Source organism: Atractosteus spatula, chromosome 1, assembly GCF_055471065.1.
Source record: "Atractosteus spatula isolate fAtrSpa1 chromosome 1, fAtrSpa1.hap1, whole genome shotgun sequence".
NCBI classification, from domain to species: Eukaryota; Metazoa; Chordata; class Actinopteri; order Semionotiformes; family Lepisosteidae; genus Atractosteus; species Atractosteus spatula.
In genome coordinates this window covers 38,745,068-38,817,156 of record NC_142706.1, presented here as the reverse complement: position 1 = coordinate 38,817,156, position 72,089 = coordinate 38,745,068, and the positions used below count along the sequence as shown (strand labels likewise).

The 72,089-nt window shown below is 36.6% G+C and overlaps 2 protein-coding genes across 3 annotated transcripts; both read right to left on the bottom strand.

Annotated features, from left to right (window-relative positions):
• Positions 1-19,092: 19,092 nt before the first annotated feature.
• Positions 19,093-46,423, bottom strand: cpz (carboxypeptidase Z). 2 transcript variants are annotated; one of them, XM_088923076.1, is made up of 11 exons: positions 46,206-46,423; positions 44,462-44,491; positions 42,157-42,531; positions 34,589-34,804; positions 33,512-33,741; positions 31,112-31,273; positions 25,044-25,202; positions 24,634-24,769; positions 23,360-23,499; positions 22,854-22,953; positions 19,093-21,211 (listed from the first exon to the last, which is right to left on the bottom strand). In XM_088923076.1, the coding sequence occupies exons 1-11, from the start codon at positions 46,318-46,320 to the stop codon at positions 20,862-20,864; spliced, it is 2,013 nt and encodes a 670-aa protein (XP_088779202.1). In that variant the 5' UTR covers positions 46,321-46,423; the 3' UTR covers positions 19,093-20,861. The 2 variants fall into 2 exon arrangements, with proteins under 2 accessions (XP_088779202.1, XP_088779289.1); XM_088923163.1 differs by having other exon boundaries at positions 33,545-33,741; positions 46,206-46,417.
• Positions 46,424-48,765: 2,342 nt separating this feature from the next.
• On the bottom strand, positions 48,766-52,864 carry LOC148840866 (G protein-coupled receptor 26-like). The gene is made up of 3 exons (XM_088923291.1): positions 51,833-52,864; positions 51,292-51,405; positions 48,766-50,295 (listed from the first exon to the last, which is right to left on the bottom strand). The coding sequence occupies exons 1-3, from the start codon at positions 52,498-52,500 to the stop codon at positions 50,058-50,060; spliced, it is 1,020 nt and encodes a 339-aa protein (XP_088779417.1). The 5' UTR covers positions 52,501-52,864; the 3' UTR covers positions 48,766-50,057.
• Between the last annotated feature and the right edge of the window lie 19,225 nt (positions 52,865-72,089).

Genomic DNA, 72,089 nt, shown 5'->3' with positions numbered 1-72,089 from the left:
TTATGAGGCTCTGTAATTTTGCTCACTAATCACCTTGCTGTTGCAGGCAAGCTGTAAACTGAAAAAGGATAAACTAGAACAGGGGGGTGGGAACAAACTGTCTTTGTTGTGTTTTACCAAATGGGAATTGCCAGTTCCCCTTTTACAAGGAAGATTGAAAAATAACAATCTGAACATAGTTATTCTAAAAGGGATTCTAAAATTGTGGTCTGGGGATCCCAAGCAAACCATACAGTGGTGCTAGAAGGTCTGTGAACCCTTTAGAATTTTCTGAATTTCTGCATACATTTGACCTAAAATGTGAACAGATCTTCATCTAAGTCATAAAAATAGATAAAGAGCACCCAATAAAACAAATAACACACAAAAGGATATACTTTTTCATTCATTTATTGATCAAAATGATCCAACAATAAGTGTCTTTTTTGGAAAAAGTATGTGAACCTCTAGGATTATGAGTTCAGTTAAGGGATAAATAGAGTCAGGAGTGTCAATCGATGGGATGACAATCAGGTGTGACTTTGGGTGGTCCTGCCCTATATAAAAAACATAAACCTGAGTCTTCACTACCAAAGTCTGGTCTTCACCACACAGGTTTGTGAACGCATGCCATGCCTCAATCACAAGAGATTTCTGAGGACCTCAGAAAAAGAGTTGTCATCCGGCTGGAAAAGGTTACAAAATGATTTCTAAAGACTTTGGGCTTCACCAATACACTATCAGCCAGATAGTGTACAAATGGAGAAAATTCAACACCATTGTTACTCTCCCCAGGAGTGGTCGTCCAGCTAAAATTACTCCAAGAGCAAGGCGTATAATATTCCGGTAGATCACAAAGAACCCCAGGGTAACATCTAAAGATCTGCAGGCCTCTCTTGCACTGGCTAATGTCATGAACTTTTTGGCTTAAAATATTAAACGTTATGTTTGGAGAAAACCCAACCGTGAAACACAGTGGTGGCAGTATCATGATTTGGGGCTGTTTTGCTGCCGCAGGTCCAGGATGGCTTGCCAATATTGATGGAACTATGAATTCTGGATTGTACCAGCAAATTCTACAGGAAAATGTCAGGGTATCCGTCCGTGAACTGAAGCTCAACAGAAGGTGGGTCTTGCAGCAAGCGAATGAACCTAAACACGCAAGTCAGTCTACCAAAGAATGGTTGAAGCAGAAGAAATGTCGTGTTTTGGAATGGCTGAGTCAAAGTCCAGACCTTAATCCAATAAAAATGTTGTGGCAGGACCTGAAGCGGGGAGTTCATGCAAGCTGATGGGCGGGACTGATCAACAGTTACCATAAATGTTTGGTTAAACTCATTGGTGCTCAATGGGGTCACACCAGTTACTGAAAGCATAGCTTCACATACTTTTCCCGACAAAGACATTTAATGTTGGATCATTTTGATCAATAAATGAATGAAAAAGTATATCATTTTGTGTGTTATTTGTTTTATTGGGCTCTCTTTATCTATTTTTATGACTTAGATGAAGATCTGATCACATTTTATGTCACATTTATGCAGAAATTCAGAAAATTCTAAAGGGTTCAGAAACTTTCTAGCACCACTGTATCAGACCTTACTCTTCCTCAACATACAGTATAGTTGTTTGGTGACATCTGATTTAGGCTTCACATTTTAGTTCAGGAAGAATCAGTTTTTGTCCAGACAATGGTGGTTTAGTCATAATCTCAAGTCCCCCCACCAGTGCAAAAAGATCTGTCATAGTGTGGATTGTATAGTGCCTCACCAATAGCAAAACAATCTTTGAAGCCTGTGCTCCCCCATCCTGTCCTGCATAGAGACAAACCAGAAATGTATCTTTCAAGCCTTCAGTACTTCTGCTAAAGGCCTAAAAAAGCTGTAAAATTTAAACCTTTATCAAGACGTTGACACTTCTTTCGGAGCTGGGCACAAAGTCTCTCTTTAACAATCTTAGATGACACATGGCAGATGACATATTAAGACACTAAGGGTCTAATGAGACACTAATGAGCTAATTAAAAACATAGTGAACATCAATGGAAATTTCATTAAGTATATACAATGTGATAAATTTATATACAGTTTGTGGAACATCATAATTGTCCATTTGTTTTCTAGATGCTCAGCTTTGTAGGTTTTCTAAATTAGGGAAGATTAACTGTGTCTTGTTATCACAACACAGGAGATAACTGCACATTTTAGAGTACCTGCGCAGTTGTAGGGTACCTTGTCTTTAATGCATAGCGGATTTAAAAGTAATTCAACACCTGGTCAATTTAAACAACATACAGTACAGAATGAGATGATAATCTGTTACAGTATGATTATGACATTTTTAAACATAACAATATTTTCAGTTTTTTATGTATGGATAAGTCCCTTTTATTTTTCCATCCATCCATTTTCTTACCATTTCATGTAATGCCGAGGAGCCAGAGCCTAACTTGAAAAGCAAAAGGTGAGTTATACCCTAGACAGGACCCCAGTCCTTTACCCACTGATACAGACACACATACACACAGTACAGTATGTCTTTGGACTGTGGGAAGAAACCAGAGTACCTGGAGGAAACCCAAGCAAACAAGGAGAAAACATACAAACACAGACAGCATCTCAGGTCCGGAATTGAACATAATTCTGGAACACTGTTACTAGCATTGTGAGGCAGCAATCCTAACTACTGTCCCAACATGCCGTCTCTTTTATTATTCCACAGAATTCAAAATTCTCATACAAACTCAAGGAATGAAACTCAGTAAAGGACTGATGACTACAACTTTATTCTTTTTAGAAGGGTAATCTTTCCTTAGTGCAGGATAACTACTGTATGTAGATTTAATCCTTCTAATTGTATTCATCCCTGAGCCTGGGATTGGTCAGCTTTAATTATAAACTTCCATAATTAAGATTAACATTTCTGCTTATTGAGACATTTCAGAAGTGAGAAGGAATCAAATTCCCCCTCTAAGAGTGTGATCAATAAAGTTTCTCTTCCATGCTAGTGATTGTATTGTTATACAAAAACTGAGAGACACTTTATGTTTCTGGTTTTTCAGGTTCATGAATCAGGGTGACTTGGCCAATGTCAAGTTGAAGATTAACACAGAAGGCAAACTAACTTCCATAAATATATAAACAGAAAGGGAAGTCTAGTTCGGTTTACATAACATTAGAATTTGACAAGTTCACGTCGAGTTTATGTTGAAAGATACATACAGTAATTATGAAAGAAATACAGTCCGGCCTTCATTACCCATACAACTGAAAGAAATAACACAGTGTAATTTGAAGAAAATATTTTTCATGCTAACTGAAAATGTTTAATCAAATTAACTTTTTTCATCCTATGAACCCCACAATTGACTAAATCATGGACTTAAGAAAAAGTTTCATTCGTATGTATCTGAAGTACAATAACTACAAATGGCATTGTAGTATGTCACGACCCAAGTGCTGTACAATCACAAGGCACATCTTATGCATGTGTGTGTCTTGAATTACCTCCTCTGTCCTTAACGACTTGTACTGAGATAAGAATGAAAGGAGACATTTAATTGTTTTTTTGGAGAATGGCTGAGAAAAGGCACACAATGCCTTAATTCTAGTTCTCTTATCAGGCTTGCAGTGTTGGCTAGAAAAGTCCTATTTTGATGCTATGGATGTCACAGCAAGAGGACTCTTTTCCAGGTAGAATGGAATGCAAATAGAAGTAAAGAAGACTTCATAGAAATAGAGCCAAAAGGTTATGAAACTACACCCCTTGTATGTTAAAAATCTGTTTAAACATCTTTGCATTTTGACCCAGTTCATTTCAGCACAATTCAAAGCTAATGCTATATCCATAAAGTTATGCCTTTACATAGAATTCAGCTCAATATCTCAGAGAAGCAAATATGAACTGCTTCTCTTCATAATCTAATTCTGATGCATTCATTGCAGTGTTACAATAAAGTAGAATGGAAAGATGGTTTAAATACTTTCAACTTTAATCTAAGAATTAAAATGTATATTGTAATTGATTTTAACTCTTGAACTATTGTGTATTGTTCAGTTGAAGAGTCATTGAATTATAGATATACAAATCAATCAGTCTGCTTTGAGTCAAAGTGTTTGTGAGATTCTAGAATTAATAGCTGTCCACAACCTATCTGGTAGCAGAGGTTAATTCAATTCTGACCAGTAGGAAGGGAAACAAAAATAAGAAAGTTTCCTGTTGAGCCTTCTTGAGGTATGAAAGGAGAAAAATGAAAAATTGTGTCTTCGTTTTCGTTTTGTTTCAGTGTGAAATGTACTTCTCTTTATTGAGTAAATTAATTAGAAAAGTTCCAAACAGACTTATATAACCAGTCTTTATAGAAGAAAAGATTCCCAAACATGAAGTGTGATTTATTGTAAATTCTGTGAAGCATGTCTCCAAATGACATATTTATTTAATGTTTTGTAGGAAGTCAGATCCCAAAATTGCACTTCTGCTTCCCTACATATAAGTGCTAACTGACTACATAACTCTGTGCACACCTGTTCTAACACAGGCCAACCTACAGTATATTCATTGTTTCATCATTTATTCTTCCCAATCCCCTTTCCCATTGTCTCTGTAGGAGTCCAGCTGATCACTGATGCTCAATCTACATCAAATGCACCTCTCATTCATTTTGATGCTATGCACACATTCTCATCAGCTTCTGCCAAACTTTGAACCTGAACCAATTCCCTTTTTGCTTGAAATCTGCATCTGATCTGGGGATCTATTACTGAAGCAATAGTTGGATTTGTACAACGTTCATGAAATTGACTGATCCCCAGAAGTTTTAGTATTATTTACATTTGTCACAATTTTGAAAGCTGATTGAAGACAAACTCACAAACAAATTTTGTGTTTTTGAGTTCTGAGATCAGTCTAAATGTCTCCCACCTGAAGAAGGCTCCACAGCCGAAACGTTGTGTTTTCTTTCTTCTCTTTTCAGCATGAAATAAACCTATTACTTGTTTCCTTTGCAGCCTAAATTAATGTTAGCTTGTCTGGATAAGTAAAATTAGTATGCTGTCATTTTGAAAATTAACAATAGTCATTGATTCTGATATACAAGCAAATTATTGTGGTAAAAATGTTGATTCATTACATTCATAGGTAGATTTAGGCAATATTAAAGGTTTTACAGATTAGATATACAAAACGACTAGAATAACAAAAGGACACTTCAACATGAGACATAGGCAGTAACAAAGGTTATTTCTAAAAACTTCTGCTCCAACAAAAATGCCCATGAAAGCCAAAGATGACATCACCTGTGCTTGCTCTGTGTCACACACATCCCAGAAAGGGCGCAAAACCAGTACTGTACAGTATGTTGCCTCTAATGAATACAAATGTTGTCTGTAAGAGTGAACCTTAGGAGAACTCATTATGTGGTCAGAGCCTGCTTGTAAGAATCTACATATACAGCATTTGACTTTCGATGCTTCACCAATAAACATGAAGACATGTCTCACTTGGCTAAGATTCGGTCAAATTCAGCTTTTCAGGTTGAAACATCAGCAGTTGTTTTTGTTGTTTTCAATTGCTAGTAGGCTAATAGGGATTCTGGATTCAGAGTTTAAAAAAACTGTAATATTCAAATGTTCCTTCCTGTCAGAACATTGGGTATTCTCAGATCTCAACTGAAAGAAAGTTAGGGTAGCAGTGTAAATTCTGGAAAGGTATTGTTATGCTGCGATTACCAGCAGTGCAGTGCCATGGGCGGAATACCTGGCCGAAATCCAGACTCAGGATTTCCGAGGTTAACCAAGGAAAGCAGCTGCAGGAACAAACAGGCTGTTAGAGCTATTCAGGTAAATCCTGGGCTGTCCATAGGATCGAGAAGGCAGGGCTGACAGTAGCATGGCTGCCTGAGTCTTAAGATATTTATTTCAGAGTTTTAAGCAGACGAGCAGGGCTGCTCGAGTTCTTTGTAGCTTGATGGACAGCTCAAGGCTGCTTGGTGTTTCAGTAGGAGAGCAATGGGACAGAGCTCAACAGAGTGGAAGTCAGTATCTCAATGTCAGAGCACTGATTAAGCTGTGAATCAAGCCTTTATGTTGTAGTTCATTGGTGGCTTGCTTAGAAGATTGGCTGCCTGATTGATAGGCAGCCGGACTGACTGACAAGCAGCCCGATCTTGTTTGCACAAGATTAGCTAGAGGGCGAGCACTCATGAGAATGCTGCAGTCGCCTGTGGTAACCACATACTGTGAGATGCTGCCAGCCTGGGTGTGACGCGTATCATAACAATGCCTGGAACCTAACTTGTCATCATAGCAGATTATTTGGTAGTTGTGCAGAGCAAAGCTGAAACTCTGCAGTCATACATTGGCAAGGTATTATATATAAAAACAAGGCTAGAGTTATTCTTCAGGACTTTGTACAAACAAATAATATGCAAATTATGCTACGCCCATCAGTTTTACCAAATCATGACCAGAAATGTTGTGTGCAACGATATGGAATGATAGCTACATTTATGACTACAGATGATGCAAAACAGCCATGATCCAAGTTTTTTAATGCCATCAAGCTTTCTAATCATGTCTGTTGAGGCTCTGGTCAACATTGTACAGTATGTTGACCCTCCAAAGGGCTCAATTAAGAGTTCCAGTTTTACCTGTTTATAATCTTTTTTTTTCATTCCGCCAAAATGTTTTACAATTTTCAAGGCTCGTCTGCTTAGGGAAAGTTCATACTGATATTCTTTGTTTCAGTTACATCGACAGATTCTCCGCTTCCATTTTATCTGAAGCAGGAGAGTGTAAATTATCCAAAGTATTTCACATATACTGTACAGTGGCTATCGTATTTACAGTAAATAAAGATTTTAAAGAGCTGAAATTGATTGCTGTCCTGAAATCCTGAGGAAATTTCTTCTAGAGAAATCATTGCAGAAATTAGCTCTTAATTTGTACAATTAACTATTATTTTTTTCAATATCCAGTTAACCTGAGAAAATAGGAGGAGGCCATTTGGTCCATCTAGCCTGACTGGTAGTTAACTCCAAGGATTTTATCCAGCTATTTCCTGAAAGAAAGAAAGAAGTGCTTCTTGATCTCCGTTTAAACTGCACTTCTCTTTGTGTCTTCTGGTTTGTGTTTCACTGTTCGTGTTTCAGTGCTAAAAGAGTTCAGTTAATCCGGGCATCAATGTAGAACATTCACTTAAATTGCAGTCCCAATTTCTGGTATTATATTATCAAAGTACAGTATTTAGAAATTCTCCTGTACCTAGGTACTACCCTTGTCTTAATGGAGTGTTTGAGTTGGGTGAATGGCTTCTGAATAATATCTCTTGTTTCTTTGTGTATAATTGATAAGATGCATTTGGGCCCTTACCAATTATATTTGGGTATTTCTTAGTTTTGAGTGATTCCAGTACCCAAAAGTCTTTTCACTATTCTATGTTGATACTATCCAATACAGAAATATGTCCTTCCAATACCTGGAGGATATTGTTCACTTTACGTGAGTGAGTGAGTGAAATACTAAGGGAGTGAAATACTCATTTAGTTCATCAGCCATTTGTCTTTCTTTGTGGATGTACTTTATTTGATCCTCGATAATTATTTTGTTGTTGTAATTCTGAAAGAATATTTTATTGTGCATTTTAGCCGCAATTGCAATAATCCTTTCAATTTCTCTTTTGGACTTTCGGATCTCCTTTTTTACCTGTGCCTGTAATTTATTGTACTCTTTTTCTTGATGTGGATTCTGTTGCTTTTCAGTAATTTTACAAAGTGCTCTCTTTCCCCTTATAATTGTCATAATTGATTTTGATTCAAAACATACTTTAAAGCACACCATGTTATGAAAACAGTTCCCTAGTGGTTATCTCATTTCTCTTGTTTGAAAATACAAGATCTATACAAGTATTGCCTCTTGTAGGTTTTCTGACAAACTGTGTAAAACAGCTGTCATCAACCATGTCTACCTTATCAGTTTCTGTTGCTGATATTCCTATACTGTAGGTCCTTCCCAGTCTGTGCTGGGAAAGTTGAAGTCTCCCATAAAAACTACTTCCTTTGTGCTGAAGTTTCTAATTGCATTGGTGGCCTTAAAATTTGAAATTTAAAACTTAAAATTTGGAAAAGTCTGACCCAAAATAGATTTGGAGATTCTTGACTCTTCTAGCATAGCTCCCTCAACCTCAATATTCTTTTTGATATGTAGTGATACGTTTTCCCCTCTTCTATTATTTCTGTCTCCCTGGGACAGAATGTATCTACTAATGTTATATTCTTCACCATCATTTGTGTTCAGTCACGTTTGTGTTAATTTCAATTATTTAACATAACATAATCGCCTGCTTTTGCGGATAATCTAAGAGATTTTCCAGCTATTGGAAAGATTTGATTCTAGCATTAAGCCTATACAGAATCAAACCATTAGACCTCTTCAGAATCATCCGTGGAACATGAACAAGGAAAACATGGCCATGTTTTTTAAATCAATATCCTGACTTCTTTTAATAAAAAGCTTGATGAAGTCTTCAAATTACTTAGCTGCTAACAACCAAACATGCTAGATGGTCAAATGGCATCCTCATATTTATAACTTGTCTTACTTTATTTTTCCAGTTGAAGTCCATAATTTCTATTTGGTAATGTATTCTTAGAGATAATATTAAGTAATATTACTCTTAAATTACTTACTCTTAATAATTTTGTGGTGAAGGATTAAAATAACCTTTTTTCTCCAAATATTTGTTTTAAATGTCTTTTCTATTAATGTCAATGTAGTTATTATTGAAATGTCCACATGTTCAAGTTCAAGTTCAAGTTTATTGTCATTATACTCATATACTGTACAGATATATGGTATAACGAAATGCTATTTAGCTAGCTCTCGGACATAAGTAGTACAAAGAAAAAAAAACCAACAACAACAATACAATTGTATAACAAAAGAAAGACAGAGACAACAGGCAGTGTACAAAAAAACAACAACAGGCAGTGTGCAAAAAAAACAGCAGGCGATGTGCAAAACAACAACAGGCAATGTGCAAAAAACAACAACAGGCAATGTGCAAAACAGCAAAAAGGTAACAGGTTATGTGCACAAACATGCATCAGCTGAATGAAATAAAGGGATAGAAATTATGGGGAGTGAACTTTTGACATGTATGGTAGAGGTAGATTTTCAATGTGTGTTTGGGTTTTTGGTAAAAAAGAAAGAAGGCACTGTGAGGTTCAGATCATAGGTGAGAGGTGAGGTGAGAGTGAGAGAGGCTGGGAGTTTAATAGTTTGATAGTGCGGGGGTAAAAACTGTCTCTGAGTCTGGTAGTCTGGGCCCGAATGCTCCGGTACCGTTTTCCAGATGGTAGCAGATCATAAAGTCTGTAGCTGGGGTCTGTGGGGTCTTTGATGATGCTTAGAGCTTTCCTCAAGCACCGTCTGTCATAAATGTCCTGTACAGATGGGAGGGCAACCCCAGTGATGGACTGGGCAGTTTTCACCACCCGCTGTAGGGCTTTGTGGTCAGCAGCACTGCAGTTGCCATACCACACTGTGATGCAGCCTGTCAGTGTGCTTTCTGTAGTGCATCTGTAAAAGTTAATGAGGATCTGGGAACATAACTTAGCCTTCTTCAACCGTCTTAGGAAGTACAGGCGCTGTTGCGCTTTCTTGATCAGACAGGTGGTGTTGAGAGACCATGTGAGGTCCTCAGTGATACGGAAGCCAAGGAATTTGAAGTTACTGACCCTTTCCACTTCAGTCCCGTTGATGTGGATAGGGGCATGTCCGGTTTGCTGTTTCCTGAAATCAACGATCAGCTCCTTGGTTTTGCTGACGTTGAGGGTGAGGTTGTTGTCATCACACCACGTTGTAAGGAGATTGACCTCCCTCTTATCATTGTCTGTGATCAGACCTACAACTGTGGTGTCATCGGCAAACTTGATGATGGAGTTGGTGTTGTGTTTGGCCTTACAGTCGTGGGTATAGAGGGAGTAGAGCAATGGACTAAGCACACACCCCTGGGGGACCCCAGTGTTCAGAGCTAGTGTGCCGGAGGTGTGGTTTCCAAGCCTGACAGCCTGAGGTCTGCCTGTCAGAAAGTCCCGAATCCAGTTGCAGAGGGTGGTGTTAAGACCCAGTGCACTGAGTTTCTTGACTAGTTTCTCCGGGATGATAGTGTTAAAAGCTGAGCTGAAGTCCATGAATAGTAGTCTTGTGTATGTGTTCTTTTTGTCCAGATGGGATAGGGCAGTGTGTATGGCAATGGAGATTGTGTCATCTGTGGATCTGTTGGACCGGTAGGCAAACTGGTACAGGTCCACTGTGTTTGGAATGGTGTCCTTAATGTGCTTCATGACCAGCCTCTCGAAGCACTTCATGATGACAGGTGCTAGTGCCACTGGTCGGTAGTCATTAAGACATGTCACTGTGGTTTTCTTTGGTATTGGGATGATGGTGGTTGTCTTGAAGCAGGTGGGGACTACGGCTTGGGCCAGAGACATGTTGAAAATGTCTGTGAATATACCCGCCAGTTGATTGGCGCAGGCTCTGAGGATGCAACTGGGTATGCCGTTGGGTCCTGCAGCCTTGCGTGTGTTCACTTTTAGCAGAGATCTCCTCACCTCATCTGCAGACAGTGAGAGCAGCTGGTCAACTGCGGAGGGTGCAGTTCTGATTACTGGTTCTGTGTTGTTGGCTTCAAACCGAGCATAGAAGGTGTTCAGCTCGTTAGGCAGGGAGGCATCATGGGCAGGTGCACAGATGTTCTTCCTCTTGTAGTCTGTGAGGGCCTGTATACCTTGCCACATACGCCTTGGGTCATTAGTGGTGAAGTGTTCCTCTAATTCCTGTTTGAGCGTGTTTTTTGCATGTTTAATACCATTGTTAAGATTGATCCTGACTGACCTTAGTTCTGATTTATTGCCTGATTTGTATGCTGCATCCCTTGCTTTGATTAGGGTGCGAACCTCACTGTTCATCCATGGTTTCTGATTAGGAAAAGTTCTTATTTCTTTTGTGAGTGTGACATCGTCAGCACATTTCCTGATATAGCTAATGACTGACAATGCATATTCCTGTATGTCAGTGTATGATCCTTGTGTGATCTTTAACTTTTATATTTTTCATTACTTAACGGTGGCTTTTAGGATTACTGATACCAGTTAAACTACATTGAAGCTTTTGCTAGGACAGAAAAAAACAGAAATGTGTTCCTATGTCTGCTAAGTTGTGCCTGCAGATATGATATTAATGAACCTGAAATCTTATAACAAAGACATACTGTATATGTAAAATGCTTCTACAGATAGAAGAGATTGAGGAAGAGACTGTGTTGTTCAAGTGACACACAGTTCAAATATCATTGCCAACTCGATTACAGAAAAATGACAATGGAACTAATTATGATAACAGATGCTGTAACTGGGTGATGGGCGGGTGATTCAAAGGAGTAAATTTTCTTGCAAGAAGAACATTCTATTCAATCTAAAAAATACTAATAGCCTTTAGAATAGTGCAACATTTAAAGGCCTAAACCAGGCCACTTGGAGATTTAAATACATAAATATGCATTTTAGTTGCCTGTGCATTTGTTTTTCATCTCATGCTTATTTTGCTGAGTAAAGTAAGGAAATATTCCATTTAAAAATTCATATTCATGTAATTTTGATATTAGTTTCTCATCCAATAAATAAGGGTAAGATCCATAAGTAAAGTTCTGAGTGATTCGGCAATTTGATATAAACAGCTCATTGACACATATAATGTCCAATACTTTTCCTTTATTTTACTAGGAGATATTTCCAACGATGACCTGGTTTTTACTGTACATCAATGACCTGGAGACCCATTTAACAAAAGGTGTTTACTGAAGCAATTTGAGGGAATTTTCTTGCTCAAGGGTACAACAGCATTTTTTTAATATGAAAATGAATGTCTTGCTGTGACTTGACTTTCTGAATGGCTTTCAACTCAGAAAATCAAACAAACACTTTTTGTCAATCATAACTAGGGATCCCTTATTACTTAATACATGAGTTGAAATATGTAGCCTTGTTAGAGGAGGAGTAAGTTACTGTAAACTGTAGCTTTAACACTTCTTTTGCTTTCCTGGGAATGAGATCCCAGAGTCTAGGATGAAGATGATTTTATTATTAAAAATCAAGGAATGTTTCCCACCTATTAACAAGATACAGGTCCAATGGCCAGTATGTGATGAGTTTCTGGTCACTTTGTGACTCTGGTCACACATTTCACTTTGGCTCTTTAAAGGAAGGTAATCAGCATTAAAAACATCGAGGAAGAGGGGAAGAGGAAGATGTGAATAAGGAATAGGAATTAGGTTAATGTGCTGAGACAAAGATTGCACTAGAATATTCTGTAGTATAATGAGATGAAATGTGTTCACCTGCCAAACAGCTGGAGAAATTGCGAAACTTCAGAAGTACACAAACATTGACTCTGTGTGACATTTGACCTCTAATAATTGCCTATACAATACTTTTGTGTAAGTACTCAGTAATCGGACTGGGCTGGTACATTTTTTTAAATTATAGTAGAGGACACAACTGTACCAACAATGATTGGATAAGGTGAATGCAGGAGTGATGTGGCATAGTGTGACCATCGCGGTTCTGCGCGGGCTCGTGCCCCCTGCCACCCGTTCCGTCCCGCAGCACCTGAGGCGCGAACCCGGGTCTCCGGTGTAACACAACAGGGAACCAGCCGCATGAGCTAAAGGAGACCTCCCTAAGCCCAAGCAGCTGAGGTCTCTGCTACGCGCAGTGAGGGCGCTGACGTCACCATATCCGAACTAGCTCCGCTACACCAGCATAGTGGGTAAGTACTGTATCTGACTTCTTAAAAATGGGTTGTGAGTTAAAGTCCCTGCTGCAGACACTGCTGGTTTACTTTGATTGAGGTACTTTACCTGTTGCTCCAGTCCACCCAGTTATATAAGTGGGGACCAGCATTGCTGGGGGTTATCCCTGTAATAAACTGGGGGAGGAGGGTTAAGTCATGTGCTTTTTTACCTGCTTAAAGCCACGGAAAACAGGATAAGCTCTGCTGCGCTGAGTGGATGTATCTTAGGTATGAAAATTAACTACAATATATGAAATGTGGACAAACTCAGTTGTCATTATGTTAAATGTTTAAGAATTAGGAACATTTATAGATTCTAGATTCTCTATGACTTATTTAAAGCAGGTGATAGTCTGCAGGATTTACAGGAAAAAAATGACAGAAAACTGATGTTTCATCAAAGTGAAAACAAATAACAAAATTTATACAATATATGGAAAATTCATAACTTTCTCTCCAAGTTGCTTCTATGGTCGTTATCAAACCATGTACTGTACAATGGTGACTGGAAAAAAATCTTGATTATGAGTTTAAAAAGTGTCGTGATTAAATGTGAAATTTTTGTTTTTAGTTGTGTCCCAAGAGATCTGGAACTCTACCATCAAAGAAAAATAAAGAGATAAAAGACAGATATGTTGATAGATTGTTACAGATATGCATTGTTGTTTAAGCCAAAAAAATACATTATACAGTTCTGTTCTTGACTTCAAACATTCTTTAACATGCATACAAACATATGGGAGTACAACTCCAGGCAAATGAATGGGAAATATAATTTTCCTGGAAATGTGTTCCCAATTACCCCTATGATCCTATTCACCCTAATTGAGGTGCAGGATTTCTGTGAGATGCATGAAGATTTTAGCAGTATTCTTTGACTAATCTTACTTTGTGGGACTTTGGCACCCCCATATGGGCCTTCTGCTTTAATGTTTTATTCATTTATGAAGTTTGAATTATTAACAGACACCAGAAAGAGAAACAGATGAGGATGGAAAAAGTAAACCTGTTTAAAATACAAAATACATCGGTATTTTTGAAAAGATACTAAATGTTTTACGTTTAAAAAAACACATGATCACAATATATTCTTTTGTGAAATCCCATTATTGAAAGTCAAAAATGCCATCCACAAGAAAAAAAAATCCTAAGCTATTTTCAATCATAGAGTAATTATTAAATTTCTGTGTGTGTTCTATTACTTATTTTCTGCTTAAGAATGTATCACTTATCATTTATGATCATAATTTACCTTTCAATATGCAACACCATCAGCTGAGCATGAGGCTTGTTCAAACAGATCCTTAGTAATGGAAGAAACGGTACTTGTATACAAATAATGTGTAAGCAAAAAGATACCAATAACTTGTAAAACACATTCTATGCAAAGTTTGCATTATTGTTGTTTGGAGTCTTTACGCTGAATTCATAACAAGTTGGGTTCTTATAAAAGTTCTTGAAACTGAATAACTGTGCCCTCTGGTGTTTATTCCTGAAGAAGCACAGAGATTCACAACTCGGCACTGTACCAGACTTCAGAACTTGAACAATGTCTTCTCAAATTTTCAAGATTGGAGTAATTGGGTGATGAGTCAAATCAGAATAACATAATCATGTAATTAAAGACAATAATTAATTATAGCATTTTTTAAGGTTTTTTAAAATTATTATCGTCTAAAATATGCATTTTAAATATACAGTACATTATCATTAAATAATTATTTTATATTACAATAAAAAAACAAAACCAACTAAAATGAAAATTAATTTAATTATGGTAATACAATTATATGATTAATTAAAAATTATTTTAAAATTAAAATAGAAAATTACAGTAAGAAAGAGAAAAATCTGATTTTGGAAATGTAAACAAACAAAATGTCATATTGCTAAACAAACAGTATCTTTAATCATATATTGAATAAATAAAGAGACTTTCAACTTAGAGTGTTTGTTCTGGGTCATTGTGAATGTTATCATTCACATCACTTAATGTATCAGCTATCGTGTTTATTATTACTGCTGCAAGTGAAATATTCTTTTCTGTACCTTTTAATCTGTGATTTAGAGTGGGAGTATACTGCCCCCTTTTGGTCCAGACTGAATTCAGTTCTGAAAGGTTCTTTGCTCTGCTGTTAGTATAGAAGTAGACCTGCAGACATCAGATCATGGACACTAACTGTTCAGTGCGTTGTCTATCATATTCAATAAACACATATAATGTTATTATAAAGATCCATAGTCTCTGTTTAGATATATTTTACTTTTCAGCTCAATTAGTTAAAAGGGTTTTGGATAGAAAATTGTGTATTTAGGCCGGCACAGCACCCCTCTATAAATGTGCATGTACTGTAATGCCTTCTTAAGTACTACACACTACACTGTTACTTGCAATCACTTTATGGTCCATGCTTTTATTTATGTTTTTCTTTTTTTATTTATGTATATACTTCTTTCTCAGCAATGTTGATTTTTTATGGTTATTTGTTGTATGTTGCACCACTTGCTGCTGCAGTTGCCCCTCTGGGGATGAATAAAGTATTGCATCGCATCGCATCACATCGAAGTGCAGTGAAGTGCTTTAAAGCTTTAAAGAATTCCTGCCTTGCAGCACTTGGGCCCTGGGTTCAGTTCCAGACCTGGGCTCTGGACCTCTCTGTGTTTTTGTGTTCTCTTTATGTTCATGTGGAGCCGTGGTAGCTCAGATGGGCAAGGGCATCTAGCTCCTGACCGGAAGGTCCCGAGTTCTATCCTAGGTAGGGTTAAGAAATGTAGCTTGCTCCAATTCATTCCAGATGGCTCCCAGGTCCACTCAGCCTGCTTTCCAAGTGAGTCCCGGGGCTTAATCCTTCTGGGGGTAATAGGCCGGCCAGAGTGTGATGCTGACCACATCACCTCCACTTGTCGGATGGTCAAGAAAAATGGTGGCCCTTGCCCCCCATTCCCCCATGGGCCCTGATGGCGTGAAAAGGGACCTACTGTACCTACCTACAGTACCTACCATGTTCATGTGGGTTTCCTCCAGGTGCTCCAGTTTCTTCCCACAGTCCCAAGACACACTGGTAGTCTGGGAAGATTGGCCTTGGTGTGTGTGTGTCTGTATCTGTGTGTGTCTTGTGATCCAGGGTTTACCCCGCTTTGCACCTCCTGCTTGCCTAGTTAGGCTCTGGTTGCTCGGTAACCCTCAGTTAGATGAAATGGTTAGATAATGGATGGATGGAAAAATAAAAGGAACTTATCCACACATCAAGTATAACACAAAACTGAAAGTATTGTATGTATAAGAATGTTCTTGAATTGATGAATTGTTAAAATGTGTATGAATCAGGAAAAAGGACTACTTGAGAATTTTGTTTAAATATGTAGTAATAATTACTGTGACAGATCATCATCTCATACTGTATGTTGTTTAAATTGACCAGGTGTTGAATTACTTTTATATCAGTTATGCATTAAAGACAAGGTATCGGGATGTGTGCAGGTACAGTAAAATCTGCAATTATCTCCTGTGTTGTGATAACAAGAAACAGTTAATCTTCCCTAATTTAGAAAATGTATAAAATCTACAAAGTTAAGTATCTAGAAAAAAAATGGACAATTATGATGACCCTCAATCTGTGTAGTGTTAGTATGTCTGCCCTACATACCCTGCCTACCTCCTGGATAGTCTCTGGTGAATTGGATGAAGTACAGGTAGTCGGATAAAGACAACGGATGGATATTGTGCATTTCATTGTCAGAATAAACTAAATTCTCCTATGGGTTTGTACAATCTGGTCAGTCTGAAGTCCCCCTTAACTTAATAGGTGATGCAAATCCTTACGTTTCCACCTGATCTACTGTATAGTTCGGCTGCTGGAGCAGAATGGCTGTCATGTCACCCAGGTGAGTACTGCACTTCCAGTTCTCCTCCTACTGTCCTATGTCAAGCTTTTTGAAGCAGATGAAAAATGACAATAATCATTTTTTTAGTGGTTAAAATGTTTCGTACAGGATAAATAAATGTACTGTCTGCAATACGATGAAAAGGAGGAGGAAAAAATAATAATATAAGAAAACAAACTCTAATGTATACTCTAAATAATAAATTGGAAAACAAAAGCGAGATGTTGTTTTAATATAATTTTTAAACCAACTATCATTCCAAAAATGTGTGGACAAAAAATGAGACTAAAAGGTTTACAAAGCCCAAAAAGTCCACATAAAGATATTTCACTAGGAATACAACACCTAAGAATAAAGTATCCTGGGAGGATTATGGAGTGAGCGTTTAGTGAAAATTTGGCTTAACCTGCTTGGGTGAGAGCTAACCTTCAGGCCAGAGGATGAGGAGGCTTGGGACCCCCATGCAGGGTGGCCAAGAGGCAGCTGCAGAGGTAGAGATGGGGTGGAGGTGGGATGCAAAAGATGTACACGAGGGAGAGAAGGGGATCACGTACAGTATTTATAGTGTTTTAGGAGAGGAAATGACATTAGGAGTGATAAGTAATTACCGACAGTCGAGTCTGATTGAACTTGGCTGTTGCCGTCCCTCCTGAACTTTCATTACAAGCTCCATAAATGACCACTCTACACAAGTTATTTAACTCTATTTTAGGCTTATCCACATATACTTTAAAACATCTTCACAGCAACAGGGCTATTACACTGTTTCACGTTGTTGAAAGCAATCAGTTTAGATCTCCTGATTTTTCCTATCCAGAATTTAGTTCTGACATTGATTTGTGGTCATAACCAAGCATTTATTATCGTATTTGTGAGGAAACAGCATATTTCTTTTAAGAATGATGGGACAATATATCTTTCAGTTGCTCAAATTCTAATAATTATGAAGAAAGCCGATGACTGTTAAGGAGTAGGAGAGGTGTACTGTAAAATGCTGTAATGGCGAAGATGGGTCGAGGAGGCAGCTGTGCTAAAATGATTCATGCAACCAAGGAGCTTATATGCACAGGAAACTGAAAGGGTGAGATTAAAATTTGACTTCTACCTTAACTTAAGCTAAATAAAACCATTTCAGTTGTCTGGCCAAATTCTATTAATGGCGGAGCTGGCTGATGAGTGTAATGCTTTGATTTTAATTAGTCTGGCAGAGAAAGATGCTGTGGCAACCCAGAAGAGTAGCTTCACACATAAGCAGAAAGAGAGCTACTGCTTTGCAGCTAGCAGCTTCACAGGATTTCCTAATCCCCACAAGTGCTAGGGATAGCATTTGTTCGAGCGAAACCACCCAAGAGAAGAGAGTATATGTGACTGGAAGCTTTGGGGGAAAAGTCGAGGGCTGGACCACACCAGTTGGATGCCAAACAAGGGGGTGATATATGGAGGGGGCTCATCATTGTCGAAAATAAAAATTCTGTTATTTTTTATGGGGAACATTCCCCCCCCATTCGGAACCGAAGACAAGTTTACTAGAAATACCACTCTAAATACCATATACTGAATATAAATAAATATACTCTATAATACCATACAGACCATTATAGCCAGCTTAGTGAACAGTGCAGTTTTGCTCAAATAAGCCAACTATAGCTGTAAAATAATGATATCATATTTACATTTTTCATTCTTTCGCAATACTGTTGTTTACTATTACGTTAAAGAATCTTTTTCTCTTCCTTGGGCCCATAATGATCAACAACTACAAAACAAACACAAAAAATACTTTGAAAATGAGAGCACAAGCTTCAACTGTGATCGTAAACAAAGCACTGCTGCCTCACTGGATCCTTAACCATAATGCCTTGTGCCTGCAAAGAAACAAACAGCTGTTTGGTGGTGCTGAATGCAAATGTTCGCAAAAAGTTCTCGGTCACTTTTGAACTTCAAAATTTGGATTAGTGAAATTTCATTCTTATAACGTATAACAAGGTACAAATTCTTCATGTCCGGATTAGCAAAAAATTCAAATACCGAACGTTTATGAGTGAATACACGTTTAATGCGCTATTCATTTTTATGGTTGAAAGATTAAAATGTCAATAAAGACTATGTCAATAAACTAAAGTGTAAGCAATCACAATCTTTGTTAAAAGACCAGGTGCCCTACCATGGGACAATGCTACTAGTCTTGTTTCCAGTAGAGCTAGGTTGAATTTGTAGGTTTACATTTTATGTACAGTATTTCTATGTTGAAAAATGAGTGTATTTTATGAGAAAGAAATTGTGCATCTATAATACACAGCAGACCTTTATGTTTTTATGAATACATACAGTATACAGTATAACCCTTATGAGCCACTCACAGGCAATAAGAACCGATTCATTTTGTCTGGATGTAGTTTTTATTGCAATTGTCTTCAAAACATTTTAATCACTTGAGTAAAAAGTATACAAAAACTGACTTTTACAAATGCTGATCTACTGTATGTACTGAATGGTAGTGAAATGCTTTTATTGAAAAAGAAACACACAAACTTTGTATTAGTCTTTAAATTTTAGGCTGATTGTTATGACCTTCATTATTATGAAATTCAGTTTTCTACATAAAACCATGTTATCACCCACATAAGTCACCACCTAGATATAATGTTACAGCATTTTACTTCTCTTCTAACATTCTTCGTGTGAAGCTCCAACAGTTATCCATTTTAACTACTGAATACAAGGAATATAATGTATAAGAATGTGCAAAGAAAAAAAAAGTTCAAGAAAAGTCTTGAAATTTAAAAAAAGTGAAAATACAAACTGGCCATTTTAAGCTTGTGTTAACTAAAAGGACAAACATAAAATGATGTATTGTTTTTTTTTCCTATTCAAAAGTATGAATAAATAACTATTTTAGTTTATTTGCCATTTTTATTTAATGTTAGCTCCATAATATAAATAGTTTAAGCTTGCAAAAAATTGAATGTTACACTTTCATTAATGTTTTGTTAAAAAGGTGGATTTTAAAAAAAGGGAAAAACAATAAAAAAATTTAAAGTATTTAAGCATAAAAGAAACAAAGGTTTCTTTAATGCAAAAGTAACACTGTAACTGAACTAGCTGTGCATGTAATATTTATTCAGTGGTATTAACAGTACTTTAATAAATGTTGTCTCATTAAATAGACTGAACATTGACAAGATAATATACACAACATGATATATACTGTATATATAAGATATATATCAAACAATCTGTTTTTATCATTTGTATTTTCTTCACTTAAAAACAGGAAGGGCTAAAAACAATTGGTAAAGAAACTAAGCCATTTTGAGTTTTTTTTTTAAAGATTGCTGTTGATAACACCCTCAGTATCAGTCTCCTATTGTCAGTCTATTTGAAGTTAATGAGTATTTGAGAATGTATTTTATTTTCAGCATTATGGTCAATTACATTAAATTTACCTACTCTTTTCCTCAGCCAAATGCCAAATACTTATTGTGTTTTATATCAAATATCACATTTTGTATTACTATTAATAGTTGTGCATTTGTGTATTGGACAATAGGTCATCATATACATATGATGAACCTACCATTTAAAGAGCTTTTTGTGCTAGAAACCAGTTGCACAAGTTAATACCAAAGTAGACAGTATCACAGAAGAAGAAAAAATGTGAAAGTTATTAGATACAAATATTTGACAATTTGACATACAGTACCAACTTCTCTTAACTGCAGATCCTAATACAACATCCTGCATAGCTCATGTTGTCACTATTTTTTTTAATAAAGGACAACTGCATTTATTTTTATTCAGCAGTCTCAGACAGTAATTTATATTTACCTTTTCCATAATTTGAATAACTGAAATATTTGGTAGCAACCTGGGACATTTTATTTGTTGATTGAATGAAAGATTCATTCTGGGATGGAGAAAGCAAAAGAAACTATCTGGGGCTTAAGTCTGTAGTGCAATAATTAATTATTCAGGAAAGCATGGCAAATCCTTTGAGATCTAAGCTAACTTGTACTTTACAGTAAAATGTTTGAGTGTCTCAGTTGCCTACAACTTTGGCAAGAAAACTATTTGCTTCCATATCTGCAATTGTTTATTAAGAAGCTGGAAGGCACTGTGGTTGATAATAAACACAAATACTTTAGAAGGTTAATAGTTCCTCAGTAGCCAAGTTGGTGCTGCGTTACCAGACAAGGCAAAGTAAGACCACCACCAAGGTTTTTCCTGTACCTCCTCTTCACCAGGTTCTCCGGTTTCACGTTGGGTGTATCTTTCAAATTGATTAAAGGGGTCAAACCGGTCATAGGTGTCTTGAGCAGGGAAATGATCATTTATACCTGGTTCCAGAATTTCACGTTTTAGTACGAAATCTACCCGTCCAGCTTTCTGCAGTCTTGGTGGTAAGTTAATCTTTTTCATGACTTTTGTGTAGCCCGGTGCAGAAGCAGTAATGATATGTGTCCCAGAAGTCAACAGTCTCCAGTAGTCCCCATCTTCAGCTAAGGTAAAGATTAAAAATATAGTTTTATATTTATTTCATGCTTGAAGAAATGTGATACTGAGGACAGTGAGAAATTAAAACAAACATAAGGGGAATAAGACAAGGCATTTTCACTTGTAAGATTTGTCTTTTTATATGAAAATGTAAACAAATTGGCATTTATTATACAGTACATAGATCACCGCAAACATCCAAGAAGCCTTTTCTCGTCATACAAAGTGAAGATCTTAGATACCCTTTTAATGCTTTTCATTATTTAATATCCCATGACTATTTTAAAACACAACTGTGCTTAGAATTTTAGAAATCACACATGTATATTATATTAATTGACAGTTCTAATTTTTCATTGATTGCATAAACCCTTTACATCCAGTGTTACAACTTAACTTTAATCAGTACTTATCACCATCAGAAAACGGAGACTAGAGCCTTATAAACTAAATACCAGAATATTCTTTCCAAGTGATTCTGAGCTGCTAAACACTCTGTACTGTATCTGTCTTCCACTAATCATTTCCTAATCAATCAATTGTAAGTCATAAACTCTAATACTTATTAAACTCTCTGTACTACAAAAACTACAAACATTTCTGGTGGTGTTAAAGCACAAGAGCCCATATGTACAGTATATGTATTCTGATCTAAAACACATCATGGTAAATTTGGTAAGACTTGAATGGTTCTCAGTAGCATGCAAGTACTGTTTACACTTGCTTCTGTTCAAATTATTCGTAGGGCATGCCAAGTTAAGCACACCAGGGTGTCTCTGTATAAAAGCAAGTATATTGTGATTATTGTTACTGAGATACATGGATTAGTTAAGAGGAATACTCCCGTTTCCAGACTTCCTAAAAGTGACAGAGTGAAATAGGTATTATAGTGACTTTGCTATTGAAAATGTCTGTGGGGGGAACATAACAGTGGACTGTTAAGGTAATTTAAGTGTTAAGTGTTAAGGTAATGTACTGACGTAGAGCTGTATTTTGTTCTTCTTAATCATGTTCTATACTGAAGTAGCTCAAGTAGGTACAGTAGCTGCATCAGCATGCATAAGCTGCAAAGGAACAAGGTTTATTCTATACTGAAAAGAGGAGAAAAGAAAAATGTTTCGGCTGTGGAGCCTTCTTCACACACCTGAAGAAGGCTCCACAGCCAAATCGTGTTTCTTTTCTTCTCTTTTCAGAATGGAATAAACAGCTTCTATACTGTATCTTTATGGCTATTAATTGAATGTATTATGTTTTAATAATTTGCTGTATCTTGTTTGATTTGCTCAAGATGGCCTACTGTAGAGCAGTAATAAAATTAAAATTTACAGAGCATTGCTGGTTGTCAGCTAATGAAATTTCCAATCAAGTGCTTGTGGTGGGTTGCATTTTTGATCCTTGGTCTCTATAATTATAAGCAATTATGAAATGAATGAGAGAGACTAACATTTCACATCAGGCACTAATGATAACGTCTACCAAAACTGTGATTAGGCATTGCAGGTCAGAATGGAAAGATGCAGAACTTTTGAAAAAAACACAGATCTTAATTTTCATCAGACTTTCTCTATTTCAGAAAGATGTTACTAGATTAAAAAAGAAAAAAAACTTTGCAACAGCAGATTTACAATATAATTATGAAATAATTACCGGTGAAGATGTCATGTCGTACTCCTCTGACTGATATACGAGCTCCTTTGATTCCTTTACCTGTTTCGTCTTTGACTATCCCCTTTATTCCACGATGTACCTGAAGCATAAAGGAAAGGAGTTTCAGTTTTGAATTCAAGTGAAGGTGTAATCAGGAAAAAGGAATATACAGTAACAGTGTTTACAACTACTAGAATCCAATATGAACTGTGAGCTTTGAGACCACAGTATTTTATGCAAAGAACTTTTGACACTGTTGTCAGTCAAAAATAGGCAGCACTTTTAGGGGGACTGTCCTTAATATTGCCTTGGGGCAACCTTGTTGTGAAAGGTGCTATATAAAAATAAACTGAATTGAATTGAATACTGTATGTGTGCAGTATCTTTAGGGCAGATAACAGTGTAGCTTTTATTTTTCTAAAATACTCTTCCATAGTACATAAATACTAATGTCTCCTTATTTTGTGTTGAGTCGTGAAATTGTTTTAAATGATTAAAAGACTCACAGCTTCCAAATAGCTTAAGAGAGATTCTTTGTTTTGCTGCCAGCCCAAGTACAGTTCATCTTCACTTGGAAACTTGTCGCAGCCCAGTTCCACTGTTATCTCAAAACAGTTGGTATGAAGGTAGTTGAAGTCAGACATTCCTGTTTAATAGGAAAATGCATTCATGTCACACACGCATAGTATATTGTACAATACACCAGGTACACAGCTAAAAAGTAGTTAATTGGGTTTTTTTAAAAGTTAAAGATAGAAAAGTTTAAATAAAACTCAGAAGCTGCAATAACTTATGTTAAATATTATAGTGAAACATGTGGGTTTAAGGCAACAAGAGCTCCCATGTTAGTGCACAGCTACAGGACAAACCAATGTAAAGACCGTGATACATCACTGGCACTACATGTGGCACATATTTGACAAATTGGTCTACCAGTATCTTGTTCAATGTATCACACTATCATTTAGAATTCATAGTGTCAGCCCAGTAGAAGAAGTTACCACGAAGGATACTCAAAGGATACATGAAGGATACTGGGAACATAGTTCCAAAAACTATCCCTGGTGACAAGATTGTTTTGTACCTCTGTGCAGGAGGGAACAACAGAATGTTTCTTTGTCATGGATGCAGATATTTGTTCTATTGTCACTCAATATGGCCATGTTTCATCATGAGAAACCCCACAGACTACTGTATATTCTGTATAATATTAAACACATTCAAGAGGACCCCGGCCTTTTGGAATCATTAACACCTGTCAGTTATGTCAGTAGCCAGGAAGTGCCCATTTTGCAACAATCCACTTCTTCATGAATGATGTTATGCACAATAGCCTGTGAAATGTTTGAAATAATATCATTACAGTATTTCATGTATCTGCAGTACAATTAACATTTTCATCCACAGATGAAGTGCTTGGTTGTCCAGGTCTCTGCTCACCTTGACTGTCTGCCCCACTGCTATCAAAGTCATAGCACCATGGCCCCACACTGTCTGTGTATCTCTACATAATGGAAGTCTAATTCAGTCATGCCCATAGAAATAAACTCGGACTGAACACCTTAGTTCAAGTTTCATTACCATTAAAATCTATCACACTGCCAGGGGCACATGTCAGAGCAGATAATGTTTAAAGTGCTGTACCTCTTCAAGTCCTCTAAGCTCCCTTCTTTTTTAAACATGAGAGATCTTGTAACCTTTTTAATTGAAACACCCTCATATAACAATTTTCAATAATGATTATAAATGAAAGTTTTGTGGTTTTGGCAGGCCCATTTACCTCCTGAAAAGCTATACCACATTGCTCCATTGATAATACCCCCTTTGCTGGCAAAAGATGCACCACATCTGTCTGTGGAGTTATCAGACATGGTGGGGTGTGCATCTGCATAGATCCGAGACAGCAGTTTGAACACCTTTCAAGAAAATGAAAAAATGAAAAGAGATATACTTAATCCATTATTATTTTCAGACCCAACTATTTGAGTAGCAAAACCATATCAAACTACTCAGATTACTGAATCTTAGGAGGGCTTAATTTCACTTGTGATAATTTATACTATATCATTACCTCTGACCACAGTTTTAACACAAAAGTTTCAAAGAATATGCAGAATCAAGTTTGTTTTGTATTCAGATCGTGTGTTTAATTCTGTTATATCCAATCTGTTTTGAGCTTTACCATATTACCTGCTCGTCAGGGGTAGGAGAAAACATTTTTTCTTCTTCCGGGTGACGTGAAAAATCATAAGGGTAGGAGACGACCAATTCTCCTCCATGTAAACTCGCCGACATCACGAAGGGAATTGATCTTACCCACTTCATCACAGCATATGTCTCCGGAGCTACCTACAGTTTACAAAAATAAATACGCTGACACATTTTCCCGTTTTAGCTGTATATATCGTCTCTTAAGAGGATCACACATTTCAAACTTTCTAAATCGTGATTAGCTTTTCAAAAGCTTTTGATTTTAGTTCTTTATTAGCAGTACTCCATGTGATACTGTTACCATTGACTTATCTTAGAGGTCTTTGTTAAAAACAATAACAAATAGTTGAAAGAACAACACTTTTATTTACTTATCCTGAAGAAGTCATGCCAAAGATGCCTGTGGTAGCAAATTAGTGGAGACTTTTATGGGGATCTTTATGTTCAATCCTTGACTAACTTGTAATTATGAACAAAACAAAGTAATTTTCTCCCAAGTTTATTTTTTCTGATTGGTATGCTCAGTTCATCCAGTGCAACACTGCACATTGGGCAATAGTGTCACAATTTGCCTTTGTCTTAAATCAGATATTCTGCCTCTTCTCATGTCATGCCAAGTTGTTTAATGTCATTCTTATTTCCATCCAAATTTTCCTTTGCCTCCCTTTCTTTTATCTCCAGGTTTCCATTCCATAACTTGGCTGGCTCTTCTGTCTTTATCCATTCTGGAAATGTGCCCCAATCACTGTAGTCTTTTCTTCCTTATTGTTACCTCCAGCTCTTCTCGGTCTGTTATTTCTCTAATTTTTACATTTGTCACCTCATCTTTCCGCATTACATTAAGCATTTTTCTCAGCTATTTGTAGCTTCTATTTTATTTTCATACTGGCTTCTGTCTTTAGCCACATCTCCACTTCATAGTTGGGTAGTCAAGACAACTGTCACGAACCGCATTCCTACGAGCACCTCTCGCCGCCAACACCCTCGCACGAATTAAACAGTTGTCATTCCTCACGCTCTTCCCTATTTATACCCTCTCACTCCACTCAGTCCCCGCTCACTATTGAGAATTACCTTTGGCTTTCTCTTGTGCGCGTTTACCACTCTTGACCTGATTTCTGGCTACCCGGCCTTGTTTTTCTTCCGGCTTTGACTTCGTCTCATCTCTCGTTTTGGATTTGGATACTCTCGACCTGACTCTTGTGATACCCGATCTGGCTCTTCTACCTCAACTACGACTTTTGCCTTTTGCCCTTAGGATTTGGACAGCAAACACTAGCTGACTACAGACTCAGCGCCGCATAGGGTCCAACCAGGTACTCTTAATGTCACCCTTGACAACAACATGTCCATATGAACTGTGGTTGTATTTTAAACTGCAGCCTTTATATTTCTCTACACATTTATAGTTTCCTTATTGTTGTGTTTTCTTTGCCCTTTCTTGTTGTATTTCTTTGTCACATCTGCTATAGCCTTTAATTGGGCTGCCAAAGTCATAAACCCTTCTATGATTTTAACCCTCTCAGCATCCACTGTCATGCTAGCTGTATCTTATCACATGCCAACTTTTAGATTTTTGTTTCTAACAGCAACACAGTATGCAATTCCCTAACTACTGTAAAAACCTTTCCTGCAGTTTAATAATTTAATTACAGTCCTCATTTTGAGGTTTATTAATCTGTATAATTATTGCAGATTGAAATAATTTAGACTGAACAAATTCCACATTTAATTAGGGCATATATTAATGATGTGTGATGAAAATAACTTAAAAAATAATCTTGGCTACTCTCCCCTTAAAAGAGTTCATGTTGCAGGATATCAAGCAATCAGCTGTTGCATAAATGACCTCACCGAAACCAGCCAGCTCTGTAAATGTGTTCATTTTCTTTGCCATTTTCTCTCTCCTTTTTCAATCCCTTCAGTTTCCTGAAACCTACGTTTGTTTTCTTAACTACACTATAGCACAGTTTATCTCTGTCTAAAACTCCAATATGGCAGTAACAGGAATCGCTCTTCATTTCTGTATTTGGTTGGTATTACCTCAAGTTTTTTTACATTTAATAGCCTGGAAAGCTGAAAAAGTCATTCTCATTTAGGGAAATATATATTGTTTTTGGAAGTACTGAATAACAACTGCAAAAATCTGATGTTAATGAAAGCAATATTATATTATATTAACAATATTGAAACAAAATCTTTGTCTTCGTTCCAGGCTTCAACCTGCAGGACTGCAATAGTTACTATACATTCAGTACAGTATTACACATTATCACATTATGATAACAACCAACACTGTTGCAATGGAATTTATTATAAATAAAAATAACAACATATTATTATCAATCCATCTTTTATATGTCTTAGGACACTCTGTATCAATCTGCAATAGTGTGTTTTGACTAATTATATTATATTATAATTATATTATATTATAATATTGCATCTGGGAAAACTGAAGCAGTAGACCATGTGGGCACATACTGTACAGTAGGACAGATTTCCTCACAGTGGGAGAAAACAAGCCAGTTGTGGTCTCAGGTTCAATGTAGGCCATCTCTCCAGGCAATCCGTTTGTGTTACAATAATTATAATACATCATCCCCTGTCCAAGATTGTTCAAATAAATGATATTTTTCTTCATTTGAAAACACATACTGTACTAAGGAACGATCTGATCTTGCCAGACTTGCCCACATTAACTCAGAAAACAAACATACAGTATACGGTATAAGATATTTTTAGATTTCAAAGTCTCTACAAGTGCAAACATAAGCATAATATCATAAATTTGTATATGCTAAAAGCCATAGTAACTAAAGATGTGAAAGATGTATTTTGAAAGACCCTGTCTTCAGGTGGAGTGGCCTAGGAGTTTCCCTATTTTTCTTCCTCTCAGGAATTCCATCACACTACAGTATGTTACTTATCCCTCATCCAGCATCAGGGCTTCACTCAGGGAATGGATATAATAAAAAAAACCTTGCTTAACTACTAAAGATCTTTCCCCAAGTGTCCTGAATAGTGCCTAAAGCTAGTCTCCCCAGTATCGCAAAGGCTAATATTTATACAGAGCACTCTGACCTTTTCTACCAGCAGTGGTACATTAATTTGGTCCACTTGCAGTAGTTACAATTTTGTTCATATTTTGGTGGTAAACTGGTTTGGCCAGGCCTATCAGTTATATTATCATGGCTGTAATTGGACTTTAACAGTAGAAGTAGAAGTCTTCGCCAAAATCCAGACAACCTTCAACATATTCTACTCCATCTCAGTGCATAAAACAGAAGAAGAGTCTAGAGAAGGTGATGATAAATTATTAATACAAATACATTTTGTGTGAAATCACTATGTTTTTTTATTTAATAAAGTCAAAACTTTCAAATTAATCTATGGCCAGAATTAACTACAGTAAGTTTACCTTTCCAGGATTTAAATTGTTTAAATTAATATTCCACGATTCAGTATAGTACCTATAAAAAGTCTCATTGAACTTCTTCACATTTGTTGTGTCAGTGCCACAGAGTTTCATGCATTAAATTTATTATATACAACTGAAAAATATATAACTGAAATATCATAACTGGATAAGTTTCCAGCCCTGATTTGATACTTGGTGGAAGCTTGTCTGGTAGCAGTTACAGATGGTAGTCTGTTGGGATGGGTTTCTACTAAGCTTGAACAAAACATTTTTCTACAGTACATCTCTACAGAATGTAAACAGAAATTAAAGAATTAAAGGTGGGTTTACTTGCGTATTGGCTTCCTTCTTGTCATCCTTCCACACAGGCCAGATTTGTGGACTGCTTGGGATAATGTTGTCAGTTGTACATTCTACCGACCTTAAAAGCATATACAGTAGCTATTTCTAAGTTGCCATTGGCCTCTTTGTAACCTCTCTGATCAGTCTCCTTCTTGCTCTGTCATCCAGTTTCGAGGGACATCCTTAATAATAATAATGTAATAATAATGTTATCTCAGCAGTATGATCTTGATGGTGTCATATACCTCCCACTTCTTAATAATCATCTTGACCATGTTCCAAAGGACATTCAAGGTCTTTGTATTATTTTATACCTATCCCCTGATCTCTGCTTTTCCCAAGCTTTACGCTGAAGTTCTTTTGAAAGTTTCTTATTGCTCATTGTTGGGTCTTTGTTTTAAAACACACTACCCAGCAGAGAGATCATAGTAGAGCTGTTGAATTTATCCTGAAATTATGTGAATGACCACATTTGGAGGACACTTAACTTGGGTTTGTGATTTTGATGGAGATTGGTTAGACCTGAGATAATTTAGGATTGCTATTACAAGTGGTAGATCAAGGTGATCAGAGGCCTCTAGACTACACGAGAAAATACTATAATGATTCAGTGATGCTTTCGGAGTAAGAGCCTGCTACTGCTGATTCAAACAGAATATGACGCGGCACACGCAGGGAACACACACGTACACAGGGAGCCCACACACATGCACTACTATAGCCTGTAATGTAAATACAGCAATGCAACCAGTAAATCAGATTCACAGCCAATCTGCGAGCTAACAACAGAAATCATGTGCACGCTTGCTTTGAGACCAACCATATGCAACAACAACAACAACAACAAGAGCCGCACAGCAGAGACAAGTGTCCACCCTGGGTGAGCGCATTATTTCAAGAACAGCACCAACAATCACAGGACACTTCCAAGTCATGCGCAGAGGCGTAGTCATTACAGTAACAATAATTCTGGCCAGTCAGGGGCCCCTGATCAGTCTGGGCTCCTAGGCTACAGCCTATGCCAGCCTGTTTGTTAATCCACCCTAGGGCATAGAAACATGTCCAACCAAGCTATTTCCGTTTTTAATTATTTTTTCTTAATTATTTTCAATTCATTAATAAATTTAAGTAAAGTTTCCAGAAATGTTGTTTCACTTGGAAGTAATGAGGTAGGATGTATAGATGAATAAAAATAAAACTATTTCAATGTATTTTAAGTACAGGTTATAAGGCAACAGATCATTTGAAAAGGGGTGTAGAGTTTTTCTAAGCACTGCATCTGCTTCACTGATTTAAATACGATCAATCTTATTTAAAGAACAGAACAAACCAAATGTATAATGATAACATTAACATTGTTACAGCTTGAGGTGACTAGGACATTCAGATAAAGTTTGTCACACCTGGCAGAGTAAACACTTCTAGCTTCAAAGCAGAGAAGATGTTTGCTGAGATGTGGGGGGGTCCCTTGAGCAAAAGCAATTGTAAGGTGTACCTTGGTATAACGTCTGTCATGAAGTCATGGGTACATGATTGTCAAAGAGTAGTACAGAAACATACAATATTAGATCACATTAAGAACATTAAAAACACATTAAGAACATTAAGAACACAGGGAGATGAAGAAGAAGATAGAGGAGAGGCAACAAGGGGAGAGGACGAGGAGAAAAGGAAGGTCAGGGATAGAATAGAAAAGGTAAACAGGCTCCCATTTATTCTGTGGCATCCAGAGCACAGAGAGAGAGATTTAACTGCAGGTTGAATTGCATTCATTTAGAAGGGTAGCTTAAGTCTTATTTGGCCTCTGTAGGCATTAAGGTTTTCATACTTAGTAGACGTCTGGGGGTTTTCCGGGTTATTAGGATGTTAGGCCTCTGAAATGCCTTGTTTGTAAATACTGTCCATAGAGTAACTTGTGTGTCTTATGTTTTGTTTTGTGTAGTAAAGTGTTTGTCTTGTCATCATTAGTAAATATTTGTTTAACCAAGTGTGCCTGGATTGTTACTCTTTTCAACAAAAAGTGAATAAAGAATTCGCGTGCCTTATTATTATACCAACAGTGCGGGTATATTCCAGAAAAATCACTTACAAGTAGGGCATTATGAATATTTTGTTATTGACTAAGCCGCTGGTCAATTCCTGATTTTCGTAAAGCCCCATTTGTAACAATATAAACAATCACACACATATTAAACAATGTAATTTCTTGCAAATGGATGAATGTACGGTAGGATGCAGAACATGTTCTCTCAAATTTAACTTAAATGCAAAAAAAGCTCCATACCTTACTAAACCAGTAAGAATCTGGAATTGGTACGTGATCCGTTCGGTATCCCTTGTTTCTCCTCCGGCTGTAAACAATGGATGTCAGGTCGGGGAAATTTCTATTGAGATCGATGTTCTGTGCATTTGCTCTTCCACTGGTCCAGCCATTATACCTGTGGCCCTAAATATTTCACATGATGATAATGAAAAACAATATTTTTGTAATATTTAGGGCTGGTTTCACACAGCCTGATTAGCACTAATCTTGAACCACCTAAATGTTCATTTAGGTACACTATTCAAAGACTAGTAACCAATCAGTATCTGTGAAACCAGCCCTTCGAATTTTACTGTTAGTTTGGAAGTATTCAATTAGATTAAAAGATTTATTGCTCATTGTTTAATGGGATTTTGTATTGACTTGTCAGAGGATAGTAACAGAGAGAAAACCCTCTGTGCTCAGAAGAGGCCAGCATCCCGGGATTTGTGATGCTCAGGCACAGCAGGGAACCTGAATCTTAAAAAATGTACAGGGAAATGATATCTTCGTGCCTTTGAATAAACCAAACAGCCATTTATAAAAAATATTTTATTAAATACTGAAAATCAAGGAAGACTCTCACACTTTCATCTTAATTAAAAATTATTGAGGTTTCATCATTAAAGTTATAAATCAAGGGTCTCCAACCCTGATCCTGGAGAGCGCTAATCTAAAAGGTATTATAGGTAAAGATTAAATCATCAACATCTAAAACTGAGGAATATTTTTTTATTTTTTTTATCACAATCAATTAGACTGGTAATATGTTAAATTCAGTAATTCAGAGTTCACTGGGAACACAAACCTGATTATCCATGAACCTGATTAATGGCCAGAGCTCTTTGGATTGAATAAATTGATCAATAACTTCCAAGTGGTCCTAATCGAGAACAAATAAAAATATAATAAGAATGGTAATTTAGAGTGTCCTATTTTACTTATTGGATTGGTACTCTCTAGGCCCAGCATTGAAAACACTGCCCTTTTAAGTATTTTAGCTGGAGACTTCCTTAACTCTCAGTTTCTGCTTTCCATGTAATTTTTTTTCCCTTAAGGGAAATAAAAAGGTTTACATTTCATTGTTTACAAACAGGACAATTCCTTTTAAAAGGCATTCTAAAGTAACCCTTCACTGTACATATTTAAGGTAATTAGACCAACACGGCTCAGAGTTCTTTCCAATCTCCAATTGAAGAAAAATGTAAAATGATCATTGTAAATGTAGAATTTTAAATCAATCAACATCATCTCAAAAAAATTGGAGGAACAAAATTCCTTTTTCCTTTCAAGATACATCTCTCTCTGCGTTTCATTGTTAATTGTTCTTCAACCATTTTCCATCAGTTTGTCAGTGCATTTCTTATTCTGCTTTTCCTTTTAAAAACCCTGCACATACAATAGTCTTGTAACTGTACTTGTGTGTTTGACGTGTTAAATATTTTGTCTTAAACATTTCTTTTCCCCTTTAATCTAAGGTCTTCTCCATTATTTTATTCTATATTGTATTATTTATAACCTAGAACATGACAAATCATTTAATCAGAAGTAATGTTGTGTTTGTTAGGTTAATGTGAAGAAAAAATTAAATCAAAATGTTTTTCTTTGTAATGACTTTGGAGGCTTAAGACTAAAGAAATTAAAAAGATGGTATCTTTTAGTTTTGTGGGATATTTAACTATTCATGTTCTGTTCAAAATGTTGATTTACATTGCAATAGAAATTCACAGGCTTTGTGATTAATAGATAAAACATTGTTCTACCATGATATATATGAATAATAAATCAAACATTATAAACCTAAAGATGTTTATATTTGGTATCTTATTATTTATAGTATTGAGTTAAAATGACAAAAAAAACATGTTTATGTATACCTGGAAGATACATTTAAAACTTATAAATTATTTAGAAATCTATTAAATTTCTTTGTTATTTGATATTTGATTTTCTTTTTGTCCGTGGTGGCCATTTGTATTAAAACAGAAAATACTTCTCTATTTTGCAGTGATGTTAAACTACTGTTGCACTTTTATTAGTTGACTATGTTAAAAATTAGTGATTAAAGGTAAGAAAGGTTTAGGAAATCAACAAGTTAGTTGAATCGATGTATTTTGTGAGTCTCATGGCCACTCCCACTGCCAGCTGAAGCATCACTGAAGCATTATTCTATTTTTTATTTCTAAAAAGAGAATTATTCTAACATTCTAATAGCACTGGTGGCTTTTGAAAAAATCGTTTAGGAATCCGGTGCTAACTGCTATGTTGCATCTGTTTTTCTCTTGTTCTTGATTTGGTTACACAGTCTGGTAGTGGGGGACCTTGCTGAAGCAGCAGAGCGTCAGAGAGGATCCGTAGTGTATCTTGAGAACTGATATTTACTTCATCTTGTTCCTGCTCATTGGTATCCTCTACCTCTGCAGCAGCTAACTCATATCCATCAGGATTCATTGAGGGGAAGAGATGAATTCTGGTGTTATTGATTAGAGTCTGGATTCTCTCATTTCCCAGCTGGTACTCTGAGCACAAATACTGGGCTAGGTAGATCAAGAGCTGCCTTCCGAGCACTTCATTTCCATGCATGTTGGCAATGTATTTCACTTCGGGCTCCACTGTGAAGAAACAAGAGATTAAAACACCGGGGTAAAAGTTAAAGATACAACCTGCAAAATAATTATTAGTCCTTCATTTTTAATGAGTCAAGACTCATCTGTAATTCTTACAATTCAAACAACGTGACCTCAGATTTTCAGACAAAATACCTACCACTACGATTATATCAAAATCCAGATCATTTAGGCTTATAGGCCAGAGACCTTTCCGAACTGAATGCTCTTGTACTTAAATCATTGAAAAACTCACCATACTGTACAGTATGTGTTAAAACAACAGAATATTTTTATTGTATTGTACTGATATACAGTAAGTCTTTATATGGTGATAAGACAGAACATGGGATATATATTTGGTACAAAATCTAATCTGAGGAAGGGAAGCTCATGACCTTCCACTGGAACTTGAACTCTTATTCATGATGCCTGATATTGATCACATCATTCATCTGCTCATTAAATTAGCAGCTCACAAGTGCTGCATTTCATACTAAATCAATATTCTGTCTGGCACAAATGTACTTCCAAGTTAATTTACAGAGTGTGGGCATCCATGTTTCCTGCTGCTTGCTTGTATATCCGTGCCTAATAAATTAATCTGAGTGGATTGAACATTTGGATTTCATTCATCCCTTTTTGACACTTGACTCTGTTGTGAGATTATCAGTCACATACAGTATACTGTATGCCACGTGTATCAAAATATAAATACTATATTACCTTTCACAAACATTTTTTAAAATTTGAATCTCATCAGCATTGGCCTTCATGTTGACTCAATTCAGTTCTTGCGTTAGTGTGCACAGGTCTTTTCATTTTTCACAAAATCACAAAATAATTTACTTACACAACTCATGCTGCCCTGGGTTATCTGAAAACTCAATTACAAGAAGGTCCTTCCCTTCAAAACTTCGACCAATACTGTATGTTCTTGAAATGTCAGAACATCTTGCTGCTGTCTTTTTTAACACATTCTCCATTTGTAAGTGAGAATGGTAGGTAAACTGAATGATAGTTGAAGGCTCTTCAGGAGAAATGCTAGCAAGGGCAACTTCTTGTTTTTCTGAAAAACATGCAACATACACAAGTTTTGTAATCTAACGGAACACTGATTACCAACAGTTTTATACATAATTAAATAATTCTTTCACAGTAAGGTTATTAAACTTTTATATTTAATCCACACATAATGGGGAATAAATCTGTATATCTTTGTTATAGAATTAAATAAATGTGAAAACACATCGCACACCATGGATTTTGAAATGCCACTGCAAGACTCACGTATCAGTAAAGTCAAAATAGCTCATATACAGTACCAATGGGACCAGTCTACATCAAGTTGAAAATGCCGGGTAATATGCTAAAGAATCAAAAATGCCTAAACAATTTGTGTAAGATTATGACTTCTACTAGTTCAGCTTTTTGTCTCCCTTTTTACTAGAAAGAGTGGCTTGTCATTTTTGCTATGTTTAGTAAAGTTGTATTCTGAAAGGCTAACTGACATATTCTGTACAGTATATACAGTATATATACTGTAGCTGACTTCAGAAAACACACTTTCCATCTTTTAAGTGATTTCTTAACTCAAAGCTCTTTTATAACATCTGCATCATAATGTTCCACAACAATTTACTATCCTTCTATCTTTTTTACTGCAGAGAATATTACATGATTTCAGACTTACACTATAATTGTATTTTTTCATCAGCATGTGTGCATTAAGGAAAATCTATTAATTTAAACTCCCCCAGTGCCTAAGGCTGTTTAAGTAAAGAATTTAATTTATACTGAATATCATTTCAGTCATGGAAACAATGAATTACTCTGAGAATAGCTGGCAAGCACTTTTCCTTTCTTACTTATTTTTAATTGCTATAAGCTCAATCTGGCAAAGGATATTATAGTGTAATAAAAGTTTTACTCCAAACAGATGAACCACATTTATGGGAAACAGATAATACTTTACCTATGGAAAAACACCTTTATATCAAAAACCTGTGTAAATTATTAATATGAATACTTTAATATTATTAGTAGTCTTATTATAATTATTATTATTGTTGTTGTATTTATTTCCATTTTGTTTCTAATGTTCTCACCATTAAATTATACCATCACACACAGTATTTACTGTGGCCATCATTTTTTCAAAGCTGTGATTGCAAAACTTTTTCAGGCAGCATTATTATGAGGATCACTGTGTTAAATTTCCAAGTGATTTTTAGAATTGCAATTGCAGAGGGAATGTAAGAAAAGAAACAGGGGTCTCCCTGACCCTGCAGCCCACACACCCCTACTATAATCTGGGTTTAGGCGTTAACCAGCTGTGCATAAGGTCCCCAGGAGCCATTGTACCAACTGTGACTAAGGTCTCCAGGAGCTATTGTACCACAGGCCATTGTACCAACAATAACTAAGATTCCCAAGGTAGCATAGTACCATAGGCTGAGTGCCACCAGGCCTGGGATAGCAGTCAGCTAGATGTTCCTAGTTTTCTGAACAACATCGGCTCCTTGTGGCTTGCTTGCTGGGTTTGCTGGGCACCTGTGGTGGTTTTGGTGCTGCTGTCAATGAGAGCTGTGTTACTGCTTTAGTTAATGCAAACTGTACTGTCTTCAGCTTGAGGCTTACAGGACTGAAAAAGAGCAGTGTAGGGTTTGGAGGAAATCACGGTCTTCACCTCTCCCACGCCAGTACGAGTCCTGTACTGTTATATGAGTAAAATAACAATTAGGGATTCAAAATCCATAATACTCTGTATATGTGAAGTGGGAGGGGGAGGAATTCCATGGTTCCTCTGATTCTGAATTCTTAAAAAAGAATCAAATCAGTGAATGATGTCAGATTTTAATGATGTTTCTGTCACGCCCAGTACACCTAGAGGGCGCTCTACTTCTCTCCTGTACCTAGTTCGCTGTAATTATTCATGTTTTTCTGGTGTGTCTTGTTGTGTAGCCTATTTACTTCCTGCTTCTGCTCTGCTACTGGCTCAGCATTGACGTTCGGATGTCCTGAAACCCGCCTAGCACCAGGTCGCCCCACGTCCTCTACCTGAGGGTATAGGTTTCTAAACGGCATTTCCTGAACAGCTGAGCTAACCCCCGTCCAGCCGCTACGCATAGGGTCTTTTTTGCTCTCCTGCCATTCCACGGTTCGTCCCTTCCGACATCCGTGACAGAATGCTGAGCCTACTCTAGACCCCGTGAGCATTTTTTTGTTTGTTTGTTTCCTGGCTTTTGTTTTTTTTCTTTACTTCTGGTTCTGGGCTTCCATGCCCCCTGCCCTCCCTCTCTGTTGTGGGTTATTTCTTTTACGTGTTGTTTGTTCCCCTGTTCCGTCAGGGTTTATATTTGTTGCGTGTTTTGTCTCTGTCCCGGGCTCCCACGCCCCCTGGTCTCCCTGGCTCCGGGCTCCCATGCCCTCTGGTCTGGGCTTCCATGCCCTTATGTGTTATTTGTTCCCCTGTTCCATCAGGGTTTATTTTCGTTGTTCATGACTTTTTGCTTGTTCGGTCTGTTTTTTTTTTTGTCTTGCTCCTCCGGAGCCCAGTCCGGCCCCCCCTTCCTCTACTCAGTAAAGGTTTTTTACCCCAGAGGAGGGGGTATCTCTCAGCCGTGGACTCCCGGAGGTTTCCTTTCAGTTAAATTAGGTTTTTCCTCTCCCCAGTGCTGTGCAGCTCTTTTTTGGGCGTCAGGAGCCGCCTTTAAAAGGGGGGTACTGTCACACCCAGTACACCTAGAGGGTGTTCTACTTCTCTCCTGTTCCTAGTTCCCTGTGATTATTCATGTTTTTCTGGTGTGTCTTGTTGTGTAGCCTATTTACTTCCTGCTTCTGCTCTGCTCCTCGCTCAGCATTGAGGTTCGGATGTCCTGAAGCCTACCTAGCACCAGGTCGCCCCACATCCTCTACCTGAGGGCATAGGTTTCTATACGGCATTTCCTGAACAGCTGAGCCCGAGCTAACCCCCCGTCCAGCTGCTACGCATAGGGTCTTTTTTGCTCTCCTGCCATTCCACGGTTCGTCCCTTCTGACATCCGTGAAAATTTCTATGTATAATTCCATGTACTGTTCTGTAACTGTTATGTTCAGTTTTTTTTTACTCCCCTCCCATGCGGGGGTCCATCTTTGGAGGTGGGTGTGTCCTTAAATTGGCTCTCTCTGTGGATTGGTTGAAGAGAGCGGTCCGGTTTTAAAATGCCGGTACGAGACGTCCAGAGACAGAGGTAGAAGAGAGGTGTGGAATAAACTACGGCAAATTTTTGTTAGACTAATGTTGGTTTGTAGTTTTTGGTAAACGCGATATCTGTTGGGCTTTGCCACCCCCTTTCTCAGAAGACAGATTTAGAGGGTATTGGGTTGTAGGAAATTGTAGTGTTTTTTTTTGTGTATTTCCCTTTGTTTAATCCCTGGCTCATGTTAGTCTCTATTCGCCCCTAGACTGAGCCATATTGGGGACGTAACAGTAACATACTGCTGTGTTTAAAGTATGATGATAGCATGTTACTCACTTACAAGATTTTAAGGTGAAAGTTTCAAAATCAAACTAGGAGGATAATCTGTAGATTAACCATTTAAGACCCGCATTGTGCATTAAATTGTCGATCCTGTCTATGTTGACAGGAGAATAAGGAGGTACGCTTTCCAATGGAAAGTGTCTGTCAAACACTACTTTCCTCATTCTTTTTTTCTGTAAATAAAGATGGAAATGTACAGTATCTGTTTGCTTTTCTCTGGATTTCTTCCAGAGCAGCAATATTTTTGTATTTTGGTGATCAAAACTATATACAATATTCTAAATAAGGTTTTACTTGACAATTTTAGTTTCACTCCATTTGCACTATAGGCTTACTGTATAACCACATATCCTTATATTCTGCTTGCCTTTTTATTGACTTCCAGCAGTGTCTATAAAATGAAAATAGTGTCTACACAAAGAGTCCTAACAGTCAGGTTTTCTCATAAATAGTCCTTTCAAGTGTGTCCTATTTTATATTGTAGCTGATGTTTTCGCTATCTGCATGGCATTCTGCACCTGACTTCATTAGATGTCATCTGGAAGGTGTTAGCACAATCTCAAATGTGATCTGAGAGTTTTAAATTTCTTTTGGAGCTTCTATGGTGTTTGTTAATCCCCAAACTTGACTAGCATCTTCACTATGCTTCTTTAAAATATGTTTGGCATTCATTTCTTAGTCCATATAATGAATATTTCATACCCTATTATATCTACTAGGAAACAGATTAAAAAACAAACAGATTTTTGTAATCTAGAAAATAAATTTAAGGTCTGAGTGTCGTGTGTCTTGTGTTAATTAACTGAACCTGTAATAAAAAAAATTATTTTTAAAGCTGCCTGGTTTTACAAGAATCAGGCATTAGTTTGTAAACATTTGTGTCCCAGGTGTGTGTTTTAAATTCAAGTGTTCCTTTCATAGGTTTTCACTGAACAGATTTTAAATTGATTTCCAGGTGGTGTTTTGTCAATTAACTTAAGAGTGTTGCAGAGTTACACAGAAACTGAACATAAACTAATTAGGTGAAGCTGTTCCAGTAAGCATTGAAAACTAATCAGGCATTCCTATTATAGGTGATTATTAAATGGAATTTTCATAAACAATTCAATTAAGTTTGAAAATATTGTTTCTTAATTAAAACATCAAATTCAATACGTTTAAAAAATATACAGACAATAATGAAAATTGGATAGAGAATTATCTTTTAGCAAATTTTTAAATAATGTTATGTAAATTGCATTACCATAAACTGTATGGTTCAGTAATTAAGCACAAAATAAAATATGACTTCTGTACAGGCTATCTCAATTTTCAGCATTTGATACACAGATAAAACCATGTACACAGGAACAAAGTGAAAATGGGCATAGAATGAATGCTGGTCGTACTGCAGTGTACTCAGGGTTGTTCATCCGTTGAAGAAACATAAACCCAAAATATGTGAACTCCAAAAATGTATCATGGAACTTATGGGAGGTTTTACATAATGTTCCCATGCAATGAAAAAAATATTAAGATTAAATGCAAATTTTACTGAACTCAACCAAAATGCGAGGTGCAAAATGTTTCTGACAGAAATAAAAAGGACTGCACATACTGTAATGATGGCACATTTATGACACATTAATATTCCCACTGTGGCACAGCGGACCTCTTTTTCCCCTGAAAATCCTCTAGTCGCGCAGCTTGCAGAACTTCGCCTCAGAGCCAGAACTCAGTCACATTATTTCCCTTTCAGAAAAAGAGTTATTGTCTCTAGTAAAAGGCTTCTTATAGTTTCTTTCCAAGGACATTCTATTATCTAATTCCTAGGCTGGCCTTCTGTCTCTAACGGAGGAGGTAAAGACTAGAGCTGGCTACCAACACAGAACAGTTCTATTCAGGACAGAACCTTGATCATGTTACTGTACATGTGGTGCCCAATGTGGGGCTCTGTCTAAAAAGTTATCACTATGGCAGATAGGATTTGATAACCTTAAGAGAACCTCTCTCTCTCAATCTGTGGCCATACAATTAGAGGCCAATTCATCACAACAGAGAGCTCAAGATACCCTGCAGGCACAGCCCTCTGTCATCCAGGTGTTGGCAGTCTCACAAACCAGATGTCTGCAGGAACAAGTCCAGGTTACCCAGGAACTGTGCTATCAGATGGTGGATCGCATGATTCTTACGGGGCTGGAGCAAGAGAGCTCCACTCAACTCCAGTTTCAACTAACCCATGTCCTGCGGAAGATGATTCCTCAGGATGACATGGAAGCTTACCCGAGGGCAACTGAGCGAACCGCTGAACATCTTAACTGGGACACCTCCCTGTGGGCAAGCATTATAGCCCCCTTCTTGTACAGAGAGATGCAAAAAGCTTATTATGACCTCCACAGCACCACTGCCTCAGACTTTACAAGGCTAAAGGTGGAAATCCATTCTGATACAGACAAACCCCAGGAATGGCTATTTCATTATCCGAAGCACTTCGGAACTTCCCCATTGTAACCCTCAGACTGAAGATCAGGAAGAAATCCAGACCCAAAGCCGTGGATTCAAGCCCAAGGAACACCCAGCGGTCTAGCAGAGACCTGAGAACCCAAGAGCACCCCCTATTCAGAAACTGTACTCTTAATTAGTAAAACAATAGGAGCACTAATCAACTCGGGGCTTCTTACAGTTTCTTTCTGAAGACATTCTATTATCTTAAAGGAGATCCTTAGGCTGGCCTTGAGTGTCTAACGGAGGATGTTAGACTAGAGCTGGCTACAGATGCAGAACAAATCTCTTCAGGTCTTCAGGTCTCCATCGTGTTACACCACCCATTATCAACTCAGAAGAAAGTTAAATAGTTGCGGCCTGTTCTTTCAAAGAAATTGAACCAAATATGGCATCAACATCCACAGACAGATCCAATGCTCCCCAGAAGTACTGTTCTGGATTCCCATTAGGTGAACAGAGTGACCAGTTTATCACGTGCATGGTGTGCTCTGTCGGAAACTCCCACAGAGATATACAACATGTGGCCTTGTGTCTTCAAACATAATTTTGTGAGGGCATTAAGTACTGTAACTTACACTATCGTTTACCTTACTTTGCACAAGGGAAGATACTACTTGTTGTCAAAAATATTGTCTTTCTAGTGCTGCACAGAAATGTGTATTGGAGGCTCTATTGCCTTTAATCCAAGAGACATCATTTTACTGTATGAAGCCTGATCAGGCCACAGTTTGTCCAGGCATCTCTGCAGCAGTTCAGGATGCATGACTATATCCACCCTGGAGATGCCCCTGATAACAATGTAGCTGTTCTTGGTCATGAGTTGTACTCATCTAAATGTATGACAACTACAGACGTGGCACATTTGACAGGAGAACACCAAAGTATCGGTTGATCCTAGATATTGTCAACCCTACCCTCATTTTCCCAATGACCACTACCATTCTACCTTGAGGAACTTATAGTATTTTGGTTCATCCTTAATCAGTCTACAGGTATGTTTCACTGGATTTTGTACCCACAGTCACAGTAGCAGTAGCATATGAACATTATACTCGCATTGTATGGAGTGTTTCACTTTTTGATAATTGGTTGTTCAAAAATAAAGTGAACAAAATTATTTTTTACTGATAATTTGCAAAAACATTTGGAGAACTATTAGAAACAAAATCATCTGTTGCATTTTAATGCCTCTCAGGAACAATATTTAAGAAAATTAACCTTTTAATGTTTGCTGTTTTAATTGTCAAATTAATTTTGTCTTTTACAAACATCAGTGATAAAAACGTTATGAATTGTACTTAGGTTTGTATAAAAAAAAAACACTTGCCACTAGCCAACACAATATGTGTCAGAAAACATTAAAACAAATCACTTTTCCAGATAATGCAGTTTGCGAAACATTTTTAACTCTTACCTCTCAGATTTTCCAAAGGGTCATAGCATCCTTCCTCTTCTCCAACAAAGAACCGATCACAATCCAGAAAATAGGGCCAGGCCATTTTGATGCCTTCGAATGCATGTATGCAGTTTTTCCTCACTGATTCACAGGTACTCCGGCAAGGCTTCATGATCTTGCCATTTTCACACCGGGGAGCAATGATGGAGCAGCCCAGCATCCTTATATCAGGCGTGCACTCGCCATTAAGCAAAGTGTGAATGACACTGAGAAGAAGGTATTCCGTCCCCATCTCTAACTCCTCTCTGTTTTTATTGTCCAGCAGATTGGGGAATAGGGTTTTGGAGTAAGGCATATCATCACAGTAGCCCAATACAATGTTAGTACATTGTGCTGGACACACAGGAGGCAAAAACAATGATAAAAAGGATAAAAAAGTCGAAGAAAGACAAAGTTAGTAAGAAATAAGTTTGTATTTGTTGTTTGATCACCCAGATTCACATAACATGTTTCTTTTTGCAACAGCAGATCTAATTCGTAGACTAACTGTCACAAAAAGATGTAATAATAATTAAAGACAGAATATTAATCTGGTTTTTGTATTCATGAATGACCTCATCATTATTCTGTGAGATTATGTGATCAGATGTTGAAATATGAGTCAATGTCTTCAAAAAAGTATTCTAAACTGGGCTCTAACTGCTCATTTTCTTTTTTTATCCCTCTCCCTATCTTAGCTTGATAATGTCTGCAGGAGTAGGTGTTTTAAAATCGTGGCCTATACCATGAGCAATGTATCAGGTTTCAATCAGAGTTATTTGATGGCAACATGCCTGCCTTGACAAAGCACAGACAAAAATGTCAGAGGGCACCAGCCAAATCTCTTGAAGACTGGTGGAATGCTTTTTCTGCTTAACATCCAGGAGAGTACTATAATGCTAAACCTGTCACCCTACGCCCCCACTTTTCATTTTATGTTGTAACTCTTTCCACAATATACAGCATATTTAAAGCCCTTCACCAAATACTATATTCTAATTAGGTACTGTAATTATGATATATGGTTTGTTTCTTAAAGATTGTGAATCATAGCTCTACATTAAAAACACATTAAAAGGTATGTGTCTTGTCAGGGAAACCCCAATGGCTCAGAGATAAAGCCCATTAAGACCCCCATTGTGTTGTCTGAAGTTATTTATAGATAGCAAGGCATGCTGCATCTTGCAATTACCCTAAGTCTCTCAAAGAGTCACGTACCCAGATGTTTTTTCAGTCTTCCTTTGCCTCTGAGCTATAGTACACGTACAATGTATAATGTTTTGGCTTATATCCGCCCAGAAATAAAAACTGCAAACCAATTCCCTTAGAGATTTTGAGGATGAATGATATCTGAAACAGCTACAGAATAACTTCTTAAAGTTGCAGATAATTAGCTGCACAAATCATTACCATAGAGTATTTAAGGTAGTGAGTTTCTTTGGTTACTTGCCTTTTGTTTCTGTAATTGGTATTTTACCTTTGTTATTATTTCCATTACCTTTGTCTCAGGCTTTTTTAGCATTTAATTGAAGAGTTTAATGAAAGAATATGAGATCATCTTATAGCACTACCATATACTATGGACAAAAATCTATGTGGCAAAAAGTTATAAATAAAATCATGATTCTTCAGCACACTTACTGTATATTCAGGCTACAGTAGCATTAATTTAGCATTCAGGCTACTCTTGACACTATGTAAGGAGTATTATAAATTATCTTTTTTGGAACACAACATGGAAAGCAAAAATATCTCACATTACAAAAAATCTAAACACAGCTATACTATCAAAAGTTGAAAAGTGTATGTAAAAATATTAAAATATTGCCAATTAAATGTTAAAATGAATGCACACAAACCTGCCATGTTATTACCAGATTGTCTGATGACTGAAAAGCACAATATTTTCTATCTAAAGGCTCAACAGCTAATTTGCACATTCTCAATGAATAGTTTGCTGTATGCATATGAATAGTCATAGACTTTTGTTTAAAAGCCATCTAAATATAAGAACAGTTTTTTAGGTAAGGATTTATCTAACAATCAAATTTTGTGCTTAATTTGTACCGCTTCAATTTGAATTTTGGACCTACTCCAATTCTTCAGAAATTCCTTTTTTTCCGGTCCCTTACATTTGAAATTAAAATATAAAAGAAACAATTGTTCTAATGTTATAGGTATTTTATATTTTGACTTTTAAAGGGATTCGTAGAATACATTATTCAAATTGATTAACACATGACTTCCAACTATAAGTACAGTACTTGCCAAAAACAAAACGTACGTTTTTCTTCAACTGGAATTCGGCACCGTCCTAAAAAACATAAAATAATGAATATTATGATTACAGATTACCTTGGTGTTTAAACACTAGGTGGCAGAAGAGCTTTTTGTGAAGCAGACCTGTTTATGAAAATCTTTCTTGCACTGTTGGTGTTTTCTGTTAGAGAAATATTCGAATGCAATAATATTATATACCTAAATAAATTACCAATAACATGTTTTCATCTGCAATACTGCAAAAGTGTAAATATAGTAAAATGCAAACATTTTCAATGCAATGTAGCCTGTAGTATGAATACAATGCTTAAATATTTCAGGGGTATTTAGAATTCAGTCTCCTTATTTATCGTGAAGGACAGGCACACCGTTGTTTTTCAATCTACAGTGCTTAAATTAACTGTATCTGGGCGAGATTGACTTTGTGAAATCAATCTCCTTTTGAAGCTGGATAGTTCATTAGGTCATACTTACAGAAAATTGTCTTTGTTACAAAACGCCTTTTCAATTAATTTTGTGTAATGTCTGAAAATACGCATGTAAAATCAAAAGGAAAAAATAAAGTTGGAGTCGATGAAGGTGTACAGTATGTGTGTGTGGGAGGGATCACAACTTTAACCTATATTTAAAAATATATTCCTCATTGCATTTTGATCGAATACAGTACATGGAGACAGAAAACTTAATGATACCGACAGTCCTTATAAGATTTCTAATTTGTTCAGCTAATATAGGAATTCTTTGGATTCCTTCCTGTGGCTTGACTCGGTGCGTTTCTTCCCGCTGAAGTTCTGCGGTTTTTGCTTCATACTTCTATACCAGGGATGGACTGTACCCGTTACTTTGTGCATCACAATCGCACTTCTGTGGAACATGATTACATCAACATAAGTGTTGTAATAAATGCATAATCAACACGGTCCATATAAAGAACTAGCTCAATGGAACTGGACGGGATCACATCCTTCTACAACAGCATTTTATTCCACGTTAGACCTATTTATTAATTGATGCAATTAAAATGGTTGTTTTAAACAATTACACTGGTAAAGGAAACGCAACCTTGGTTCTTTTATTACGTTTATCTCACACAATTATACACACTATGATGAGCTGAATTTTAAATTTGCTTAATGCACACACCGGTTTCACTTACTTAACTCCTTATAATCGACGAGATCTGATCAATTCAATTTAATAATTCAGTGATTCCACAGCATCTACACTATACCTTTCATCAACCAATTTATTCGGGCCTATCGGTATATCTGAATAATCGTATATACTGGACAGATAACAAAAGAAACTGATTACATATTAATTTAGTGTTAATACAATTAATTGTACGTGACATTTTAAAATGTAGATGATCACATCTCCTAGAGTTATTTTTAATCATTCTATAATCTTTGTTAAGGGCGTTTTTTCGCCGAAAAAATATAGTAATTAAAACTCACGACGATACTGATATTCTAATAAGAAGCTAAATGTATTCTTGTCATTTGGATTCTGTAAAGACATTAAACTACTAATCCTGCATATAGAATTAATTAATTCCGTCTATCACCCATGGGCATATACGACGTGTTATTAATAAATCTAGAAAGTGTTACAGCACCATGCTCTGACAATGAGAGTAACATCTGTTTTTCGCGTCCCACAACCCTGTCTTCTTTCTCGTTTTAACGTGAGTCCTACAAATAAAATAAACCAGCGCCTGGTTAAGTTTTGAAGCACATATACTTTACCAAGAATTGCGTCTCCAGGTTCGCAACGAGGTGGGGCACTCCAAACAACTGAAGCCAGTAAATTAAGAGCAAAAACAATTGAGTTCATTTTGATCCGTTTGTATCCCATATGCATTGTGATGTGGCACTCACATGGATGCACTCTACGCTTTTAATTACTGCAGAAACTTTTTTTTTTCAGTTCACAGACTTCTCTTTCAAAAAAATGTCTCTTTACTACAAGTATTACGGTCGCCGATCATATTACACCAAGACGTGCTAGACGGAAGAGGAGTGAAATGTAGTGTTAACATGCATTTTAAACAATGGTTAAAAGTTAAAAATACATGGGCATTTAATTCCATGTTTTTCTTTTCTTTCTGAAATAGTTTTTTTTTTGAATATTATACCAGGAGCCGTGTACGGGACAGCTTTTGACAGTCCAGACACAACAAAGAAAGAAAAACAGGAACCAAACCTCCACACAGCTTGAGTGTGGTAATGTAATTGCTGGGTATGTCTCTCCAAGATTCTCTTTTAAGAAGAATCCTGTTTCCCCTGGAGTGTGTTCAACAGATTTTGACCTTGCAGTAGAAAACACACAAAAGTATTTTACTGTTTTATTATTGTATGATACATGTTGGCATCTTTGTTAATAAATATAAGCATCTGGCACAATATTTGCCTTTTCATGTGTCATTTCGTCAGACACACCCTCTCTGGATCTACATTAACACCATGTGTTAATGCCATCGTGTACTGTATTTTTCCTAGATTTTCCTGATAAATACGTCATCCAATTCTGTTTGGTATAACCTGCATCTTGAAGTGCTCATCCTTGTCCTTGTCTTAGCACTTACAGTCTGTCAACTTTGAACAAGGCTGGCAAAAAAGAATGTTGCATGCAGTGTCTCATGGGGTTCTATCCCTGCCCCTCAAATTTATAACCTCGTGATTTCCTTCAGGTAACTTGATTCAACACTTCAGACCCCTGTGCCTTTCCTACACTGATGAATTCCACATTTTCTTGAAGATCAGACATGGATGCAAAAAGAAATAGAATCATGCAAAGTTTGGCACTTTGATCTGAATGACATTAACTGGCAAGAACCAAACCACAGACAGAGAAATGTACTGCCTCTGCTTTTCAATTTGGAAAATATCAGCTTCTGCATCCTGTAAAGTCCAGCAGAGTGGCTTTAAGTTAATGCACACTCACCCACTCAATTGTGAAATCTTCATTCCAACACTTACTGTACAGTAAGTCACACTGCAGATGTATAATATTATCACTCTGTTACAACGTTTACCTGTGATGCCCTTGTCACCTTCCAATTTGTGTTGCTGCCATATTGCATTAAATAGACATTCATCCATCCATTTCTAATCACTTTCTTAACCATTACAGGTCACTGGGGGAGTAGGAGCCTAGGTGCAAGGACAGTTTCACCCTAGACTGGATGCCAATCACAGGGTGCACACAGACACAGTCTTACAATGTCTTTGTACCATGGAAGGAATCTAGCGCACCCGGAGGAAACCCATGCAAGCACGGGAGAGAACACGGAAACTCCACAGAGACAGCACCTCAGGTCCGGAACTGAACCCAAGGCCCTAACGCTGTGAGGCAGCAATTATATCTATTGCACTACTGTGACACCATAAATGGACATCCATTTCACCCATTTTTAAAGATTCAAAATTCACCATGTACAGTAGCTCTATTTGGAATTAACCTACTGCACATAAACACATTGCTACACACCCTGCACCAGCTCATCAACAGTGATTTCCCACAGAGAATTTAATTATATTCAAGACTCTACCTCTAACCTGTTTTCTGCATCATTCCCAAATACATACCCAAATATGTCTTTACTCAGCTGATCTTATTTTATAAATTATGGTCTTCATTGCAAACGACTGCAAATTTATACTAAAATCAAAAGCTAAAAATGATTTATTCCACTAATTCCATATTTTATGTTGTTTTCAGTGTTTTTTACTGCATTAAACCAGCCAAAAAATTCCACAAATAACTGAACACTTTAAAATAAATTTGTTGTGAAGAGAGATGTACATTCAATTACATAAACAAAAGTATGCAGAGTCTTTTAACATGATTTGTTCAAATAAAATACTATAAAGGGCAGACTGTTTTAGGTCCTCATAACTGAGAAACATCAATGCACAGGTACAAATAATAACAAATACTATACTGTATCTTCTCTTTGGAAGAAAAGTCCCTTCATAAATAGGAGCTGCTCCCCTAGTCTCTAATTCCTTTAGATTCCTTTGGATGTGGATCCAGAAAGGTGCTGTGCTGTAAGCAAATCATTTTAGCCAGGGTACCCCTACAGTAGATATTAAAATAGGCAAAGTGTCCTCTGACCAACCCAGAGTTGAGTGTACAGTTGCTCTGTTATCTTTGGCCCTCCATTTACTTAGGAGATGAAGTGGTGGTATGATAACAATGTAAGCTGTTAAAAAAGGCCTTCACAGTCCTGAGAACAGAAACACAGCAGATATGTGAACAAACTACAGTAAGCAGAGGTCATAACAATACAACAGTGAACGTCTGTACAAGGATATTTACAAAGCTTTATTATACTTGTACCACAAATGGTTTTCCTCTTGAAATGTATGAGAAGACATCATATGATTCAAGGTCATAGTTGTTTTTGCTTTCAAATATTTTTTAATGTTATATCTCAAAAGCAGCAAAGTGGATATGTTGCAAATTAGTTGAATGGAATTACACTGACAAACCAAACGTACATAAATGTACAGATATTACCATAATCTGGCACAAAATATATGTAAAACAAAACAAATTAATAGTACAATTTTTCCTACACAATCGTTGAATTCTTCTGTTAATTCTATCCTTAATAATAACTGTTTAAGCTATAATTAATAGATGATATTGTTTTCACGCAATTCAGTGCAAAAATGATAACCTAATGTTGTATACAGCATATAAACATCATTGTATAAACATTTAAGTTTCAGCAAAATAATAAAAATACAAATACATTTCAGTTTTAACAATCTGGCAGTACATTCGATTCTAACATAAGCTTTGATACAACGAAAAACTAATATTTGCCTTTGGCTTTTTCTTGTAAGTATGTACTCTGAAAGACAAAGTGCATTGAAATCCAGTAAAGAAAACAGATAGGGGAATATCCAGAGTATGTGTTTTGTCAGATAAGCAGAATGTTCTGGAGATATAAAACAACAAGTTTTGCCCTACACAAGCAGACTGTTTTCACAAAAAATACGAATACATGTATTATCTTTGCAGTTGAATAGATTCAAGCTACAAGCTGAAAGCTACAGCACCACACTTAGCTATAGCACTGTACTGTATTTGTGCTTGATCTACATCCTCATTGCTCATTTTCAAGTGATCTGCAAGTGGCAGAAGACAAAAAGGCTTCAGCCTTTGACCACTTAATAAGAATCGCCTATTACTGTATATTGATGATATTGTAACGGATTCCTCCAGACAGATATTTAATGCTTATATTTCCTTACAACATTGCTTATCTTGCAATCATCCAGAATTGTAATTGAGAGCTTTAAATGGCACATGCATTTCAAATGCTTGTGCAAGATGACATACTCTTTCCCTTCAAGAAAAACTCATGGATTCTGAATGCTTGCCCTTCTAAACATTTTAACTAAGTGAAAAAATCTGAATCAAGGTGTTATACACCTTGTTTTTGGCATTTTCACATCATTTTCTCTAAATCAGTTTCATAACATAAATATGAAGAATGCATTTCTGTAATTATTTCAAAGACCATGTACACTACCATCTCTATCACCATATTTCTGTATTGAGTAGCTTATCCTTTAACAGTTCTGTTAGCTGACTCTTTGGAGACAGTAATCATTCTCTGTGTCCAAAGAGCTGTTGTGCCCAGATGAAGGATACAGATCCCTTTTAAGAATCTTGTTGACAATATTAACCAAGACCTTCTTGTACTGTTGACGCAGAAGAGAATAAACAAATGGATCTGATGCAGCCTTGCTGTATGTGAGGCACTTACTTACAATTCCCCAGTGGTGATTTACTGTTATAAATGGAAGGAGCTCTATCAGTCTGTGAAAAAGCATAAAAGAAAAGCTACATTAATAAAGCATGTAAGATATACTGTATTAATCTACTAGAACTTTGAAATATAGACACAGACCAAGAAGCAGCACTAAATAGAATATTTTATGTGACGAGAAGTCATGAAAAGCAAGTTCTATAATACAATATGCATGAAAGTACCACACCTTATTTGTACTCTATGCCATATACATTATTTGAAATCCTTGTTAAGTCCCTGTACTGAAATACTGCCACTTCATGTTGATCAGAAAATATTGCATTTTCATTATAATCATTATGTATGTGTGCATGTTTGAATGCACTGTTTGCATGTTGGTTTAACTTGAAAGTACTGTGGTATTAATTGAAATTGAATACCTTACAAACACAAATATTTCTGAAAATATTGCCTTGAATTCTTGCAGAAGATAAATGATTCCAATAAGCTCCCCCTATAGTAAATATTGTTGATTTTAAAACTGCTTGTAAACAGTTGATCCACAGAAGAATTAAACAATTGAGCAGTTAAAAGCTGAGTGAACAGGCATTGGATTTAATTCTTAAAACAATATTATCTGAAACTGAAATACTTTTTTCTTTGAGAAAAAAACTCGAAGGAAAAAAAGTTATGCAAAGCTTTTAAGAAAATATACTAAAATACGTAACGATAGGTTTCTGGGGCATTCATATCAACAATTGGTAATGCCCATACAGTATAAATACATTCCACTCACAGTTGTCCACTTTATTTTATACAATCATATTAGAATGTTTTATCAGGTGATACATATTAACTAATAATAACGCAGTAACAGCGCCCTCAAAATTACTGATTATGCGGACGTTTTCTATTATTTTACTTTATTTTACAACGTCTAATCAACTCATTATGCAAAAAGAGACTCCTTAGACAATTAATTTACCAGTGTAGACTAGTTTGATAAAAACACAAGCAAAAGTAACTTGTTCCCGTTGCCACCAGTCTTTGAAATGGTTACTCACCTTGTAATAATATATGGGGCGAAACAGATAATAAACGATCCTATAAAAATGCTGATTTTCTTAGTTGCACGCTGTCTCCTCTTTTTTTGTTCAACGAGGCAACGTTGTTTAACACTGAAAACATTTAGAACATGTTATTAGTATGAAATCATTTCTGCTTATATACAGTATGGTTTGAACGTGAATAAATACTTTTGTTTTAGGCAAGCGTTTGATAAAACAGTAAAAAAGTCAATATTGTCTTCGTCCAATTTAAATAAGGAAAGACAGAGGTGCAGATATTGGTTAAACAAGACAATGCCTTAAATCGTTTTATATGCAGTTATACGTTCCGTATTTCATCCATATACACAAGCGTTATTACTGCATGTCCTGTAGATTGAAATGAATTCATCCCGAAGATATATAGTTGCTACGATTAGTGAAGTTGACAATGAGGTACTGTATATGATTTTTTGGGCGATTCTAACATCAGGCTTTGAAGCTTGCCGAAGTTTTTGAAAACACACTAAATACACCAAAAGTAAGCTTGCATAAATACCTTGGGTGAATATCTACCAGCAAGAGTAGAGTCTGCATGGTAATAATGTCTATCCTCTTGCAGTGAAACCTTGCAACTTTTAAAACCTTTAAGTATGTGAAGCACAGTATTAGTAGGGAAAGCATGAAACTCGTGGCATGGAACACGATGGTAAATACAGTGAACTTTCTCCTTTCTCTTTCTTCTTTTAAATGTAAGGTGCAAGATGCATAGATTTGGTTATAGTCAACCCAAGAAAAAAGCAGCGAGATGAGAGAAAAGGTAAGAGAATGAAACCATGAGTAGCACACCATGATTACTGCGTCCTTGTATCTCATTTTACTTGAATAACTCAGTGGAAACACTACAGCAATCCATTTATCTATGCTTAAAGCAGCCATGCTTAGCATCGTGTTTGTAGTCAAGAAAGTCTCCAGGAAGCTTACAGTTTGGCAGATCCAATCTCCAAAGGGCTGATGGTTTTTGATAATCCCGAGCAAAGTGGACGGCATGTTGAAAACAGTAATAAGTAAATTGCAAAAAGACAAGTTCATGATAAAAATACCCGGGACTTGTTTGCGAATCTCGGTGCTGTAGATGAAACATAACAACACTAGTAAGTTCGATACCAAAGAAACAATCACTACCACGACAATAAACAAAGCCAAAAGAATTTCTGGCAAGTCCATTTCTTAATCCGAAATTACAATAGAGGATTGTCTTCAGTCGTTGAAAACAAATATTCGAACGCTATCTCCTGCATTCCCCTCCGTTGTACCTCTTTGACACTTCTCATACTCTTAATTAACTCCTGCAACTCAGCTTTCGGGTGGAGCTGTCCGGCGTGCTGAACACAGAGAATCGAGTTCCTTTGTGCGGACGAACCATTAAGTTCTTGAAGCTTGTCACCTCCTTTCTCAAGCAGGTACCGGTTTACTCCAGATATTTACTGTATGTGTATCAAAGTATAAAGTGCTTTCTGGTTTAAAATAAAAGAGCTGGTGTCTTTTTCACATTCTTCTGCTGCTGTGACTTCTTCAGTGTGAAAAGCCCGAGAAAAGCTTTGTGACACGTTTATCAGCGCCTGTTCACACGGGTCATGCGCAAAAGATGTTCAATAGGGTAACAGCAGACATGACAAATCTTTGTAAAATTTTAATGACCCGATCACTTTTAAGTCTAAAAGTATGCTGATGTGAAATGACGCTTTTGCAATTAGTATACAAAAAACAAAGCCAGACATACCGAAATGAAAAAGGAGCAAACGAATAAATAAGATAGTGCCCCGTTCATTCATTTTATGTGAATCAACGACGTTCGTTTAATTATAGAAATTTGATTTACGTGATTTTTAATAGTACGTTAAAAATGTACTATTAAATGTGCTAAAATAGTTCCTGCATTTAAACACGACTATGAATTGAGCTGTGTGCAGATGTGGGTGCTGGATGTCATTAAAACCATTTTCCTTCCCTAGTGTAAAGAAGACGCCATTGACGGCACTGAGTTAAAAATAGGATCCTATTGTGACGACGGAGAAGTGTGAGAAATCCACCACCTGTCATACATACTGCGCTAAACAGCTGGTCGACCGGGTGAAATCTATCGATTCAAAACGTTCTGAAGCGAAAATCAGAGTTTAATAGATGTATTAATACATAGAAAACTAAGTACTTTTAGAATCTTCCCAGCAAGTTCCTGTCCACTACTTTAAATAATACAAGTGAACTACTGTAAGTAGAAGCTACTGTACAACGACACCTGACATGTTTAAGGTTCAATGGCCAGTCTTTAGAAAGAGCAGCTATAACATAGTAAAACATAAGAACATAAAAAACAAAAGAACAACAAGATCTGTTTCGGCAGCATACTGTAGATTGGTAGCTTAATCCACATTCCTATAACTCATTGTGCAAAGGAAGCACCTCCTGTTTGCAGTTTTAAATGTGCACCCTCTTAATGTCCTTGATTACTGGTTGTTGTTTTATTGTTTTTTCTGAAGATGTCCATTGGGATGACTTTGTCAGTTCCTTTGAGATTTTTTAATACTTTAATCAGGTCCCCTTTAATAATCGCTGCTCTCTGCTGAAGACTAAAGTGGTTGTTTGTTTAGATTGTCAGTGTAGGGCATTCCTTTAATTCCCAGAAAGTGTACTGTACAGTATGTTGTTTATCTGATTCCAGAGCAGTAATATCTGTTATGTAGCATGGTGACCAAGCTTGTACACAATGCTTGACACAAGTCTTTTACATACTGTAGGTACGTTTCAATTGAATCATTGGATTATTTCAGGGGATTTTAATAGAGACTGGTTAAACAAGATTTCAGCTACAGACAGAAGAGTTTTATTTTAACCAAACTAGTTAAAACACTGACTAGAATCAATCCTCAAACTCAAAATGGAACTTTACTTCACTGGATACTGGTGACATGACCTGATAGGATTGTAAAATTGTGAATCCTCACAGATTGCTTCAGAGATCATTTTACAATATACAGTACTGCTGCTGGAAAATTAAGATCCCAACAAAAGTACCACCAAAACTGGCAATAACAGCGATAACATTACAGAAATAATAAAAAGCAGATAATAAATAGTGAGTCTTTTGTTTGTGATTTAATTAATATTAATTGGAAAAGATTGCAGTTACTACCAACAATCAAAGAGTCATGGGACTATCTCTGCACATGTAGTAGTTCTCAATAGTCTGTGACAGACATGCACCTTGGAGGACATTCGAAGTCAAAGGAAGAATTTAATACACTTTTCTGATCGGGAGATTCGTAGGCATCCAAACCTTGTTTTGCAAAACCAAAACAAGAAATGCTAAGGCCTTCTATTTTAAAGTCTTGTCTAAAAAATTTTAAAAATCGAAACATTTTCTAGAAATCTGAAAATAACCCCTTTAACAAATCCAGCAATAAGCCTATTCAGCAGACAACCGTCAATGACAGTGTCATTGCTGAGCCCTTGCACATTCAGTAGCTGACACATTTATTCAGCATTTTGTATCTGAGATCACTTCTTCTGATCAGACTAAATATACTTTTTCTAAATGTACAGTACTCATCACCAGAATACCAGTCATAAAAAACAGACATTTCAGTTTAAAATAATGAAGCAAATACAGGTTTTGTGTCTTCTTCATGACTTAAAAATTAAGAACTAAGTAAGGATTAATAAAGGACCCAGTTTAGATGGACTAGAACCAAAGCTTATTAAATTAGCTGATTATAAATTAATGTACCCTATTACAGATTAGTTTAATTTGTCACCAACAACTGGTGAGATTCCATCTGTATTGAAATGTGTTAGACTCATAACCCCCCTTTTTAAAGGTGATAACTCTTCTCATTTAAATAAGTAAATATTACTTTCCCAGATATCTGATTATCTTAACGAGTTCAATTTTTATCACATTTCCATTCTGGTTTCAAACTATTCAACCATGACAACACTACTGAGATTAACTAACGACACTTAAATCCTCTCCTGATAAAGGTAAATTAACTGGAGACATTTTATTTGAGTTTTCAAAACATTTAGATTTCATTGATCATAGTGTACTTTTAACAAAGTTTTGTTTTACCTAGATTTGTCTGATTTGGTTTAATGCATACCTTTCCTGAATGCAATCATTGAATTTCTTGAATTACATAGACATACAGTATCCCATAAGGCTCAGTTATATATTCTTTGTCCTTTACAGTAATAAAGACTTAGTCTTTTTATATAAAAATTTGAGTGTTCATTTATATGCAGATGATGCCATGTTTTACTTTGCCATCTCCAGTTTGGCACATACAGTACTGCATGCAGGTTTTTCTACAAACTGATTTGGATTTGGTTCAAAAGTTGTTGTCTATAAATAATTCTATAAATAATTTGATTTGGTAAGGAAAAATCTTATACCATGTTATTTGGTACAAGACAAAGGCTGAGAACTGTTAAAAATGTTTATCATTTATACCAGTAATGGATCAGCACTTGGAAAGTGTGATTGCATAAAATACTTAAGTTTCAGAATTGACTTTCAATTATATTTTGTAAAATATATTGATTATCATAAAAAAAATCCCACTTGGGATAGTTATTAGGTCCAAAGATTGTTTTACAGTGAACATTAGAAATACACTTGTGACCCAGTAACTGTTGCCTCTATTAGATTTAGTGACAGAATTTAAGGGAATGTATCTAAGACTCAGCTGTCCAAACTGCCTATAATAATCTATAACAATTTATTCTTGGATGTTCATATAGAGCTGACCATTGCTTAATGTACAAAAAAGTTAAATGGTCATCATTTTCCAACAGGTGACAATTGCCCCGGTACCAGTTTAATTTCAAATGTATTCATGAACGTATTTGAATACAAATTATACATTGTTCTTTAAGATAAACTGAAAAAAGTTAATTTAACATTCCTCCAGTACATCTTGTGGTAGGAAAGAACCAAGATCACAAAGATTAATTGGTACAGTATGTTTTTTTAAAAAAACTAATAATGTATTTAGAAACACAATGTTCTTGTAACTGAAATAATTATACACTTTTATAAAATGCTTATTTGTTGTATAAATATTGTATACAGTACATATTCTAACAGATCCCCCTTGAAACAAAATTATGCATCTTAAGAGCTTTATTCTGTCAATATTGTTTTAATAAGATTTATTAAATGTATTTATTATTATTAACATTTATTACTAGCATTTCAAGCTCAGTGTTTCTTGTTTTCTATTCACATTTTTGCTACCTGTATGTAAAACTCTTTATGCGCCTACATTAAACATCATCTGCCAAGTGTTTGGCAAGTGGTTAATGTTGTCTAAGACTTGCTGATCTTCAAATCAGGCATTGCTGCTGGAAGGAAGCAGGTTCAAACAGAAAGACTGACTTCTTAACACTGTTTTTTTTTTCCTTTGATAAGATAAAGGATTCGAGTGGCACAGTTGTTAACATTGCTGCCTTATAATGCTGGATCCTGGTTTCTTTTCCAGACCTGGGGTGCTCTCTGCATGGACATTATGTTCACATGGGTTTCCCCTGGGTGTACCAGGTTCTTCCCACAGTCCAAAGACATAATGGTAGGTTAATTGGCTTCTGGGAAAATTGTCCCTGGTGTGCATGTCTCTGTTTCTGCATCTGTGTCTTTGTGTGCTCTGCAATGGGCTGGTATCTCATCCAGAGTGTACAGTACCTTGCCTTGCTTCTGTTGCTTGCCGAGATAATCTTTACTCCTCCGCGACCCTAAATTGGATGTAAGAAAGTGGTTGGTCCGAGATCAGATTTGAATCATATACTACATGCATCACAAGAATTCAAGCATTTCCCTAGCCACCATCACCAAACTGGCACAGTACATTGAAAATGGAATCAAAGGAAGACCAATTTTTGGAGAGAAATGGAGATTAGAATGGCCCTGCCTACTGTATACAGAAAGTGGAAAGGGAATGCTTCACAGTGGACTCCATAGGGATAAGTGGAGTGGGATGGTGGAGTGAGGTTGAAATGAGGAAAGCAGCATGCGTGACATCTCCACATATTACTGTTCTATTCAGAGTTTACACTGCCTGTTTTGAAAGTGGTCTGTGCAGAAAAGAGGAGCACTCCTACTTGTCTGTTAATGAACTACAGTAGCTTTGCAGGCTGAGCTTGTTACGACCAGCAATCAGAAACCTGTTACCAGAAAATGTTCTAACCAGTCCCCAGCACCGGCTAATTCCACAAAGCACGTGTTAATCAGTCATGCTGTATGTTTTCAGAATGTGTTCAAATAATCAAATGCTGATTTAAATGGGATCTCCTCTTGATTGCAAAAATGAGACAGTTTGATAGCCAAAAAACAAATCAGTGCATTGACTTTCCATAAACCCACTTTACAAATGGAACTCATTGAAGTAATCAATTTTTGAAACTCAGAACTGACAAGCAAAAAAAAAGTCTAAACAACCATCAGCCATCAGTTAGGACTAGAGATTTAGAGCAGGGAATCCTTGTAAGTTCTCTAATCTCAGAAAACATTAATTAATCAGCATAGGAACTGTGATTGGTTCTACAATTAGAAATGAAATGTATAGATTTTATATGCAAATGAATATGTTGTTGCAATGTAAGTGAAAGACAATTAAAAATGGATATATGATTTACAGTTATTTAAAAAAAAAACATTTCATTGAGTGAATTAGAGCAACAGTGTCTGCCTGAGGTACTGGATTGATTTATTTTGCGAAACCTACATGTTATTATTGAACTGCACTCAAAAGATAAAAAATAGCAATAGTCTGCAAACTCTCAATAACATACAAAGGAAATGTCGGAGCTTGACACTTGTGAGGGGAAGTCCTCTTTAAAAATGCAAAAGAATAAAAAAATTGGAGCACAGATTTATAATACCGTTCAAAGTCCATTCAAAGATATGTGCATTCCTCAATAAATCAAATAATAATAATTTGAAAGCATTTAAGTAGTTATTAATGAATCTAAAGATATAAATGGTTTCTGTTTTTGTTTTACAAAGACAAACAAGCATTGTTGTAATTGATTGTACACAGTAATTGGCGCCAGTTAATCTAGTAGATACAGTTTATCTGACAGAGAATTCACTCTCAGTGACACAGGACATGATGAAATGTTGAAGTGTATTTGAAGTGAATGTTAAAAATACATGGCTGGGTCTGTCTCAGATTATGTCAGTTACATGATCAAGGCACATAATGACATTTATTGAGGCCTGTTGTCAAATTCCTTAGTTCTTGCGAGTAACATACAGTATGAGCACATGCAGTAATTCTCAGAAAGCTGACAAGCTTGATGCAGCTGTGAAAAGAACTTTAAACATTGTCCAAAAAGGAATGTACAGTATGTTTAAAAAACATTGAGAGATGCAGTCTAACAGGAAGCCTGTTCTCTAATCATTTGGATGCCTTTTGAGCCATGTACAACACAGGGTGACACTTGGTTTTCTGTTTCAAAATACTATTCAAAATACATTGGTTTTTAACCAAGCTTTTGGTAGAAATGGACATTTAATTGAATATGGTGGCATTAAACGGGGCATAATCATTGCTGAAGGATGTACATCTAATGTGGTTGATCTAGTAGAGTGTTTTGAGAGTCATAAAGTTAGAATCCACAAAAGACATAATACAACTGCAGAATCCAACAATGTATACCAAGCATTTCCACAACAGATGCATATCACAGATAGTTTACTAAACACATTTTGTGTTAAAAACTTCAATGGAGGTACGGAAGAATTCACGGCATATTGAATCAATAAAAAAAAGAAAACCTGCTTCACTCCAGAAGATTTCTCAAAGTAGCAGTTTGAATGTCGATACTCTCTCATTAGACTCTTTTCCAGGTTTTCATCATGATTGTAAATCCAAAGTAGAAAAACATACAAAAGAAAATGGCAATAGAATGTAATTTTTCCAAAATTCAACAAAAAGAGTGAATATTTCAATCCAAATATAATAGGTTTTGATTTTCATTTGGGACACTAGAGCATAGAATAACAATATTCACATTAAAAATATGTCTTACATGATTTGCAATTCAGCAAAATGAAACATTATTGGAAGGCATTTTCAGGATACTGTACACACCAAATTAACAGACACTGGAGGTGAATGAGAAGAAGTTCACACACTTACAGTGTATAATATTAAAGAAACTCAAATGCCATACAACACAGACAGTAGATCAGCAAAGTAAGAAATTCCTATGAGAAATTAATATTTTCATCAAATATTTTATTGACATATACTGTAAGTAAAATAACACGGAGAGGAAACCATCAGTTTGATTGCCTTCACTGCCCTTCCTTTAATTAAGTTAAGAGACTTACTGTAGTAACAGGTTCCCTATTCCACTCTCCTAATAGAAGGTATCTAGTCTTATACTACACTGTAGCAGATAGGAGGAAGAACTAGCACAAGGTAATGATGACACTTTTTTTACTGTGCTACATTTATCATTTGAGGACGAACATAAAAAGCTCACTTATTTAGGAGATTTATCTCCTCTTACACCTATATACTGTATGCTCCAGGACAAAGCAGAAAAATCATAGTTTATCAGAGACTAATTCCAAAAACAAAAAAGGACTGAATGATGTATTGAATGAGTAAAGTAAAAATAGCAACTGCTATGTGAGAATGGAGACTCAGAATAAAAGCAATAAAATTGAAACCCTCAACATTGCACTTTAAAAGGGTAGTGCTACCTTCTCCATCCTCAACAGCAACAGTAAGACTTCAATTTGGGAACTCAATTGGGAATCACTCCCTTGTCGTATATGTAAGACATCTGACATAACTCAAAACACTCCCACGCACACATATGTGATGAGTGGAGCTCGACTATCAGAAATTCATACTGTTAATAAAGCCTGAGGAATGCACCTTGTCCTACAACTGTCAACTCTCTCACTCCTAATCAGTCGCAAATTGTCTTCCTGGTATTTGTATGTTGAAGATAAAGAGCAACTGTCGAAACTTCTAGTTTACGCTTTATATGTTAGAACAGCTAGAAAATTCCACCCTAGTGGAAATTCTTGGAATAATACTAGGATATTGTAGCACAAAGAATGCTGTATAAATGGAAATTCTTAATTGAAGTTCATTAGGGATAACAGTAGATAAGCCAGTCCCACCCAGCTATTCTAAATCCCAGTCATTACAGACTTTTGCTATATATGGAACTCTTGCACACACCTCACATTTGTTTGCAGTCATCTTACCTCCATCCCATCTCCACCTTTGCCGCTACTGCTTGGTTAACTCCTCTCTCTGAATGGAGGTCAAGACTCCCTGTGTTACAGTCCGCAGGCTACGTCGTATCATAGTAGGTTAAGCCTAAAAGTTATTAAACGTAAATGGATTCGCAAAGCATCTGTTTCTTGGATGTCGTTATTCCTTGTGATATGTAAAATTAAAAATCTAAAACCTCATAAAACAATAAAATGGAAGATACATACAGTACTATATAGTTAGAAATGAAAACCAACCAAGTTTACATAGTTTTCTATATTTCCCTGGTACTGTATGATGGTTGTGGAATGCCCAATGCATAAAACATAATGCCAACATATATAACGACAAAAACATGTAGATTCATGACAAAATACACTGGTAGTGCGTAGAGTGTGAGGAGTGTTCCAAAGAGTATTATGTTTTTTGTTATATTTCAAGTCTATTTTTAACGTATTCACACATAACGACCACATAAGGCTTTATCATTGAAATGAAACTGAGGAGTCAATGAAATCAAGCAGTAAAAATATTTTTCATTTCTAAATGTACATTAAAATTTTCATGTTACGAACAGGTGCCGGATCTGTGCACGGAGCATGGACAGACTCATTTTGTGAGGTACTAGAGCGGAGCTCTTGTGAGTTCTGACACAAATTAAGCCCAGGCTTATAGGCCTCGAAGATTAAACCTAAGATGGTGGTACTTTTTCTTTAGGAAGGTGGAGCTCAATTGAAGTTTCTTTCTTCAAATCCATTGAATGAGAAAGATCTTTAGTCAAGCATAGTTCTAATACTAAGCCTACCTCTCGGACCAGTCAGCCATTTGCTATACCAGTAACATGTTTGGCCATTTGTCACACCAGTCTCCACCTAATTGTACCTCCCACTCCAAAGGAACTAGTTCAGTATTGTAGTTAGGGAATGTCAGTACCAATTTTCTGTTACTAGCCCACCTCAAAGCCCACCCCAACTACCTCTCAGTATATCCCCTAGTTCCAGATTCGCAAAAGACTACTGATTGGTGGATAATTACTGAGAATACTTTAAACAATCCAAGGTTGCCCTTAGCTTCTCAAATTGACATAGGCTCCATCTGTGTTTAACTCTGGTTACTGGCCCGTATTGACCTTTTGGTATATAGTAGAATGCTCAATTACTATATCATAATAGACATTAATGTAATTAGTATACACCCTAAAACGCAATTTAAAATAATAGGTTAAAAACATTGAAGCAATTGAGCACATTTCTCAGCTGTACAGAAATTTATTTGCGAAAAAAATGTTCAATAAGCAGAAAAAAATAAATTTAACAATGCTAATCAATAGCTTTAAATATGCTTTACCTATATATACTTATGGTAATAGTAAGTGAATGAGACCATTCAGACTGAAATATTTTTTTCAGTATTTCAGTTCTTGGTTCATTCTATGAGCATTTTATATGGGAAGTATACTCTAGCTGTTTGTAACAACACTATGCCTTACCTTTGTACCTCTGCCTTAAAAACTGGTATGACAGATGATCTTTTGGAATTTTCATTGGTCTGTCTTCACATACCTGCTACATTTGGACTCCCTCTGGGCTTCTATCTCTACCATTGGTCCCCTTCTGGGGAAGTCTGAGTGAACTCCTTCGTCCTTAAGATATCTTGATGCAGATTCTCTGGTTTCTGTCTCTCACACACACATATAGTGTGACTCCAGAAGCTTTCTCAATCGTTTGATTTTCTCACAAACTCTTCTACACCTGGGAATGGATTGTTCATTCTGACTCACTCCATGATTCCCGGTTCTTTTTTTTTTCATTATATAAATCATTATTAAGCTCACCCATAGATCAGTGAGTCTCTCAGGCCTGTCAGTCAACCCAGCCTGTTGATTACAAAGCATTCTTGCTTATGTACAGTACCTCTCCACATCAATAATGTTGTTTGAAAACTAAAAGTAAATGTTTTCAACATAAAAGGGAGTGTACAGTATTTTTAGTTGATCCTTAGTATAAGCATAGTATAAGATGTACCCGTTAATTAATAAAAGCTAACTCCGAATTTCTTCTATCCTGTTGCATGCAGTATTCCAGCATACAAAACTTCTTAGAAGAACACTTTGTCAAAACTATTATAAACCCTGTTAAATAAACAGGATACATTCATAAATATATAAAATAAAAATCCTGTTCCACTGTTATTTGGGTAGGTTTTATGACTGAAGAAGACACTAGGCATGACACGCAAGACCTGGCATTTCTCAGTGGCATGCTGGTAGGTATCCGAACGTTGTATATTTTCTCTGTACTCTTGAAGTGAAATTGCCATCCTCGTGGATTATCTGTATCACACACCCCAGTGATTATTTGCCTCTGCTGCTCTCCCCTTGAAAAATAGTCCTTGATCTGTAAAGGTCTCTTCCTTGCTTGCCTGCAGACAGGTCTCGTTCAAGTGTTGCCATGAAAGTGTAATGGGAGGCGGTGCAGGCTCCCACAAAGCGTAGTTCAGGACTCTATGCAGATGGTATAATCCGGAAGTAAGTGAAGAAGGACAACAGGGAGGAGACAAAGAGGATTAGGATGGGTTGACAGACAAGGGGGTGTGAAGATGGTGATCCAGTGCTCAGGGGGCATGGTGCAGGCAACCAAGTTCAGACAGTCCAAGGGGAAAATCCAAGGGCGCAGTCCAAAGTCCAAAACCATCCAAGACGAGACAAAACATGGTTAAAATCCAGAACGGGATCCGGAACAGGGACAGGGAATAAAACCAAGGTAACGAGGCCAGGCACTCTGAGCCCCAGACTCAGATGGTCAGGGCGCCGTGACGAAGCCTATGCCGTCGGGTCTTTTCTGGACCCGCTGGTAGGAAGGCTTCCAGGCGTCCATCTCCCAATGCTGAGCCAGGAATAGCGAGAGCGCCAGGCTCAAATAATGAGGGACAAACAGAGGGTAGGTGCACGTAATCAACTAAAATATGAAAGGGATGGAGCACCCTTAAGAGAAGGGGGATTGCAATCGCAACCGAAAGCATCCACTGTCTGGGGATCAGACTGTCCAACTGTCTTTAGGAGTTCAGGGGGATAAATTTAACAATGCTAATCAGTAGCTTTAAATATACTTTACCCGCTGTCACGGATGTTGGAAAGGTGAAAATAGACCCTACGCGTAACGGCGAGACAGGGGTTAGCCTGGGCCCAGCTGTTCAGGAAATGCCGTATAGAACCCTTGCCCTCAGGCCATGGACAGGAGTGACCTGGTGCTAGGCGGGTCTCAGGACATCTGAACCTCAATGCTGAGTGAGGAGCAGAGCAGAAGCCGGAAGTAAATAGGCTACACAACAAGACACACCAGAAAGACATGAATAATCACAGGGAACAGGAATTGTAAGGATAGGGAATGAGCATTTGCACCTCTTGCTTGAGAGTGTTAAGTCAATCAAGCATAACAACCACTAGTCTGAGGCAAGGCCCTCATTGGGTGTCACATGTAACTGTGTTCTGCTACTGTAATATTTTTGATCGACAGTGGTCATAACAATACCTCCTTAGTGAAAGAAGGAAGACGACCAGCCAAGTGATATCTTACTTAATTTGTATCAAGGCTTAAAAAGACGAGAATGCCAAACCAGTCTCATACTGGTTGAGAGACGGAAAAAAAATGATTAGATTCCTTTTCCTTTTGTTATGAAAATAAAGTTGACACCTTTGTCTGAGAGTGGGAGGATGAGGTTCATGAAGGAAAAAAAAATAATCATGTTTTTGTCTTCGAAATCAATTTAATATTGTTGTGCACCTTATATTATAAAGGGAGTTATTTTACCCTAGGCATCAGTTTGGATTAAATTACTATATGTGTATCAAAATGTTTGAAAAGCTGCAGGTTAATACACAGTAACCAGGTACAGACTAATACAGACCAGATGGCTAGACCACTTATCAGACAGGAATACTCCAGAAGATGGGCAGCAGGTCATGTGACTGTGTGATATACATGTAGAAGAGAATAATGTAAATGACAAGAAAGGAGAGATTGAATCACCACTTATAGCCACATTTTGCTGACAGGCTGAAGAATCCAGATCCTAGAGCCCAGTGAAGGCTCGGAAAGAGATGGGAGCTGACGGGAACTGCCGAAGAAGGACAGAAAGCAGAAGCTGAGATTGCTGAGACAGGATTAAAAGTGGTAGCAGATGGGACTGACCAGTGGAAGAAGGCAAGTGCAGCTATCAAGGTTGATCCAGGCAGGGTAGCTGTGCCGCCATGCAGAGTTGCAGGCTGGAGATTCAGAAACTTGTCGCTTGTCTGGTGCTTGGCTGAAAGCAACAGGGTGCAGGTGTAGCAGAGCTAGTTCAGATATGGTGACGTCATCGCCCTCACTGCGCGTCGCAGGGACCTCAGCTGCCTGGGCTGAGGGAGGTCTCCTTTAGCTCATGCGGCTGGTTCCCTGTTGCGTTACGCCGGAGACCCGGGTTCGTGCCCCAGGTGCTGCGGGACAGAACAGGGTGGCGGAGGGCACAAGCCCACGCAGAACCGCAACGGTCACACAGGCAGGCAGGCAGAGGGGTTCCAGATACACGGAAAATCTCTCGGGCAGAATTCAGGCTAAGAGTCCTTTGGAGATGCAGGTTAGTAAGCGTTAGAGAGCACTACCCAGGTTGGAAAGTAGCTCATTGACAGAGCACAGGATCAGTGGCAGAGCAGTGTTTCAATATCCTGGGCTTGATGGAATTAACACCCATTAACTGGTGGATGATGGTTGGGACAACTGAACAGGCCCTTGAGCAAATGCGCACAGTTTCTGAGAAAACTCTGGGCTGTGATCTCTCGCTCGCTGCAACAACCACTTGTTGAAAAAGATACTGGTCACCGAAGGAATTTAGACTACATTTAGATAAAAAATTTGAAGGCATTAATATGGAAGCTTATTTGTGCCTCAGAGAAAAAAATCTCATTTATATGAGATAGAATCTCATTTATATATGAAAAGTATCTTGTTTTCCTTCGTGTCACTAATAAGCTTCCGTAAAATATGCTTCCGTACATTTTTGTATTTGTGGAACTATTTAATTCTGAAGGAATTAATTTTCAATCCACCAGACTGTTTGCCTCTCTTGTTTATTTGGATATACTTTTGTCTTCTTTTTAGCATCTGTTTAGATGCACCTGCATAGATTTGTTATATGAAGCTGTTCTTTTTAAACTTATAAAAAAATTATGTCCACTTCCAAGTGGATCAGAACCTTATGGATAATTGTGGGCATAATGCAATGGGTTTTAAAAACTCATTCCTATTGTAAGTACTAACCTATAAATGTTTCTGTGTTCTTGTGTTAGTTTAATATACAGTATCTTTATCTTATGAGCTATTGTCTCCAACAACGTATTCATAGAACATTAAAGAATCTGCACACTATAGCCATATACAGTATGAAGAAAACAATGTGAAGGTATCAATGAAATATCAGGTGGGTAGCTGCGTCAGCATGCGTAGGCTGCAAAGGAACAAGTAATAGGTTTATTCCATGCTGAAAAAAAGAAGAAAGAGAACACAACGTTTCGGCCGTGGAGCCTTCTTCAGGTGTGAGAGAGACAGGGCAGTAGGCAAAGGTAAAGTAGCGGGAGAACAAAGGTTGGGAGGGAGGAGGAGTGAGAGGCGGGAGCAGGGGACAGAAAGAGAGGCCAATCAAGAGGTGTGAAGTCAGAATGGGTGCAGAGAGGTGTGAAATGAAACTTCCAATGAATGGAGAAAATTGTTCTTTTATGTTCTTATGTTCTTTTAAATTTTCTCCATTCATTGGAAGTTTCATTTCACACCTCTCTGCACCCATTCTGACTTCACACCTCTTGATTGGCCTCTCTTTCTGTCCCCTGCTCCCGCCTCTCACTCCTCCTCCCTCCCAACCTTTGTTCTCCCGCTACTTTACCTTTGCCTACTGCCCTGTCTCTCTCACACCTGAAGAAGGCTCCACGGCCGAAACGTTGTGTTCTCTTTCTTCTTTTTTTCAGCATGGAATAAACCTATTACTTGTTCCTTTGCATCAATGAAATATCCTCAGGTTATTATTAGGTTGCGGTTAGGATTCAGACTTTCTTCAAAGATTTAATGTAACCTTCCACTCATTTGAAGGGAAAATAGAATACCAACTATACCAAAATATTAGTATAGTTATTATTATACTATTAATATTAATATTAATAATTAATATTATTCACTATGCCAAAATATTAGTCTGAAATGACCAAGCAACCTCACAAGATGAAAAAGAATATATCAATAATTGCTAACTTCTTTTTTTGACAAGTATTCTACTATTGGAAATTTTGTGTTGAATGGTGTTCTCAATGGGCATGGATTCAGGCTTAACTAGGCCTAAGATTTCAGAATACCCAATATTTGTAGCTTCATTTGTTAATATGCCTACACTGTATATTGAATGTAGAGATTGAAAAGTATAATCACTTCATTGCAAACATTTGGTTTTAGGGAATTTTAGACATCACCCCATTTTAAGGCAAAGCAGTGGACATAGCCGTATATGGAAAAAAAATCTGAAGATATCAATGAAATATCGCTTATCTTACATTTAATTTCTGTCCTAAAACACAACCATGCAATCAGAAATTGTCTACCTTTTGTGGGAATGCTAACCCAAGCTAAGGTTTGGGTTAGGTTAGGGTTTTCCAATAGTTTCCTCAATCTTCCACTCATTTTTTGTCTCGTGTTCTGTTAATGGAAATTTCATTTTGAATGGTGTTCTCAATGAGCATGGTTACAGGCTTAATTAGGCTTACGACAAAGAATACCCAGTAAACTTTGTCTTCATTTGATATGATGGCTGTACATTCAATACCAAATTCAAGAGTTTGAAAAGCGTAATCACCTTATTTTTAACTGTTGCTTTTAGGGCATTTTAGACAACATCCCCTTTCAGGGCAATGCAGTGTATACTGTATACAGATACTATATATAGGTCATAACAAAAATGTGGATACAATTGAAATATCACCTTTCTTAAATGTAATTTCTGTCCTAAAACACAGTCATGCCACCTAAAATTGTCTATGTGTTGTGGGAATCCTAACCCTAACCGTAGCTTAGGATTTGCATTAGGCTGCGGTTAGGGTTCAGACTTTCTTCAAAGAATTAATGCAACCTTCCACTCATCTGAAGAGAGCATAGATTTCTCTATATCAAAATATTAGTCTGAGATGACCAAGGCACCTCACCAGACCAAAGAGAATGTATCAACAATTGCTAACTTTTTTTGACAAGTATTCTGCTATTGGAAATTTTGTGTTGAATGGTGCTCTTGATGAGCATGGTTTCAGCCTTAACTACAGTAGGCCTAAGATTCAGGAATATCCAATAACTTTGGCGTTATTTGTTAATATGCCTACTGTATATCCTTACACAGCATTTCATGACTGGTGGAGGCGTGGTATCATTTATGTCTTATAAATTGCTTGTACTTAAACTGGTTTTGGGAAAGACTGTTATTTTAGTCATACTATTTAAACATTTTAATCTTCTTTTCAAACTCTTCCACTGTGCCACTTTTACCCTCCTCAAAGCAAAATCTAGCTCCTTGACATACTGACGCCTATGGCAGTGCTAACTGAGAATACTGGGGTTTCAAAGCTTGATTGTTTGTAGGTATTAGAGAAACCATTCAGATATGATTGTTTTCATCTACTCTTTAAAACAATGGATACAAGACATTGGAAAATATCTTCTTTCCATCTGACAGTTTTGCTAAACAATGGAAAACTGTTTTCATTATACTTACTGTAGCTGCTTTAATGCCCATCATTTTTTTTTCCTTTCGGTCATTATGTACCCAGGTGTCTTTTATAAAGGATACATAATGCCGTATACATTTACTTGTGTTCCTCTGTTTTGCCTTTTTTGCAGTCACACTTTATTTGCCAATCAATTCCTTTACTATCTACCTTTAGTTGTGTTTTATGTAATATATGTAATAAAGACTAACAAAGCTGACTTGGGGTTTTCATTACTGTTAATTAAGTTATTTAAAATATTATAGTTAACCTGAATAGTTCTAGGTTTCATAATCTTTGATACTGAATAAACCTATTATATTCTATTCTAAAAACTCTAACTGTATTGATCTCATTTTGTTGAACGCCTCTTCATGAACAAGACAACATTTCTTTCATCTGTATTATTAGTTTTTACTCATTGACAGTCTATCTTAATAGAAACCCTCACATTTAATGTACTAATAACATGTCTTTTGTTGATATAATACTAATGAGGTGTCTTTTTGCTATGCACTCATTCATTTCAGAGCTTCTGAAGACAATAATCAATACAACCTCCTTCTATTAGCCTGAGAAACATTTCAAAATATAAGAAAACCTTTATCTCTACTTGGCTAAGAGGACTGTGTTGCTAGGAGATAAGAGAGAATTGTCACAGAATGAGCAATGCAACAAATATTTAAAGATAATACTTGTCAATAAACTAGTTTCTTGTGAAGCAATTTGACATTTTTTCTAGTTAAAATAGTGAAAAATAAAAAGTATACTGTATATTCAAAAGCCTTATTTAAATAGCAATGCTTCGTCCATTTTACATGGTATGCCTCTACAGTATACAGTATACTGTAACTGTAGTTCATTCACTTATAAATAGAAGATTTATAAAGTTGATGTTAAAATAACTGTATTTATACACTAGGTGTATTGTATAATTATAGCTGTATAGAGTTGAACTCTGGATTGTATCACTGTTTATAGTGTTTAAATACTAACAGGAGCTCATTTGGCCCATCTACATTTCCAGGAATACTGCTCTGGGACTTACTGCATTAAGGTATTATTTGCTCATTTGTATCCCAACCTTTTAATATACAGAATTAAAATGCTTTTGAAAATAATTAAATTTATCTTCTTAAATTGGGATTAAAAAGGTATCTGGAGAAAACAAAAAAGATTCTGGACCAGGTAACATCTTGCAATATTCCAATACATTCACTGTTAAATTGCACATTATTGGAAATTTTGCAACTTAATTGTCACACTAAACTCATTCTGTGAAGCCTGTGACCCAATTGAAAATGATTTTCAATCCAATTCTTCAGTCAGCAGCCTGTGAACGATGTGAGCCAAGTGAATTTGTCAGTCATTTCAAAGAAGCATTTAGCTATGAAAGTGTGAGCCTACAGTAACTATCAAGCTAATTGTGAGCATGATCTTGAAGTGAATGTATTAAACAAAAAAATTAAAATTAAAAGGTGGACGTGCAGAATCGGGAGGGTTAATAATGATTACTTGTAGAAATAGTCTGCGATCTTAAACGATTCATTACCCCCAATTTAGTAATGTAGTATGATTAGTTTTAGATTACTTTTGGAATCATCTCTGTCTCCATTTTGGATTCCTTCATGGATGAAAATGATTGTCTTCTATCATAGTTGTATGAACAATGAAACACAAATCAGAGGAGACAAGTGTAAAATAAGTGGAAGCACATTTAAAACTGAGAACAAGGAGTACTTATTTTCCCATGGAGATGCGGCAGTACAGAACAAGCTACCCAGCCATGTTGTTGAAGCCAGTGCCCTGGCTTGCTGAGATACTTGGATCAAATTACAGGAGGCTGCTAGCTACTGTACCTAATGACCCAGATAGTTTTCTCATCTTATGTTGGGTTGTTATCATATTGTGTTGAGTTACTTGCAGCACATTCCTCCTCAATCTGTACAATAGTGCAGTCCTGTGAAATAGTTTCTTACATGTTGGTGTTGATATTGTACATTTTCATGTAGGAATATGAGTGATTTTTCTTCCCTTCTCTTGGGTGTATGCCATGGCTGAGCTGGTAGAAAAAGGAATTGCTTTGAGAGCCTGGAATTAGGCATCTGTATTGAATGGCTGAAATTAATGTCAGATGGGTATTGCCTCAGTGCTTGTTGTGTTTGTTCATGGGAGGATGCTAATGTTACTTTGACTAAATTTCAGACTGACTGCATTCAAATTTCCAAAAGAAACATTGGTGATATTTTTCGATCTTCTGTGAATTTGTTGATGTCAGAGATCTCTAAAGTGGTGTGAAGATGATAACAGCTCAAAAAACATGACCTTTGTTTCAGATGTGATATCATAATGCTAAAGCCTGAAAGCTTTTTCATGGAGGACACTTGTTTTCTGACTATTAGGAGTCATTTCAATTTTCTTGTACTGTATGTCAACAAATGTCTGAAAGTCAGCCTACACTACAGCACAATGGAGCTCGACAGCTTAAATTAGGTTGGCCTTTGATCTGGATTGGACATGACTGAAGTTAATTTACCTACCATTTGGTAATTTAGCTGTACTCCACTCCAGCTTGGAGCTAGGTATTGGCCCAATGTATAATCAGAAGCACAATTACTGATAAGGGTGTTGAGGCATTGAGAGGCTTGCGATGAATCAATTGCATATTATCATACAGTAGGTGAACCACAGTGACACATTCTGGGAGTCATTTGTACTTCAGAAGGCTTTTGTGATGCCAAACAATGCCATATAGAACAGCTAATTGTTTCATTCAATTTGTACATACCTGGCAAGCACTGAAGGATATGTCGTTTGTGCCACAAGATTCCTCCAGAATGTGTCCTTTCTACATGAACAAAACTAGCTATTTTCAACATGAATTACTTTAAAATGAAAAAAAGGTACATTTGGTGAAGGGGGCAATTCTGTATAATAATATAACATTCCCTTTCAAAAATTATATTTTGAAACTGCACAATATAATGTCAATTAAGTTTTGATCAATTCCACACTGAGGACATGATGTTACATATTCATTAAATGCATTAGCATCAAATATTGTTGAATATTTGAAGGAATATTCACAAATAAAAACAAAAAGAAGTCAGTGATCTGACTTTAACAGAAAAAACAGCAGGCTTTGTGATCTATTTTTGATCAAATTATTATACAACTTGTATGAGGGGCAAATGTCAGAGGGAGGGGGCTTTGGTTTATGATTAATTTATATTCAGTAATGCAAAACTGACATTTGTTGTATTATTTCAGTCTTCTTCCAATTTCCACGCCTTCAACTGGGCCCAATATACAATCACCTTCCATTTCCGAAGAAATACGTATCTAAACAAGGGAAGGAACATTCATTTATTTCTTTAATCAGTTTGCAATCAGTTCTTTTGAATATCTCTGTTTGTACTACTGATTATGCTTTCCAATCCCACATCCAAAATAAATTGGTGGAGTTTGTATGGGAGCTCCTACTTGTTCTTTTGGGGTTCTGACAACTTTGGGATTAAAGAAAGGTTACTGTTCACTCAGCCAACCTCATTCTCTTATTATTATATTATAAATATAGTGGAACTGCTGAATACCAAATAAAAGTGATCAAAGTAGCTCCTGGGATGCATACATATAAATGAAAAGTTTTATAGACATTATTAACTAATGGCTGCAGAGACACCAGATATAATTCAGTGATTTTAATTAATATGCAAAGCAAAGGCAGAATGAAATAGTGTGGCATAATTAAT

Excerpts from the sequence above, each read along its gene's own strand:
- LOC148840866 (XM_088923291.1), bottom strand. The coding sequence starts at position 52,500 with ATGGACTTGCCAGAAATTCTTTTGGCTTTGTTTATTGTCGTGGTAGTG. Across the intron at positions 51,406-51,832 it reads CTGGTAGATATTCACCCAAG|TGTTAAACAACGTTGCCTCG; the intron begins GTATTTATGCAA and ends AAATGTTTTCAG. Across the intron at positions 50,296-51,291 it reads GCCCCATATATTATTACAAG|ACTGATAGAGCTCCTTCCAT; the intron begins GTGAGTAACCAT and ends GCTTTTTCACAG.
- cpz (XM_088923076.1), bottom strand. The coding sequence starts at position 46,320 with ATGCATATGGGATACAAACGGATCAAAATGAACTCAATTGTTTTTGCT. Across the intron at positions 34,805-42,156 it reads CCCTTTGGAAAATCTGAGAG|AAAAACAAGAAGTTGCCCTT; the intron begins GTAAGAGTTAAA and ends CATGTTTTTCAG. Across the intron at positions 24,770-25,043 it reads CTCCTACCCCTGACGAGCAG|GTGTTCAAACTGCTGTCTCG; the intron begins GTAATATGGTAA and ends TTTTCTTGAAAG.